This window comes from Neoarius graeffei, chromosome 3, assembly GCF_027579695.1.
Source record: "Neoarius graeffei isolate fNeoGra1 chromosome 3, fNeoGra1.pri, whole genome shotgun sequence".
Classification (NCBI taxonomy): domain Eukaryota; kingdom Metazoa; phylum Chordata; class Actinopteri; order Siluriformes; family Ariidae; genus Neoarius; species Neoarius graeffei.
In genome coordinates, this window is record NC_083571.1 from 77,955,546 (window position 1) to 78,027,634 (window position 72,089).

At 40.9% G+C, this 72,089-nt stretch overlaps 1 protein-coding gene and 2 long non-coding RNA genes across 8 annotated transcripts; 1 reads left to right on the forward strand and 2 right to left on the reverse strand.

The window, feature by feature from the left end:
- Nucleotides 1–3,311: 3,311 nt before the first annotated feature.
- On the reverse strand, nucleotides 3,312–5,355 carry LOC132882925 (uncharacterized). The gene is made up of 2 exons (XR_009654265.1): nucleotides 4,291–5,355; nucleotides 3,312–4,210 (listed from the first exon to the last, which is right to left on the reverse strand). It is a non-coding gene; the product is annotated as an uncharacterized LOC132882925 (long non-coding RNA).
- Nucleotides 5,356–6,422: 1,067 nt separating this feature from the next.
- kita (KIT proto-oncogene, receptor tyrosine kinase a) lies at nucleotides 6,423–57,892 on the reverse strand. 6 transcript variants are annotated; one of them, XM_060917385.1, is made up of 22 exons: nucleotides 57,627–57,891; nucleotides 43,796–43,867; nucleotides 39,677–39,937; nucleotides 38,609–38,893; nucleotides 38,292–38,431; nucleotides 37,591–37,759; nucleotides 36,686–36,872; nucleotides 36,458–36,573; nucleotides 35,242–35,356; nucleotides 28,827–29,011; nucleotides 23,890–23,996; nucleotides 22,662–22,788; nucleotides 22,164–22,268; nucleotides 21,505–21,615; nucleotides 20,831–20,969; nucleotides 20,639–20,718; nucleotides 20,377–20,510; nucleotides 13,433–13,555; nucleotides 12,697–12,808; nucleotides 7,514–7,613; nucleotides 6,986–7,091; nucleotides 6,423–6,889 (listed from the first exon to the last, which is right to left on the reverse strand). In XM_060917385.1, exons 1-22 carry the CDS (start codon nucleotides 57,679–57,681, stop codon nucleotides 6,716–6,718), a joined length of 3,003 nt encoding a protein of 1,000 aa, XP_060773368.1. In that variant the 5' UTR covers nucleotides 57,682–57,891; the 3' UTR covers nucleotides 6,423–6,715. The 6 variants fall into 6 exon arrangements, with proteins under 6 accessions (XP_060773368.1, XP_060773367.1, XP_060773366.1 ...); XM_060917384.1 differs by having other exon boundaries at nucleotides 38,609–38,896; XM_060917383.1 differs by having other exon boundaries at nucleotides 38,609–38,908.
- Nucleotides 44,097–51,323, forward strand: LOC132883590 (uncharacterized). The gene is made up of 3 exons (XR_009654369.1): nucleotides 44,097–44,169; nucleotides 44,863–45,581; nucleotides 50,907–51,323. It is a non-coding gene; the product is annotated as an uncharacterized LOC132883590 (long non-coding RNA).
- Nucleotides 57,893–72,089: the final 14,197 nt, after the last annotated feature.

Here is a 72,089-nt window from a genome sequence, read left to right on the forward strand (position 1 = left end):
GAACAGGGATCTATCAAAGTCTGATCTTCACAACACATGTTTATGGAAGTGTACCATGGCATGAACAAAGGAGATTTCTGAGGACCTCAGAAAAAGAGTTGTTGATGCTTGTCAGGCTGGAAAAGGTTACAAAACCATGTCTAAAGAGTTTGGACTCCACCAATCCACAGTCAGACAGATTATGTACAAATGGAGGAAATTCAAGACCATTGTTACCCTCCCCAGGAGTGGTTGACCAACAAAGATCACTCCAAGAGCAAGGCGTGTAATAGTTGGCGAGGTCACAAAGGACCCCAGGGTAACTTCTAAGCAACTGAAGGCCTCTCTCACATTGGCTAATGTTAATGTTCATGAGTCCACCATCAGGAGAACACTGAACAACAATGGTGTGCATGGCAGGGTTGCAAGGAGAAAGCTACTGCTCTCCAAAAAGAACATTACTGCTCATCTGCAGTTTGCTAAAGATCATGTGGACAAGCCAGAAGGCTACTGGAAAAATGTTTTGTGGATGGATGAGACCAAAATATAACTTTTTGGTTTAAATGAGAAGTGTTATGTTTGGAGAAAGGAAAACACTGCATTCCAGCACCTTATCCCATCTATGAAACACGGTGGTGATAGTATCATGGTTTGGGCCTGTTTTGCTGCATCTGGGCCAGGATGGCTTGCCATCATTGATGGAACAATGAATTCTGAATTATACCAGCAAATTCTAAAAGAAAATGTCAGGACCTCTGTCCATGAACTGAATCTCAAGAGAAGGTGGGTCATGCAGCAAGACCATGACCCTAAGCACACAAGTTGTTCTACCAAAGAATGGTTAAAGAAGAATAAAGTTAATAAGAATGACCAAGTCAAAGTCCTGACCTTAATCCAATCGAAATGTTGTAGAAGGACCTGAAGCGAGCAGTTAATGTGAGGAAACCCACCAACATCCCAGAGTTGAAGCTGTTCTGTATGGAGGAATGGGCTAAAATTCCTCCAAGCCGGTGTGCAGGACTGATCAACAGTTACCGGAAACATTTAGTTGCAGTTATTGCTGCACAAGGGGGTCACACCAGATACTGAAAGCAAAGGTTCACATACTTTTGCCACTCACAGATATGTAATATTGGATCATTTTCCTCAATGAATAAATGACCAAGTATAATATTTTTGTCTCATTTGTTTAACTGGGTTCTCTTTATCTACTTTTAGGGCTTGTGTGAAAATCTGATGATGTTTTAGGTCATATTTGTGCAGAAATATAGCCAATTCCAAAGGGTTCACAAACTTTCAAGCACCACTGTAAATCCTATAGCAAGTTAGAGGAAACTGTAGCACTTGAAGCTGTTCTGAGTATATTCTTATACTTTTGGAGCCAGTGGAACTCTGTGGCTACTAGCTAAATTGAGTTCCCTCCCACAATGTCTACAAGTTAGCTCAGTATGACACTCACCTGCCAATTCATTGCTGAGTGGTTTTTCTGGGTGTGCTGAGATTTTCTGACCTTAATCAGAAAGTGGCCCTCCCTCACAATACCACACTCTTCACCACTGAGCTTATGAAGTTGGCTTGTCTTGAGCTTCCCTGTATTTCCCCATATTAGAGCCAATTGTCTCCTGACTAGCAAGCCTGTGGCTAAACATGCCTAACCTTATGCAATTATGTCTGCTGTTGAGTTTGCTGTATTACATAGACTGCTACGCTCCCTGATGCCTCCACTACTAGCATTTTACAATGCTGCTTATAGCTATCCTAACTTTGCTAGCCAGATTTTCACTGCTGATCCCATGTTTTCTCTTCCAAGCATTTAGGAGAGAAATGAGCTGTGCCCTACAAAGTCCCCAGCTATAGAATAGCCTTCCAATGAATGTTCAGCACTCATACACAGTCTTAAAATCTAGGCTCAAAACCTATTTGGTTAGTCAGCAATTCTATGAGGAATGTTTCATCCTCAAAGGATTGGAATGAGCACAACAGTTTTTATTGAACATTTTTCCAGTTGACCATAGGTGAGTTGGTTCCTCATGACTATGGGTTTTGCAGGTGTTAGACACCACACCTTACAATTAGAAGTGGTGAAATATTTGATGACAGTTAACTGTTAACTCAAGAAATTAACTCATTGGCTGACCTGGCCGCTGCAAGAGGTTGTCATCCACTTGCCCTTTCCTTCTCAAGTTGTGGTCTTGTCAAAACCTATGGACAGTCATGGCCAAACATTTCTTTACACTGACTGGAGCCAAACTGGCAAGTAAATGTCTTTCGATCACAAAACATTTTAACTATGACATCCATATACAGCCAAGAATGATGCTGTCTTTCTGATGCCCATTTTCCCAGTGTGTTCCTTGTTCGAATCCTCATATTTTGCCCTGCTGGTGAGTAGGTGTCTATTGACAAAATGAATTGCCTTTTTTATACTTCTTATTCTTGGACAGCCATAGCTAAGTGATTAAGGCTCTGTGTTGCAGTTTGGAGGTTCAAGCACCACCAAGCTACCATTGTTGGGCCCTTGAGAATGGCCCTTAACCTGATTCTGACCCCAACTTCCTAACAAGGGATATATGGGGAAAGAATAATGTACAATTCTCTGCACTGTATTGTAAGGTACACTATATGGTCAAAAGTATGTGGACAAACATTTATCACAAAGCTGCAAGCATACAATTGTCTAGAATGTCTTTTTATTCTGTAGCATTACAATTTACTTTCACTGGAACTAAAGGGCACAAACTTGTTCCAGTATGACAATGTACCTGTGCCCAAAGTGAGGTCTATTATGGACCATGGTGTGCCAAGGTTGGAGTGGAAGAACTCGAATATCCTGCACAGAGTCATGACCTCAACCCCACTTTATTATGACCTGGAAGACCAATTGCACCCCAGGCCTCCTAACCAACATCAGTACCTGACCTCACTAATGCTCTTCTTGCTGAATGAGCACAAATCCCCACAGCCACACTCCAAAATCTAGTGGAAAGCCTTCACAGAAGAGTGGAGGGGGGACTACATCTGGAATGGGATATTCAACAATTGCATATGGCTGTGATAGTCAGGTCTCCACAAACTTTTCATTATATAGTGTAGTATATGTGACAAATAAAGGCTTCTAGTATTATGGGAAATGGAAAGTGAGAAAAGGTTGAGAATTGAAGATGTGAATGCTTGTTTTATAAGAAACAATCTGTGTTTATTTTAACATATTTGTTTTATCTTGTGTTTTCATTTTCCCCATAATTATAACTGAGGCCAAAGATATTAAGTTCTTGTTTACTTTATGTTAACTTCATACAAAGACCACAAAAGACTATACCAAGCTAAATCAGTTATTTTTCAATTGTTTATTTACAGTGAATAATAAGACATGGCAGACACACATGACAGGTCTTACACAATAAATCATTTAAGAGATTTGAGAAAACAACAACAACAACAACAACAACAACACAACAACAACTTTAAAATAAATATACAATGATGAAATGCATAGAACAAACTTTCTCTTCAAGGGACAAGAGAGAAAAAAAAACTCCAATAATTTGTCCAAAAACAGACAACAAACCTACTAAGATAATCCATGCATTGTCATATTAGCACAGAATGCTTTACATCAGTTTACATGTGATTAGATGTTTGATATACTGTATCCTAGGTGTATCAAATGTGAATGAAGTTACACATCTGCTCTAAGGAATTAAGTCACCTGTTATGTAAAGACCTTAATGTCAATGGGTGGGACTAGTAGAGTAACATTTATGCAATGGATATGCAAAGTAAATATTAAATCGTATGAAAACCACACACACAAAAAAGAGTTGCACTTAAATGTTTACAGCATTAGCATGAACGTACCACATTACCCTTTACACATATTACTACAGAGCAAGCAAAAGCACATGAGTGGTATCATATCCACAAACCAGCAGTTTATGGTATACAGTGTATCTGACAAGCAATATAAACGATAGTTCATCAGTACTCTGGTGTCTTACCAGCAAAATGACCTGCATTATGCTACAACGAACACACACACACACACACACACACACACACACACACACACACACACACACACACACACACACAAGTGCAGACAGATGCCCCTCAGAACAATGTTGCAGTGTAGGAAGAGAGTGAGAGGGAAGCGGTGGAGGTGGGATAAAGAGCGGCTGGGATCTCCCCAACTCAAACGCCCTGGAAGTGACACTTCCGCTGGAGGAAGCAGCTGGACACAAAGAACAGAAAGGGAGCTGGGAAATCAGCTACTGACGAGTGCCTAACTACTGATGTTACAACTTGGTCTACCTGGCATGGTCTGAATCACTCAGTCTGTTGCTCATAGTCTTAGGATTCTGATGAACTCTCCATCTCTAATGCAGGGCTGCTCTTTTCCCAATTGGCAGGTCAACAAGGAATGAAACGTGCTCATTGGCTCTCCCTCAGAGCAGCTACCCCTCCACTGGTGGATCCACTTAGATGTCTCCCATTGGCTGTTCCTACGGAGACCGTGCACCCATTGGCACCCATTTCTGAAGAGCAGTAGCTTTCAATTGGCTCTTTCCTCAATAGCAAGTTTCGTATTGGCAAAAGAGCAGAAGTCTAATCTAAGTGTTAGCTGTGAGGCACGACAGTTGGTATTGTATAGAAAGTGATAGTGTTCGCCGACAATGATGCCTAACTCTAATGTCCTAAGCTTGAGTGAATATACTCTGCACACTTATTGTTCATATGCTGTATGTAATGACAAAAAATGGTGACTTCTTTATATACATGTGAACAGAAATGATACAGTACAGCATCTTTATATAGACAAGCTTCAGTAAAAATGTACATATCTACAATAACATATTACTTTGCCTCCATATCAGCATCTTATAAGGTTAAAACTGGTGTCTCTTGAAACATTTCTCTGTTCCTCCCAAAATATGCAAATGCTACTGAGCTCTTCAACTAACCCTAAGTCTAGGCAACAGGACCTAAACCACAGACAAATGTACGTGTGAAATGTGAGAAATTCACTGATGAAACACAATAGACTTTGTCTTAACAAAATTTATACTATTCAGCCATGTCTATGTAGAGACAACAGTAGAAGTAGATGAGTAGAAAGTGAATTGATATTTTAAAAACTAGTCTTTTTTTTAACCAGCTTAACTATGCCAGTTTACCTCTACTATTTTGCATTTGAGAAGCCTGAAGGACTGTCAAATTTGTTTTTCAAAGTTTCACACAGCACAAGACAAAATCCTTCACATAACAAACCAAGCATAATACTGATCTTAAAGTTGAAATGTTATTCAGCCCAAAAGCTCATTGTTTGCTCTTTAACACTTTGAGATGCTACTTAATTTGGTTCCCTGAAAAATGATTGAGGAACCCCCCCCCCCCCCCCCCCCCCCCCAACAAATCAGAAATCCAATAAGAAGCATTTTCTTTACATTGTAAAAACAGGAAAAGCAGAAAAATGTCTATGACTAAAAAACTACTTAAGAAAAAGAAGTGTCTATACAGTATGTAGCTGTTGTGTTCTTATACTCATTGCAGCTACCAGGAATGTAGAGACCAGAGAAAAACAACATGCATTTGACTAATTTTTAAGCTGTAATTTGAATATAAGCAAAGCATGGTGTCAAAACTGTACTCAGTCTTCAACTGAATAATACTGAGGCAGTGTATCTCAACTAAACTGTCATAAAGCTGTCTAAACCCATCATACCAAACACAATACCAATATGTGCTTTCAAAAAGGAAGATTCCAGGACATATATGTACTGTATATACTGCTAAGAAAGAGCATCTACATCCAAAGTAGTGACTGATCATATATTTCTTTAAAAAGTGCTTTTCTAGCCATTTGCATTGACCTGTAACTCAAGGACAAAGGCATGAGGCTCTATTTGTTTGTCAGCGCAAGCATAAATTGCTGGTTAAAGCTGGTACATTTGGTTGGGTGCAAGCTGATTCTATCAACGGTAATAAACCCATTGTGGGTTCATTCTGGTGGAAAAATGCATGTGCATTACTGCCCCTATTGCCCCCTTTCATCACAGATGCAGGGTTGAAGACCATTGTCTTTAAGCCATGTCCTAGTTCTAGTTCAAGCCCTAGTTCCTAGTTCAAGCCATGTCCAAGCAATGTCCTAGTTCTAATGACTGGATTTTGGATTATTGGCATTCAAAAAAAAAAAAAAAAAAAGGGCGTACGCATTTGTATTCAAGTCTCTGCATTTTTGATTTGCACTGCTCTATGCCACATTAACCACTCATGCAGATGGTCATGAAAATATAAAGTTTTAAACACTGCAATCTTGTTTTAAATGTGTATGCACTATAATCTCACATATAGAGCCTTATATATAATAAACTTTGTTCCCCAGTACCTATGCAGAGTTAAAAGTCGTACCACTAAAGGACAAGGTTAGGCCTGTTGAGCAGAAGTGAAGGTGTCAATGTATTTATTGACCCTACTAGAATATCAAAGAAATATTAGAATTCTCTCTAAAACTTCCATGTCCCATCATCCCACATCACATGATCCTGAACCAATGGGGAAAGAGTGAAATTACTCTGTATATCATTCCCCTAAGTACATCAATAAGAGGAAGAGAGTGAGAAGATGATGTGACTTTCCTTCTGCCCTAAAGACTGATCCAGGTTTCACTTATTTCACTCAGCCTGGGTTTGTCTGAAAGGCTTACAGTCTTACTAGCATTTTGGTGGAGGGTTTTTTTTTATGCACGTGGCTGCCTGGGATCTGCTTCCTCCAAAAAAACATCATCACTGGACAGTAAAGGCAGAGTAGGAGTGCTGTGACCACTTCCTGAATTACGGTGTGAAGAGTGAGAAAAAGGCTCCTCACGGGGACTTGTGACGACAGGCAATCTAGAGCTGAAGTTCAGATAGATCTAGACAGAAGGGAAGAAGATGGGAAACATTTGCTTTAGGCAAGTTGGCAAAAGGCAATTGAATACTAAAGATCTGTGTGGACATAAATGCCATACATGTTTAGTGCTGTCTGAGATTTGATTTTCAACCTTCTCCACTATCTTGCCAAATGATGGTCTCCTGGAGGGGTCTGCATCCCAACATGACTGCATGATTTCATACCTAAAAAAAAAGGCATATACTGTATTCTGAACATAACATGTATATTATATGCTGTAATATAAGAGGAATGAAAAATTTATACTAACAGTAACGCTGATTTGCATCAGGCAGCACAACAACAACTAAATGTTGATTATTCATCATAGTGGTTCAACAGTTAAGGCTCTAGTTTACTAAGCAGAAGTTCAGGGGCTCAAGCCCCAACACTGCCACTTATTGGGCCCTTGAACAAGGCCCTTAATCCTATCTGCTCCAAGGGTGTCCACCCTCTATGACCAGTTGGGTTTTAATCTTTACTTAACACATACCATCATTTCATCTTGCCATTCCAGAGTAAAGATTTGTTTCAATATGACTTACGGTACAATGAAAATACCCTTACAGGAAAACAAATTAACACACTTCCACATCCACACACTTACATTTCAGTTGGAGCAAACTCAGGTGAATCCATTCGGTATCCCTCCTTGATCATCTTGTAGAATTTGGAGTCTACAGGTATACCTGGGTAAGGACTGCTTCCTGAATATTTCAAGCAATAGTACATAATTAAGTTCTGTTCCAGTTCCAAACTGCTATGACTTCTAATAACATTTTGAACACTGAAAAAATTGAAACCTAAAAATAAATAAATAAATAAAAAATAAATAAATAATAAATAAATAAATAAATAAATAATAAAAAAGCATAGTAGCTGTTAAAAACCTAATTTAGTGATGTGAGTGATCACTACAGTTTTACAATTTTCCCTCACTGCATAGACATTCAAGGGAGTTTTCTTACAAAAATATACACTCACCAGCCACTTTATTAGGAACACCCATCCACCTGCTGTTTTATGCAGTTATCTAATCAGACAATCCCTTGACAGCAGCACAATGCATAAAATCATGCAGAGACAAATCAAGAGCTTCAGTTAATGTTCACTTCAAATATCAGAATGGGAAAAATTGTGATCTTTGTGACTTTCACTGTGACATGGGTGTTGGTGCCAGATGGAATGATTTGTGTATTTCAGAAACTGCTGATCTCCAGGGGTTTTCACACACAACAGTCGCTAGAGTTTACACAGAATCAGAGGTGGACAGTAACAAAGTACATATACTTGAGTACTGTACTTAAGTACACTTTTTGAGTATCTGTACTTTACTTGAGTATTATTTTTTTTGGAAACTTATGACTTTAACTTCACGACATTTGAGAGACAAATATCGTACTTTTCACTCCAGTACATTTCTGTCAAGGTCCTCATTGCTCTTTACTATGAAGCAGCTTTGAAAGTGGATGTTTATTTATTTTCTTTTCTAAAACGTGATTGTTTTTTTTTGCAGGTGACACTGAGACAGCCTGTCAGTAATCACTAGGATCACATCAGGTCCACAAACTACATAAAATCAAGTTCAGTGATTTCTCAGCAGCATTATTTAACATGATCAGTTGATGGCAGAATGGAAGGAGGTGGTACTTCTGGGGAATGTACACACCCATGGCCATACCTAGAACCCATGTTTCAGTTTTCTGAAAGAATTAAAGATTCATTTTGTTTTAAATGTTTGCTTTGTTTGCCGAAAACAAACCACATCACAGCCTACACTGCGGAAGCATACTGAGGTATGTAAACGTTTTATTCCAAGAGAAAGCTTGTAATGAAGTTGTCTGTGCTTTTAGAACTAGCGATAATGTTGCAATAGCTATGCAGTCTGGTTAGTCAAATGACTTTCTATGGATTTGCCTGCCAGGTTGCCGTAGCTTTGTCCACGACTAACGTTAACACATAGCTAGTTAACTTGGACACTGTTAGTTAGCATGTAAAAACGGAGTTACACTAACATGAATAACGTTAACTTGTCTGAAGTCCTTTCAGAAATATATTTTAGCATAAGCTTGCCAAATAAACAGAATGTAGAAATATTTTTTTCTAGTAGCATTAGATACCTAATATGATTTTGAATTTGAAAAGAGTTTGCTAGCATGTCGGGTGGCGCTTCACTGACTAATGGCCCTTTTCCACTACCCTTTTTCAGCTCACTTCAGCTCGCTTCAGCTCACTTCAGCCCGACACGGCTCGCGTTTCGACTACCAAAAACCGGCACGACTCAGCTCGTTTCAGCCCTGCTTAGCCCCTAAAACTCGCACCGTTTTGGAGTGGGGCTGAAGCGAGCCAAACCGTGCCGACTGAGGTTGGGGGCGTGAGCAGACACTCCCCTGTGCACTGATTGGTGAGGAGGCGTGTCCTCACATGCCCACACACGCCCCGCGAGCGCGCTGGGATCTGTAAACACCGCAAACCCGGAAGGAGAATAATTATGAATTACGAGAATTTCTGAAGCCTTATGCGCCTCGCCTCATCTATACGCTCTTGCCAGTATCTGTCCGCGTTGTCGGTGACAACAAGCCACAGCACCAAGACCAGCAACACTAATGACTCCATGTCCTCCATGTTTATTGTTTACTACCGCTTAAAAGCTCACTGAATCAGTGACATACAGAGCATCGTGGACGAGTTCGCGGAGCGCAAGGCTCGCCGTATGCCCTTCAAATAATGCGCGCAGTAGGCTACTGATGTTTTATTATGAGCCATGTACAGTATGTCACCTAATGTTTTTTTGTTTCTGAGTTACATGTTCGTTTGAAGGACTTAATGTACAAAATAACATAGTTGCACCCCGTACTGTTGAAATTGGTAAACACAGTGCATTCAGTGAGGTTTGCACCGCCCTCCTTTTATTTCTGACTCTTCCTGTCACCGCTGCAACCTCTGAGCGCTCATTCGTATGCCCTTCAAATAATGTGCGCAGTATAGGCTATTGATGTTTTATTATGAGCCACGTACAGTATCCTAATGTTTTTTGTTTCTGAGTTACATGTTCGTTTGAAGGACTTGATGTACTAAATAACATAGTTGCACCCGGTAGTGTTGAAATTGGTAAACACCGCAGTTGCGGACATTTTGTAGCCTAAAATGATGTTATGATAAGCTTTAATAAAGGGCCCGGTCATTTGCCCCGCCCCCGGCCCAGCTCTGACTTGTTCCGCCACTGTCACTGATGTCACTGTTTGCGCTGCTTAACGACATCACGTGACGTCCACCCACTTTCGCTAACTCCACTCAATGTGTCCACCCACTTCCAGCCAGCACGGTTCAGCGCGGTTGTAGTCGAAATGCAACTCCAACAGCCCCGCTCAGCTCGACTCAGCTCGACTCGGCACGGCACGGCTCAGCCGCGTTTGTAGTGGAAAAGCGGCATAGGTAGCTTAATGTTAAACCACCATGATGGCACAGCATGTGTTCATTTTGCAAATTCACATTTCTGTCTTTGGTAACGGCATTAGGTTTTGCAAGCATTATGGCAATAATACAACAATGCATTGACAGAAAATGTACTTTTAATACTCAAGTATTTTTAAAAGCAAGTACTTCAGTACTTTGACTTAAGTAAAAATTTGACTGGACAACTTTCACTTGTATCTGAGTAACATTTGACCAGTGGGATCTGTACTTTGACTTAAGTAATGAAGTTGGGTACTTTGTCCACCTCTGCACAGAATGGTGTGAAAAACAAAACAAAACAACAACAACAAAAAGACATTGAGTGAGCGACAGTTCTATGGGTGGAAATGCCTTGTTGATAAGAAAGGTCAGAGGAAAATGACCAGATTGGTTTGAGCCGCCAGGAAGGATATAGTAACTCATATAATCACTCTTTACTACTGTGGTGAGCAGAAAAGCATCTCAGCATGAAACAACAGAAGACCACATTGGGTTCCACTCCTGCAGCCAAGAACAGGAATCTTAGAATCAAGATTCTATTAAAGTGGCCGGTGAGTGTATATACATAGATATTGGATGGAGATCCATTCAGATTCATCAAGGTTGATGGTAATTACTGAATTACTTTTTACTGCCCAGAAAGAAAAAGAAACAAACCAAAATATATCATGATAAACAACAACAACAACAACAACAACAACAACAACAAAGCCCCTTGATATTACTTTCAACACAAGCATGGCTATTGATTCATGGCTCCAAAAGAGCTTTCAAACATCTACTGATTTCTGTTTAGTCACAAAGCAATTAGTATCCATCCATTATCCATACCACATTTTTTTAACATATATATATATTTTTTTACTTGTATGGCTTGATATGTCCTCTTCTGCTATCCACTGTGCTGCTGCAAACAGGAAATTTCCCTATTGTGGGATAATAAAGGTCTTCTTATCTTATAGCCAGTTGGTCTAATCTTTCTAATCTACAGTATTTGGACTGTGAGAGGAAACTAGAGCACCCAGAGGAAACCCACACAGGCATAAGGAGAGCATGCAAACTCCACACAGAAAGGCCCACATTGACCACGAAGTTTGAACCCACAACCTTCTTGCTGTGAGGCAACAGTGCTAACCACTAAACTACTCACGATTTGCATCCCCAAGCCAAAAGGAGCTACCCTGTTCTTTTTGGCCTTTTCAGCTGCTGGAATGTAAGTCATTCTTCTCTGTTATACTATCTTTGATTCTGCGATCACTTTTGTATTGAATTCAGAACCATATGCATTTACAGCGGCGGCACGGTGGTGTAGTGGTTAGCGCTGTCGCCTCACAGCAAGAAGGTCCTGGGTTCGAGCCCCAGGGCCGGCGAGGGCCTTTCTGTGCGGAGTTTGCATGTTCTCCCCGTGTCCGCGTGGGTTTCCTCTGGGTACTCCGGTTTCCCCCACAGTCCAAAGACATGCAGGTTAGGTTAACTGGTGACTCTAAATTGACCGTAGGTGTGAATGTGAGTGTGAATGGTTGTCTGTGTCTATGTGTCAGCCCTGTGATGACCTGGCGACTTGTCCAGGGTGTACCCCGCCTTTCGCCCGTAGTCAGCTGGGATAGGCTCCAGCTTGCCTGCGACCCTGTAGAAGGATAAAGCGGCTAGAGATAATGAGATGAGATGCATTTACAGCATGTGGCAGATGCCATTATCCAGAGTGACAGACATTCATTGCAGTCTCTCTCAAACACTATCAAGCTAAAGATAATTAACGCACAGTTCCTCAAATACATGGAGTATGTGTTGCTTGGTCAGGCTGAGTTAATTAGACATGGTTGCATGTGTTTATCCATCCATCATCTGTAACCACTTATCCTGTGTACGGTTGCAGGCAAGCTGGAGTCTATCTCAGCTGACTATGGGCAAGAGGCAGGGTACACCCTGGACAAGTCACCAGGTCAATGCAGGGCTGACACATAGAGACAAGCAACCATTCACACCTACAGTCAATTTAGAGCCTAACCTGCATGTCTTTGGGGGAAACCGGAGCACCTGGAGGAAACCCACACAGACACGGGGAGAACATGCAAACTCCACACAGAAAGGCCCCTGTCAGCCACTGGGCTTGAACCCAGAACCTTCTTGCTGTGAGGCGAGAGTGCTAACCACTACACCACCGTGCCACCCTGCATGTGTTTATTTGAATGCATATTCTTAATAGATCACATTTCTAAACTCATCACTCTCTCCAGTGGTCACTAAAACTTAGCATTTGCATTAATAAATTATGTAACATTCGTAAATTCCTGTCTGTTAATTCACATCTGAATTGAAATGACTGAAGTGTACCTAGAGAGAAGATCTCCCACAGCAAGATGCCGTAAGACCAGACATCACTTTCGAACGTGTACACACACTCAAAGATACTCTCGGGAGACATCCACTTCACTGGCAGACGGGCCTGCATAAGATTGATCTGTTAGAATGGGGTTATTTCCCTAGTTGATTCACAAGTAAAGTTTTGACTTGCAAAGGATGTCTAGTCTCCTGTCTGTGTTATTTTAGGGTCAGTTTTATATTTAATTGTGCATGCTAAAATATAACTCAATACCCAGAACCAAGTTCAGATATTCATCAGACTATAGCATAGCTTCGTGGTATGGTAGTTATGTTAACTGAACTAAAAAGACACTCAGTCAAGTGCATACTGTACCTCCATCAAGCCACATATTTGGATTTATATCAGAATCTAATTAATTATTCCTTGGCTCCTGGCCCACCTTTCCTCAGAATTTCATCAAAGCCTGTTCACTACTTTTTAAGTTATGTTGGGAACAAACAAATAAACAAACAAATGGAGGCGAAAACATAACCTCCTTGAACAAAGTTGGTAGAGTTAAAATCTAATAGTTTATAAGTTCAAAGACTTCTAAGTGTTAACATTCACATTCTTGTTTATTTAAGATTTTACTCCTACCCCTTTCATTCATGAATGATTTTTATTATTATTTTTTTTAAACTAGGCATTTACATACAAAATAAAGAGGGATGAATCATAATTTTCTATTTCTGGAGCACAACTTACATTTCCCTTAACCACATAGTTGGAGTCAGTAGTGATATCACGGGCAAGTCCAAAGTCACAGATCTTGGCCACTCTACCTTGAGTGAGGAGGATGTTTCTGGCTGCCAGGTCTCTGTGAATACACTGAACACACACACACACACACACACACACACACACACACATGCACATGTTCCAATTGAGGTTTTAAATCCTATAAATAGTGTGTGTGCATTCTCATTTGCACAGAACTGCTATGTGGTCTGTTTATGAGACTGTTGACTTTGTAAATGATCTCAAACAAATATTTGTCCATCCTCTAGCTTGAAAGCTCAAACACATTCACTTTTAGTTCTTACAGATAGTTCGAATGGTTAACAAAATATGCCTAAGTAAACGGCTAAGCAACAGAGATTTGCATGTATTTCCTGAAAAACAACCTCAACCCAGACAGTTAAACAATGATTAATATAACTGACACAACGTTCTGGATACAGCTTTGAGTAAAGTCCTCATAGTGAAGAGGTAATACTAAACGGAGTGTCTGTTTGCACCTGGGTGAGAATAGGCACATGACGGCTATTCAGCTATTTACACCCAAGCCCCCTCACTCCCCGGCTCCATAAAAAATGTAAAATATTGTGTTGCATGCATGGTTGCATGTCACTTCATGACATAAGTTGAAAGCTACGTGTCTAGGGTTAGGGTCAGGGTTAAGGTTATAGTATCTAATGTGGGCCCAGGTGTAAATAGCATTATTGGCTATGGACACCGGGTTGCAAATAACATCTGCCATATTAAAAAATGTACACATCAGTAGTCACACTGCAGAATTTTTACACATTAATGTCAACATCTATGGGCAAGGTTGCCTAAATCAATGAGAAAGCCACTGCTCTCCAAAAAGAACATTGCTGCTCGTCTGCAGTTTGCTAAAGATCACGTGGACAAGCCAGAAGGCTATTGGAAAAATGTTTTGTGGACGGATGAGACCAAAATATAACTTTTTGGTTTAAATGAGAAGCGTTATGTTTAGAGAAAGAAAAACACTGCATTCCAGCATAAGAACCTTATCCCATCTGTGAAACATGGTGGTGGTAGTATCATTGTTTGGGCCTGTTTTGCTGCATCTGGGCCAGGATGGCTTGCCTTCATTGATGGAACAATGAATTCTGAATTATACCAGCGAATTCTAAAAGAAAATGTCAGGACCTCTGTTCATGAACTGAATCTCAAGAGAAGGTGGGTCATGCAGCAAGACAACGACCCTAAGCACACAAGTTATTCTACCAAAGAATGGTTAAAGAAGAATAAAGTTAATGTTTTGGAATGGCCAAGTCAAAGTCCTGACCTTAATCCAATCAAAATGTTGTGGAAGAACCTGAAGCGAGCAATTCATGTGAGGAAACCCACCAACATCCCAGAGTTGAAGCTGTTCTGTACGGAAGAATGGGCTAAAATTCCTCCAAGCCGGTGTGCAGGACTGATCAACAGTTACCAGAAACGTTTAGTTGCAGTTATTGCCACGCAAGGGGGTCACACCAGATACTGAAAGCAAAGGTTCACATACTTTTGCCATTCATAGATATGTAATATTGGATAATTTTCCTCAATGACTAAATGGCCAAGTATAATATTTTTGTGTCATTTGTTTAACTAGGTTTTCTTTATCTACTTTTAGGACTTGTGTGAAAAATCTGATGATGTTTTAGGTCATATTTATGCAGAGATATAGAACATTCTAAAGGATTCACAAACTTTCAAGCACCACTGTACAGTACACAGACATCACATGTTTTTCTGTATTTTGACTACTTTCTACATTGTAGAACAATACTGAAGACATAAAAACTATGAAATAACATATGGATGGAATTATGTGGTAAACAAAAAAGTGTTAAAAAAACCCAAAAACAAAATACGTTTCATAAGGTATTTCATAAGGCTTCATGAGGTAGTCACCTGGAATGCTTTTCAATTAACAGCTGTGCCTCTTCAAAAGTTAATTAGTGCAATTTCTTACCTTCTTAAATGCGTTTGAGATCAAACACTAAATAGTAAATAATAAAAAGACAGTAAAAAGCCCTATTGCACAACTATTCCAATCCATACATAAAAACTGCTAAACTAAGTCAAGAGAAACAACATCCATCATTACTTTAAGACATGAAGGGACTTAATTAATATAAATAAAACCATTGAATTTGAAGGCGTGTCCAGACTGATACTGTAGTTGAACACTACCTGCTTCACATGTGTACAGTACTTTGCAAAAGTCTTTGGCATATGCAAAGAAATGCTGTCGAGCAAAGATGCCCTTTAAAATAACAAAATTTAATGTTTTTTCATTTAAAAAGTATGCTATGAAGAGCAGTAAACAGTAGATAATAAACAAAACAAAGACAATATTTGGGGTGACGACCCTTTACTTTAAAAAAATAGACATCTCAGGTACAATGTGAAGTTTTATAAGGAAATTTTGTGTTGGAAAACTAATGTTTGGAAATCTAAAATGTTTATGTACTGAGTCAATAATGTAGAAGTCATAAAATAAAAATCTAGAACAACATTTTGACTAAAAAAATAGGGTGCCTAATAGGGTGCTTTTAAACAGAACGGTACACTATCCTATTCGTGTAAACTTTGCAATGGTTCCTTGCTTTTATACTGTGTTTTATTGGAACTGACAGCATGTTTCAACCATCAATTTTATTTCTTTAAGTTTAGATAGGCTTCAAAGATTTTTTTAAGAAGACTACTGGGATGCCTAGATGTCCCAAAAGATCTACAGCAGAAAAAAAACAGAGCAACTACAAGCCTCAACAGCAGTTAGACAGGTGATTTCAATCAACCAGAAAATAAAGATCAGCACCATCTTAGCTCAGTTCTGAATAACTTCCCCTGTAGTATATCTACCAATGCATATTTTAAACAGACTGCAGGTAAGTTGCCAACTCTGAATATGCACCATTGATTTGCAAATAAGGTATCAGATATCACTTAAAGGATATGGGACATGAAACATAAAAGCACGCTACATCAGTTTCTTTCCATTAAAAATATGAATTAATTGCATCAACAAATACAAAATCATCTATTAAATTCAGCAAAATCGTTATATTCGTGATGATTATATGGCATTTCTGCTCGACTTCCGATATGCATTTTTTGCAACCGGAAGAGCCGCTGTCACGTGATCATACGTCACAAAAACTTTCGGGCACAGCACAAGCGGGTAGATGAATGGAGAAGTGGATGACAAGAAAATTGTTTTTATAGTCTTTAAAGTACATTGGACATCATACATTGGACATCATGGTGTATTGTGCTGCTTATAGTTGCAATAATTCCAATGGGAAATGCCCTGGAGTAAGTTTTTTTACATTCCCCAAGGACCCGAAGCTGAGGAAAGTGTGGGCTCACCTGCGCATGCGCAGTAGGCTTCGCGCATGCGCAGTAGGCTTGGTAGGACAACTTTACGGAACACCTGTTGAAAAAAACTTTGCACCTACTGTTTCCCACAAACTGTATTCAGACCATTTCACTGAGGATTCTTTCAACATTAATACTCAGGTACTGAGCGATATTAATTCATGAAACATGAAACAGGAAGCATAAGGATGAGAAAAAAAAACCAGTTCAAATCGGGAAGCCGCGCACACCTGTGCCAGGCTGCACAAATGCGCGCAGCTTCCCGACCCAAACCGCCTCTCTCTCATCCTTACACTTCATGCCTCATGCTCCATGAACCAACATCGCTATTTATTTTTTTTTAATCGGATCTGCGCGATTCAGCCGTGAAAAAGGCGGCATCCGCCGAAAGGCGCGCTATTTGCATCCCTGCACGGAGGCTAGGGCAGGAATATTTTTGTTGATATGAGTGATCCGGTGCGATTTCGCGACCCCCCTGTTGAAGACCTCTGCGCTAAGCGACTGAAAGCCGAGGTAAGGATTAGTATTATAATTTTGGGTATATCAATTATTCATCTCATCTCATTATCTCTAGCCGCTTTATCCTTCTACAGGGTCGCAGGCAAGCTGGAGCCTATCCCAGCTGACTACGGGCGAAAGGCGGGGTACACCCTGGACAAGTCGCCAGGTCATCACAGGGCTGAACACATAGACACAGACAACCATTCACACTCACATTTACACCTACAGTCAATTTAGAGTCACCAGTTAACCTAACCTGCATGTCTTTGGACTGTGGGGGAAACCGGAGCACCCGGAGGAAACCCACGCGGACACGGGGAGAACATGCAAACTCCACACAGAAAGGCCCTCGCCGGCCCCGGGGCTCGAACCCAGGACCTTCTTGCTGTGAGGCGACAGCGCTAACCACTACACCACCGTGCTGCCCCGTATATCAATTATTGATTATCATAATTCTGACTCGTTTCGCCATTTTGAATGTTTTCATCTCGGACTCTGGAAGCATTGTATCTCAATCAATCTCGAAAAATATCAGCAAAAAAACCCTAGCTTGCAACGGACTTTAGCTAGATCTATGATGAACTTTCAATGTATGATACAAAAATAATACTTCTTTCAACAGATCATTAGCCTTTGAGCAGAATTGTTTTTAACTTACCAGGAAGTGTTATCCAGCCGACCGCTTTCAGTTTCATGAGGGCTGAATGAACTCTCACTCTCAGAATCATCTGACCCGTCAGAGTAAAGACAAGATCTATGTTCATGTGAATTTCCAGCTATTGGTTCGAATTGATAGGGTCTAACTTCACATCTCTGTGAAACATCGGGAATATCACTGTCGATGGTGTCCATTTCGGTAACCTGTTTACATTAGATTCCCAAGCGCTGGCTACTTGGAAAGTTTTTGTGACGTCACGGGTCACGTGACCACCTAGCTCATTAACGAATCCTTGTTTTACGCTGATGTATAAAAAAACTTGAATAATGTGATGATTTTCACATTTTTGACGCCCTGCAGTGATTTAGATGGCATTTCTTATGTCCTTTATACATAATTATGCCCAGGTAAAAATCCATGTCCCATATCCTTTAAGGCCTCTGCATGCTCTTGCGACAAGGCTTTCGCAGATAGTTTTCGCAGACAGTTGTAATTTATCGTTGAGCGGGGAGTAATAGGCGTGCGCGATGTTATTCACGGCCACAACGCAAGGGGGCGCGAAGTCGTAAAATCGCTAGGAGTACTTGGTGGGTGTGGTTAGTGGAGTGTTTATCCTCCGGTTACTTATAATGACTAGAACAGGAGTCGTATAGATGTACGCATAGACATCCTATGTCTATGGCTGTACGTACTTCCTCGATCAACCGCTCTTCGTGCTGCTCCATCTTCGCTCGTGTTTTTAAAAATGGCGGTCGTGAAAACAAACCAAACCGGGAAAGTAGGGAAGCGGAAGTGCGTGTACAGCGGATGTAGAGTGGACCAATCAGAGCCCTCTTGTCTGCGACGCTGTCTGCGAGGCTTCTGTGGTGGTCACAATTTTTGGGAGGTGCGCGCAGAGCGTCTGCGAAGGTGGGGGGGCTACGCAGATGCTATCTGCGACGCCGTCTGCGAGGACTGGGTTGTCAGCATAAATTGGCCTTTACAGTACTGAGAGCACATGTAGGACCTGAATACCTCCAACTGCAATTGCTCAAACACTTAAATGCTAACCAAGTGATAACTTCAGTACGAATGCACTCTGAAAATGTTTTCCAGCAAAAACAGCAGGCTGTTCTCAAAGGGCCACCATTTAGAGGTTAAAATTCTTACAAAATTCTCTGAAGAGCCCAAGTCAAAACATTTAACATGCTGAAACCTTGGTGCTCTGTAATATGTTGATGCGCTTATCTAACGAGTTGTAGTTTCTCCAGCAATAGCTGATTTGTCTCATCTCATCTCATTATCTCTAGCCGCTTTATCCTTCTACAGGGTCGCAGGCAAGCTGGAGCCTATCCCAGCTGACTACGGGCGAAAGGCGGGGTACACCCTGGACAAGTCGCCAGGTCATCACAGGGCTGACACATAGACACAGACAACCATTCACACTCACATTCACACCTACGCTCAATTTAGAGTCACCAGTTACCTGCATGTCTTTGGACTGTGGGGGAAACCGGAGCACCCGGAGGAAACCCACGTGGACACGGGGAGAACATGCAAACTCCACACAGAAAGGCCCTCGCCGGCCCCGGGGCTCGAACCCAGGACCTTCTTGCTGTGAGGCGACAGCGCTAACCACTACACCACCGTGCCGCCCTAGCTGATTTGTTTGCCATAAAAATATTCTTAAAGGGCATTTGAATGTGCAAGGTCTTACTTCAGTAAACATTATTCAGTCAGTAGTTTTCACAATGTCTGTTCTGTGGATTAGGCAATGCAACACACCTATTTGGTCAACCTGATAACCAAGCTGAGAAATGTGTCTGTGTGTATGTGCTTTGAGACACTTGTACTGGTAAGGATGTGCACACATGCTTGTGGACATGTGAGTGCTATCATTGGTAATCTGAACCATGACTGGACACTGTGAATAGAAAAAGTGATCCCTGAGCTTCATACAGGAGAGCCTAAGGTATTGTGTTGCTACTATTGGAGGGGTCATGACAGAAACAGGTAGAAAACTAGAAGAGCACTTGGTAGAGTGTATACCTCCACAAAGCCACATATCATCAACCTCAAAATCAAATTACTTTAACCTACGATAATACTAAAGCTGTACACAAAATTACATCAAGTGCCGTTCACTACTTTTTGAGTTACTTTGGGAAAAGACAAAAAAAAAAAATCCTGGATCTGCATACATATCTGGATTTGCATCAGAACCTAATCAATTGTTCCTTGGCTCATGGCTCACCTTTCCTCAAAATTTCATCCAAATCCATTCACTACTTTTTGAGTTACATTTGGCAGAGCAAACAAATGGAGGCAAAAACATAACCTCCAACAAAGTTATTTCAGCGAAGATAGAAAAAGTGACCAATTAAAGAGTTCCTACATTTTTAGATGCCAGGAAGTCCATGCCCTTAGCGACTTGATAAGAGAAGCTGAGGAGGTCTTCAGTGTCCAGAGCCAAACCGTCCTCTTGCAGAACTTCACTGAACACATCACAGTCAGTGTAAGAGCCAGAACCTAAAAGAGAAAAAGAAATAAGGGAGTTAGGGAGAAAAAGAGAGAAACATATTATACACTGCATGAGATATTTCTCAGGAAAAGAGAATAGAACAGAAGAGGTGCGGTTCTTCTCCACTGTACCATACCTTTAGGTAGAGAACGTTTCTCAGTGGACTGAACTCCCAAAGCCAAAGACCTCATAGTCATATAGCCGTTTCTACCTTCACTGCAAGCGATAATCGCATCATGTCAGCAGACATCATTAGTGGTCTTTTTACAAATTAATTGCAATCCAAGAAAAGGCAGAAAGGCAGATATACAGTGTAAACATGTCTCACCCTAAATCTGGATATAACAAGACGTTTCTATAGTAAGAGTCTTCTCCCACTCTGGAGCAGCAGAAGTAGTCACGCTTTCGGCGTAGGAAGTTCAGCAGGTCACCAAAACAGCAGTACTCAGTTATCACCAGAGTTGGACCTGGGGAAAGGCCCAACAGCAATCAAATCAGTCTCTCTCTCTCTCTCTCTCTCTCTCTCTCTCTCTCTCTCACACACACACACAAATTGTTTTTTACTTGAGGGCTTGTTGTTTTATCTCTTCACCCCCTCACACCTTGTTGCTAACTGCATTACCTAATCTTTTTATTCGCCCATTTCTCTTAATTCAGATCAGTTCAAACGAATTCTGTTTCATTCAATTCAGTTTGGCCTGCTTTAATGACAACCCATGACAATCAATGGAATAATAAATAAAAAGAAATCATTTACCAAGTTTGGGAGTATTACAGAATACTGTATCATTATACAGACTGAAAAGTGAACACATTTTAACTAAACATTGTTAAGACTAACAATTTTAATGACAATAAAATATTTTGCTGCAGTGTATGCGCGAGTAGTAAATCTCTAAAATAGGTTTGTGTGTTTTTGCGCTTGTGTAATTTACAAATGAAGGGCAAGGTCTCATGTTTTCTCTCTCTCTCTCTCTCTCTCTCTCTCTCTCTCTCTCTCACCTCCAACAGTGCAGGCACCCAGTAAGTTGACGATGTTTATGTGGTTGCCAAGGTAACTTAGCACCTTCAGTTCTGACATCAGAGCCTCTTTCTCAGTGGTGTGAGCGCTCGCTGTGGCACAACATCAAATGACAGACAAATGAATATGAAAACAGTGGAACAGGCATACAAAAGCCACACCTGAATCCTAAACTCTGAGGGTAAACACAAAAATAAAATGCTTTATTCATGAATTCATTTATTCTAAGTGACTTAAAATCCTTATATAGAATGTAAAAAGTGTTAGGATTATTTTATAGCTTTCATGAACTCTGCTTCCTAAACCTGACACTTAACAAAAAGTACATACGGATTATGTTACTGATATAAGGGTATGTAGGTTATATCCTCTAACACTTAGTCTTGTCTTAGTGGTAATATAACCTGATCTATGGGAGGAGTATTGATCTTGGGTTCTTGGAACTGAAGCCTGTTAAATTCATCAAGTGAAAGAGTCAGTTTTCCCACAGTTTGATTTACCAGAGTGACTGTTGGATATCAGTGATAGGGTGTTTCTGAGTGAGATGTTCAAGCACACCCTCTCATGCCTACAGTTGTCACTCTGTATCAACATGACTTGTCATTCATTAAACACCACAGGTTTCTACAACTCTACTTACGTTTTAGCATTTTGACTGCTACAGTCATCACCGTATCCGCCTTGGACATGCCATAAGCTGTCGCCTCCACCACCTTCCCAAATGCTCCTGAGCCAAGAGTTTTGCCTGTGGATGTAGAATAACAAATCGAGTGATATAGATCTGTTGTAGCAAAGGCTCACCCTTAAACACATCACAGAGAAACATGCATTTCATTTAAAAGTCTCTCATGGGAACAGTTATAGGATGATGACTTTTGATCTGATATAAAATGGGGAACTTGCTAACTATTACCTTCCATTTTAGCACAGGTAGTGTGTTTTTGGTAGGTTTGGAATGATACCATACTTCCATAAAACACAAATAAAGTACAGCCTACTAAAAAAACATGTTGACGAACACTCTAGGAGGAAGAGAGAGAGAGAGAGAGAGAGAGAGAGGAGAAGGAAGTAGGAACCACAAAGAGTGCTATTGACTGAGGCGCCAGTGATGGAGAAAGTAAACAGAAACCCAACTGACCGAATCGCAGCCTGTCCCGTGGAAACTCCCACTGGTGGTCGTACGGAAGCTGGGTAGGGTCAATATAAACGTAGTTGTTGCCATGGATTCCCTCAATGACTTTCCACTGAATCTGGTATTTTGGTTTCTGAAAGATGTACATATGGATTGTAGCAAAGGGACAGACTGAGAACCAGATTATAGCAAACAAGACATACACGTTGACATATCAGCCCATTATTACAGCAATAAAACACCGCACTTCTGCTTTTTCCTGTAGCGCAACAGGTTATTGTGCTTTCTCACATGGAGACACGAGATAATAATGTGATTAAAATGGGAATCAACTGATATACTGTTGTGTCAAGGTACTGTGTATCTATAAATCTATACTATCTATTATATCTATATAAATATGCTTATCTACATGTAATATGTTACTTCCATTAGCCTTATGGTTCCAGAAGCTAAATTTGTGATGGCTGATTAAGTACATTTATGGTAAGCTGACAATCTTTGCAAATGTGCTTTTACATATAATAATTCTAGTAGAACAACAGACCCTAAAAACTGCTCTGAAGGCTGATCCATAGTGCAAATTTGTTTATGGTGTGTGTGTGTGTGTGTGTGTGTGTGTGTGTGTGTGTGTGTGTGTGTGTGTGTGTGTGTGTGTGTGCGTGCATGTGTTGTTATTGTTGTTGAACTCCTAGTGTGAAGGCTGCTATGCATGACACATACTGTAAAAGATTATGGGTAACAGCTCATAAAGTGATCTAATTACCCCCAGGGCATCCCTCATGAAGCAAAACAGAGTGTTTTTGCTTAAGAACCACAGTTAGATAACTTGGTAACACATGACTAAATTTACATGTCTGGTTCGGGTCCATAAATTTCCATACAATGAGAAGCTCTTCTCATTTAAGTGGCCATTAATATTGCTAGTTCCCTGTTATCTTTAAGAGGCCACACTGTGCTCTTATGATTACAGTTATACAGTATATTAGACATCCTAGCACAATTAGCACAAGTTTCAACACGTTTTGCAAATAGCAGTTATATTTTCTGGTACAGTTGCGCCGTAAATCAGTAATTATGTCATGTTCTGCTACAGTAACCTAAGGATTTAAGAAGCATACTGTTGCTTACAAAATTGGTCAAAGAATAACCAAGAATACAAAACCAATACTGTAACATTGCCAGTGATTCACTGGCCATTCTGCCCTGCATTGTGTGAAGTATAAAGCCTTACCTGTATATACTTGTAAGCGAGAACAAACAGGATGAAGCAAAGGATGACTGCTGCAACAATGAAGCCAATCAGCAATGGAGTGAAAAGCTCATGAGCAACACTATGTTCTGGAATTTAAAAAAAAAGAAAAAAAAACAGAGATATCAGAAAGAGAAAAATGAAAGATATGAAAGTGAGGGTGTGATGCTAGGCTGAGTTGGCGTTCTGGTTCATGGGTGTAGAAGTTCAAAAAGTGTAACAGTAACTGATTAGCAAGGGTTTCCCTTATCTACACAGGGATCTTTGGGATTTTAAAGGCAGTTAAAAAAAAAAAAAAAACGCAGCTGCACATATCAAAACTCATAATCCGTTATCTACAGATGAGCTATAGACATACCATGAATGTACTATACAAACTCAAGCTTGTTTTGATTTTGTCCTGTACGACTTTGTACACGTTTCCTAACGATGTCCACATTGCTAGTTTCTGTGTTCTTTGTCTGTTTGAGTGTTATTGTTTTTCTGCTTTGTACTCTGAGGTGCAATAAGCTCTTTAGCTGTAAGAAGCTTGCTCTCTATTTCAAATCAGAGAATGCAGACTCTGCAGGAAATAATCCCCTGTAAACCGGTCATTGGCTTTTACTGCCCTCCTCCCTCCCTCTCACTCTGTCCCTCCATCCATGGTCCCTCTGTGTCTAAAAACCAGTACCTTCATGTCATCCCTTTTCTCAACACACACACGCGCACACACACACTTTTGTTTCATGCCCCCTGTAAAGAAAAGTCTTGCTACATTAATCATCTCTTAGGAGTTTAAAGTTTGGGGTCTGAAAACATTACTTAGCATACTTCACTACAGCCAAACAGACTCAAGCAGACCCCCTCCACTCCAAAGTCCTGAACTCATACCAATGCAAACACATTTATCTACCTCCACCTCAATGCCTCATTGCATTTATACTCCAGAAACCTGAGAGCCCCAGGCAGACACTCGATCTAATCTAAAAAGAACTAATCAGATTTGGAAATAAATAAGGATGCTGAGGTAAAAAAAAATGTCAACTGTTGCAGTAAAACCCATTCTATCAAACTGTGCCTCACCTTGAAGTATATGTGTGCTCTATTGGTGGTTAATAACATGAAAATAAATCAGAAATCCAGCCCAGCATGATAAAAATGCTCTGCATTGGTGATACTTCATCACTGCTGGGCTTCCACACGCTATTTTAATCCAACACTATCCTGAAAAGGTTCAGTGTGAAGCGAGGCAAACAATGGAACGAAGACGTAAGTTGGCCAGATTACTTCAATTAAATTCAATTAAATTAGCGATGATAAACTAGCTGTTGCAAGATACAAACAATAGATAAGATCTGGGACATTTTCTCTTTACAATGAATGGGAAAGCAGGAACAGATGAAGCTAAGAGATGTCTAACATCTACAGCCAAGTTGTAACCAGAAACATAAAAAGATGGAGAGAGAGAGAGAGAGAGATAGAGAGAGAGAGAAATTTAATGAAGTGTGATGCCTGAATGGACCAAAAACCAAACAACAGCAGAACAGAATAATGGTTGTTATGATCAAGCCAAGACAGCCACTCAGTTTCAGTGGACAATTTGTATTAGAATTAAGCTAAAATGGAAATTATTTATATCTACAGTATGTTAGACACAAAGACTACAAAAGCATTAAGCCTGCCTTAAAGCTTAACTGCATGGGTGTTTCACAAACTGTTTATACAAAGATTTGCATGCAAAGATTTGGATCTTCTCTGGTTTCTGAATTGGAAAAAAGAACAATAACTAATTTCAAATTGATATCTACAAAAAAGGAATTCGTAGAACTTAAAATATGGTGTGCAACAAGAGAACAGCAAATCAATGGAAAGGAACAGAAAGATAGATTTCACAATAGCTCTCTCAGTTTCCAGAACTTACTTTTGAAAAAAAAAAAAAGGCAGTGTATGACATCTGTCAAGATTATAACAGATGTCAGGGAGAATGCATTAAGATCCTCTCAATTATAAGTGCCAAGAGGATTGGATTGGGAAGAGGCTGGAGGCAGTGATAAAGGCAATTGGTGGGCATACAAATGATTAGAGTATATTTTTATCTTTATATTTTACAAAGAAGTCCATGCAAAATTTAAACTGAAAACATTTTTATTTTTTTCTACTAATAACATATACTATTTGATTATCTCATCTCATTATCTCTAGCCGCTTTTTATATATATATATATATATATATATATATATATATATATATATATATATATATATATATATATATACACAGTGGTGCTTGAAAGTTTGTGAACCTTTTAGAATTTTCTATATTTCTGCATAAATATGACCTAAAACATTGTCAGATTTTCACACAAGTCCTAAAAGTAGATAAAGAGAACCCAGTTAAACAAATGAGACAAAAATATTATACTTGGTCATTTATTTATTGAGGGAAATGATCCAATATTACATATCTGTGAGTGGCAAAAGTATGTGAACCTCTAGGATTAGCAGTTAATTTGAAGGTGAAATTAGATTCAGGTATTTTCAATCAATGGGATGACAATCAAGTGTGAGTGGGCACCCTGTTTTATTTAAAGAACAGGGATCTATCAAAGTCTGATCTTCACAACATGTTTGTGGAAGTATATCATGGCACGAACAAAGGAGATTTCTGAGGACCTCAGAAAAAGCGTTGTTGATGCTCATCAGGCTGGAAAAGGTTACAAAACCATCTCTAAAGAGTTTGGACTCTACCAATCAACAGTCAGACAGATTGTGTACAAATGGAGGAAATTCAAGACCATTGTTATCCTCCCCAGGAGTGGTTGACCAACAAAAATCACTTCAAGAACAAAGCATGTAATAGTCAGCGAGGTCACAAAGGACCCCAGGTTAACTTCTAAGCAACTGAAGGCCTCTCTCACATTGGCTAATATTAATGTTCATGAGGCCACCATCAGGAGAACACTAAACAACAATGGTGTGCATGGCAGGGTTGCAAGGAGAAAGCCACTGCTCTCCAAAAAGAACATTGCTGCTCATCTGCAGTTTGCTAAAGATCATGTGGACAAGCCAGAAGTCTATTGGAAAAAATGTTTTGTGGCTGAATGAGACCAAAATAGAACTTTTAGGTTTAAATGAGACGTGTTATGTTTGGAGAAAGGAAAACACTGCATTCCAGCATAAGAACCTTATCCCATCTGTGAAACATGGTGGTGGTAGTATCATGGTTTGGGCCCATTTTGCTGCATCTGGGCCAGGACGGCTTGCCATCATTGATGGAACAATGAATTCTGAATTATACCAGCATATTCTAAAGGAAAATGTCAGGACGTTTGTCCATGAACTGAATCTCAAGAGAAGGTGGATCATGCAGTAAGACAATGACCCTAAGCACACAAGTTGTTCTACCAAAGAATGGTTAAAGAAGAATAAAGTTAATGTTTTGGAATGGCCAAGTCAAAGTCCTGACCTTAATCCAATTGAAATGTGGAAGGACCTGAAGCGAGCAGTTCATGTGAGGAAACCCAACAACATCCCAGAGTTGAAGCTGTTCTGTACAGAGGAATGGGTTAAAATTCCTCCAAGCCAGTGTGCAGGACTGATCAACAGTTACTGGAAACGCTCAGTTGCAGTTATTGCTCCACAAGGGGGTCACACCAGATACTGAAAGCAAAGGTTCACATACTTTTGCCACTCACAGATATGTAATATTGGATCATTTCCCTCAATAAATAAATGACCAAGTATAATATTTTTGTCTCATTTGTTTAACTAGGTTCTCTTTATCTACTTTTAGGACTTGTGTGAAAATCTGATGATGTTTTAGGTTATATTTATGCAGAAATATAGAAAATTCTAAAGGGTTCACAAACTTTCAAGCACCACTGTATATATATATATATATAATGAAGGAACATATGAAACCTAACACAACTTGTTGGTACATGTGGCTTTGGGGTTTTTTTCTGCTTTTTGCATTTTTTCCTAAGGGTATGCAAATTTTTGTACTGAACTTACCTTTAGTTCGTTAATCACATGGCATGTAAACCTACTAAACGATCTTCAAACAGAATTATAATATTGGATTTCTGATGCTGAATTTTGGTATTTGTATATACCTAGAAAAAAAACATTGTAATTGTATAAAAAAAAAAGGAATTACAAATAATTTTCTTCTGTTTTGGCATTTTGGTATAGGAACAAGACTAGGAAGGTAGGGACCTAACAAAATAATGGAAGAAAGGCAGAGGAGCCATTTGAGATGAGATGAAGCCTGACAGTGACTTGAGGTATGCATCTAAAGCCTAGGTCACAACCGGACGTACGATTTTTTGGCCGTGCGATTTTTGGCATTTCCCAAATCGCTGCGTTTTTTTTGCACGTGGAGAAAAACGCACATTGGCCGTAAGTTTGTCTTGCAACCTGAAAAAAACGTAAGCGCCCGTAGAGTTTGTTTGACATGACAAAGAACCTCTGCGGCCGGTCTGCGGCCAGTCTACGGCTCGAAAATCAGCACGTCACATGCGTGCCCTCCGTGCGTTTCTTGCACGTAGACCAGCCATAGGAGCACATACGGCCGGTTGTGACCGAGGCTTAAACGTGAATGTAATTGTTCAGAAATTCCTTATAAAATGTTTGATGTTCAATACTTTCAATTTAGGCTTATTAACTCCTAGCTAACAGTTACATTGCTGGGTACTGGAATCCTTTAGCTGATATTATCACATTAGTACTTATGTCTTTAATCAGTATGATAGCAGTACAAGTACACACTAGTAAACATTTTAAATGAATAACATTTAGATAACGTTGGATCCTGGTAACCTTGTCTTGTGTTGTTTTCTTTTGGTTTTAAGTACAGAACTAGTTTTAAGTCTGGAATTAGACCTTGACTGGGTGTGTGCTTTATTTTGTGAGGACAGTGTACAAGATTGTATTCTCACCGCTGATGGAAAATAATGTGTAGACAATCTCGCCTTCAGCTGAAGCCACGCACTCCAGGGTGGGGTAATTGTTCTTGGTGATGTTTAAGCGGCTCTCCACCGCTCCCTTCCCAAAGGGTGGGTTAGTCATGGTAACAGTGACTACATCATCCTCTTCTTGTGTGGCATTTAACAAATTAGAACACCTAGAGTGTCACACAATGAATTAGTAATGGATGTACTGACATGTTTGTGCTAAACTGCATATTATATACTACACTGATGCTAACATTTTACATAAACTGCTTACTGTCCGCACTGCCACTTTAAAATCACAACTTCATATGCATACAAGGACCTATGCTCAGTTTTATATCCAGACCTATGCACAAACATAATAAACACAATGCCTTACTTCTTTTCACATGCATATACAGCCTTTTTAAACTTTAAATCGATATTTTATATTTCTATATTTCATGCTTGTATTTTATTTTTATTTAATTCCTTCTATGTACCTTGGTACTGCACACTGAATCTTGTTACACAAGAACAATAAAGATATTCATATTTGTATGTCAGGGACCAAAATACAAAAACAGACACAATTAACAGAAATACTGTCCATACAGGTTACAAAATGAATACATGTCTTAGGTATGCTTGCTTCAATTATTCTGGAAAAGATTTGCTATTGTTGGAACTAAAACCAACATACACACCAAAGGAACATTTCACAGACATCAAATGTCTTTCCGAAGTTTCTGCATTCACGTAGCAACATGTCCCAACATGGGTAACATGAAGGGTCTAGCAATCCTACTTCATCTATGGTTGATCACACAGAAATTCCAAAACACTGCTTAAAACATGACTGGTATTTGTCATACTCAAACTCAGTATCAGTTTCAGCAGGTTGATCAGTGGACAGGGATGTAACCAAGTATGAATATTGTGTTCTGATGAAACAAACAAATATTTTCCAAGTGGATATACATACAGATACAAATATGAGGAAGTGTTCAATTTTATTTACTTGTTTGTTTGCTTTTAAAGAAAGCTTGCCAGAAAGTTTCATAGGGCATCTAGTTGAGACAAATATCCCATTCCCACTCACACTGAAAAACATTTACTAGAGTTGAGCCAGATACTCGGCTGAAATGAGTATCCGGTACGGATAAAGCACTTTTGCCGAGTACGAGTATTATACGAGTAATACGAGTCAATATCTGTGCTCGGACTGAATGAAAATCCTCACACAGCGTCACAGCGCCCCTCCCCTACACACACCGCTCTGCTCACTCACACAGAGAACAGCTCTCTCTCTCTCTCTGCCGGTCATCGGAGTTTTTTTTTTAAACCGTCAGTTGGCTCTAACCAGTTTTATTTTACTTCACGCACTGAGTGTCTGACACTTTCTAGGTAGTACAGTAGTAAGCTACACACACACACACACACACACACACACACTCACACACACATGCCTGGTATGGAAATAAAAAAAAAAGAACCAAAAAAATCACACTGATCATAAAAAAAATTAAAAGTTAAAAAAAGAAAGTTATGTTGAGTATGAAAACTCTTGTTCATTACATTTCATTTCATAATTGCAACCGCATGTGTTGTATTCATTGTTGCAAAACTTGTTCTGTAAATAGTTCGTTTGCTATCGTGATCAAAACCATTGATCTGAAGCTCAATGCTGATGCTGTCCTGTAAATAGTTTTCTAATCAGCAATAAATATAACAATTTCTGATCAACCCATATCAATTGCATGCTTAAAATAACATACTGGTTAAAGCCCCGCCCATTTCAAGACAACCAGACCCGCTTCCAGGTTAAATCCCGCCCACTTCCGGGTTAGGCCCCGCCCACTCCGATGACGGATACGGATACAGATAATTCATATGGTTTACAGATACAGATAATGCTGTACTCGCTCATCCCTAATATTTACCATTATTATGCTGTAATGGTGTCATGTGGGAATGGGCGCAAAGTCAAAACATTAATCTACCCTCTATCGACCTAGTAACATTTACGGAAATCTTTTGTCATGGCTCCAGTGGGAATCTGAACCAACAGACTGGTGTGTTGCGACAGTCATGATGTTGCTGGCATAAATGGCACAAATGATGATGTAGTGATATTGCTATGGAACTACTTATACTGCCTTAATATAAAGCAACCATCAGCAAACTCAAAACAACAAGCAAAGAAAGCATTGGCAGATATAAGCAAAAATTTTATAAATAGCCTTTGCTTGAACAAAACTAATGTTCACAAATAGGATGAGAACTCTTGCAACAGAGACATGATGTGGCTCAAGTGGTGCCATGTTGCTAACTAGTTAATGTCTCAGCTTGGGCTTTTTACAACCATGAACTTGCTGCCTTGTAAATAGTACGTCATATCTGGTCTCGCATGGTTTATACATCTTGCAGAGGTTCACATTCTGTAGAATCCTGTTAAATATAGTCGGGGGGAATACACGATATGTTACTTTTACAATATGTAATATTGAGAAGGAATGAAAATTTGTTATCTATCCTGTGTTGCTTTTACCTCATACAATAACGTTTTGTAGGTGAAAAGGGCTTAACAATATTCATTGGAATTGAGTGGGATGGAACAAAGAAGTTGTTTTTACTTTCATGTAGGAACAAGTGAACGCCAAAATATGAAGCTCACAAGATAAACAAGTAAGCATTTACAGAATTTATTTGTTTAGAGGTTTTTTTCTCTAGTGTTTTCCAGTGTTTCTGGGGGCATAGTATGATGATTCATATTTATTCAATACAAAAACAAGGGAAAGTAAACAAATCACTTCAGCCATAGCCATTTTGGGTTTACATCCAAATCCAGATGGAGATAATGAATATTTGGAACATTAAACTTAAACAGATACAGATAGAAGCATTGTCCTTATCAGTGAAAGTGCAGCTTGTGAATAATTTGCACTGCAACAATAAATTCAAGCATCACTTATCAACTTTCATGCATAAATATGTGCATGGGCTGGAGTGGGGAAGATCTGCACACTATGTACCGTACATGCAGCAGTCAACATCACAAGACATTCTTAAAGCATATACGCAGAGCCATGGCCTCACTTTCGTTTATAAATGCCTTGAGATCTCAAGAATGGCACAGGAATAGTTTTAAGCGTTAACAATAAATCTAATGTAGTGATTTTTACAATTAAAGTGAATTATATAGGTAGCGGTCTGGGTGAATGACGTCGATGTCCATAATGTCATAACAGGAAGTCTATTGGTTTCATTACCATTTCCGTTATACTAAAACACAGAGCTAAGTGCAACTCCAATCCTCCATTTTGAGGTAATTTATCGTCAAGACACGGAGATGTGTTGCTGGCCGGTGCAGCAACACGACAGAAGCTGGATTTACGTTGCATTCATGGCCCAAGAATGTTCAAACTGCAAAGATTTGGACGCGTTTTGCGAGAAGTTCACGGGCACATTGGACGCCTATTAAGTGGTCTCTCCTCTGCTCTGCAGTTTTTACTGAAGATTCATACGAAACCTCTGATCTGTTGAGGAGCGTTGGCTATAAGCCTATATTGAAAGAGGGTGCAGTACCAACAATTAAAGAAAAAGAAAACTACAAGGAAAGGAAAGTATTTATTTATTTATTTTTAAAGGAAAGTAAGTTCAGTTGCACCAGTCCTTCCGGAGTGAGCCAAGGGTTGTTGCTAAAACCCGGGACGGAACAGGACGGGACATATTGCTCGGGAAGTGACTTCCCTGCAGTTGTTGCTACAGTGGTATGCAAAAATTTGGGCACCCCTGGTCAAAATTGCTGTTACTGTGAACAGTTCAGCAAGTTGAAGATGAAATGATCTCCAAAAGGCATAAAGTTAAAGATGACTCATTCCCTTTATATTTTAAGCAAAAACAATTTTTTATTTTCATCTTTTACATTTTCAAAATGACAAAAAAGGAAAAGGGCCTGAAGCAAAAGTTTGGGCACCCTGCATGATTAGTACCTAGTAACACCCCCTTTGGCAAGTATCACAGCTTGTAAACACTTTTTGTAGACAGCTAATAATCTTTCAGTTCTTACCTGGGGGATTTTCACATATTTATCCTTGCAAAAGGCTGCCAGTTCTACAAGTTTCTTGGGCTGTCTTGCACGCGCTGCTCTTTTGAGATCTATCCACAGATTTTCAGTGATGTTTAGGTCAGGGGACTGTGAGGGCCAGGGCAAAACCTTCAGCTTGTGCCTCTTGAGGTATTCCATTGCAGATTTTGAGGTGTGTTTTGGATCATCGTCTTATTGTAGGACCCATCCTCTTTTTAACTTCAACTTTTTTACAGATGGTGTGATGTTTGCTTCCAGAATTTGCTGGTATTTATTCGAATCCATGCTTCCCTCGACCAATGAAATGTGCCCTGTGCCACTGGCCGCAACACAACCCCAAAGCATGATCGATCCACACCCATGCTTCAGAGTTGGAGAGGTGTTCTTTTCCTGGAATTTGACACCCTTTTTTCTTCAAACATACCTTTACACATTGTGGCCAAAAAGTTCTATTTTGAGTTCATCAGTCCACAGGACTTGTTTCCAAAATGCATCAGGCTTATTTAGATGTTCATTTGCAAACTTCAGATGCTGAATTTTGTGGCTAGGAGGCAGGAAAGGTTTTCTTCTGATGACTCTCCCATGAAGGTCATATTTGTTCAGGTGTCGCTGCATAGTAGAACAGTGCACCACTACGCCAGGGTCTGCTAAATCTTTCTGAAGGTCTTTTGCAGTCAAACAGGTTTTTTTATTTGCCTTTTTAGCAATTCAATGAGCAGTTCTTTCATAAAGTTTTCTTCATCTTCCAGACCTCACCTTGATCTCCACTGTTTCTGTTAACTGCCATTTCTTAATAACATTACAATCTGAGGAAACAGCTACCTGAAAATACTTTGCTACGTTCTTGTAGCCTTCTCCTGCTTTGTGAGCATCAATTATTTTATTATTCAGAATGCTAGGAAGTTGCTTAGAGGAGCCCATGGCTGTTGATTTTAGGGACAAGTTTGAGGAGTCAGAAAATTTATACAGCTTTGAAATCTGCATCATCTGACCTTTCCTAATGAAGAATTTGAACAAGCCACAGCTCAATTAGCTAATTAAGGTCTGGAACCTTGGTAAAAGTTACCGGAGAACTCAAATGTATTGGGGTGCCCAAACGTTTGCATGGTGTTCCTTTTCTTATTTCACTCTCCAATTATACAAAACAAAAATAATACAAAAATCTTGCAGAAAACGCTGAAAAGAAATATGTCGTCTTTACCTTTATGCCTTTTGGTGATCAGTTCATCTTCTGCTCACTTAACTATTCACAGTAACAGACATTTTAAGTAAGGGTGCCCAAACTTTTGCATGCCACTGTAAAACCGGTGACATTCTGTTCCGTCCCAGATTTTAGTAATTGCCTGAGCCCAGCAGTAATGGCGGACTACACAGTATGAAGAAAAGTGAATGAGTGGAGCAGACGTCTTATTTCTAAACTGGATATTGCTGCCATCTCTCCCTTACGTGGAAGAAGTGAATGAATGGAGAACTGAATGAACAACTGAAAGTCAGATTGTTTCAAAAACAATCAGTCTTTAAGAAGCAAGAACACAGATGGGTAAGCTCCGACTCTCATTTGGATAAAATGAAACAACACGTTGTTTACCTACATTTAGATTAATAAATGTAACTTGTATTGCGTGTTTAAGTTACCGGTATAAGATTATTTAATTTGCTTCAGAATGTGATTGTCTCAGTTCATCTGATTATTTAATTAGCCTTTTACATTTTATCAGTTAAAATGCATGCATGTACATGTATGTTGCATAAGTTATAACACCTATCCTGTTTTAACGAGAGTCAACCCACAATCAATTAAATCAAATCAGTCTTAGTTGGGCAAGTCAGTAATGGTATTTCTTACTTTCACCATAAATTTTTATTTATATGACTTTGGTCTATAGCTGTAAAAGGCCTCAGTCTTAAAACCGGTTCCTGCTGTGATATCATGCACTCAGGGTTGGCTGGCTCAGCAGGGCAGCTCGAATGCCAACTTTGAGGTCGATTTTAACTCTCAAAAATATATATTTTTTATTCCCATTTATGCAGCATACAAGAGTCAAGGATGGAGATACTATCCACTCAGAAATTTATTTAAAAATAAAGGCTCTGCGTATCTCCTTTAAAGATCACATCTTTAGATTTTCCCATGAACACCACTGCTACCTGTGGGATATTGCTTTAGTGAACCAATTACAGTACTACAATGCAACATTTGGCTTAAGTTTGATTTAGTACTTTACTTTTAGTGACACAGTAGTTCTTGCATTTGAACCTTGTGTTTTCACTGTAAAGGAGATTGCGATGCACCAAAGGCTGGAATAATTAGTAACCTCTGAGCATGCCTACCTGGCATGGGGTTGGTCACAGTAGTACCATGTGATCTGAGGTGGGGGATAACCTTCAGCAACACAACGCACTTGCCCATCAACCGGACCTTCGTGAGATACAATTGCTGGTTTACCTAGAGGTTAAAGCAAAGTCAATGGTTAATGCTTGGTGAGAGAAACACATTTATCTAATATTTTATTATTTTCAAACCTGCAGCCACAATACATTATAGTAAATTATAGTATAAATATAAATGAAAGATCTGAGAATGGAGCATACAACATGCAATCAGTAATGGGATCATAAACTTAAAAGAACAGTCCACCGTATTTCCATAATGAAATATGCTCTTACCTGAATTGAGACGAGCTGCTCCGTACCTATCCGAGCTTTGCGCGACCTCCCAGTTAGTCAGACGCAGTCCGACATGCTGTCACTCCTGTTAGCAATGTAGCTAGGCTCAGTATGGCCAACGGTATTTTTTGGGGCTGTAGTTAGATGCGACCAAACTCTTCCGCGTTTTTCCTGTTTACATAGGTTTATATGACCAGTGATATGAAACAAGTTCAGTTAAAAAAATTGAAACGTAGTGATTTTCTATGCTATGGAAAGTCCGCACTATAATGACAGGCGTACTAACACCTTCTGCGTGCTTCGGCAGCGCATTGATACGGAGCTCAGATATCAATGCGCTGTCGAAGCGCGCAGAAGGTGTTAGTACGCCTGTCATTATAGTGCGGACTTTCCATAGCATAGAAAATCGCTACGTTTCAATTTGTGTAACTGAACTTGTTTCATATCACTGGTCATATAAACCTATGTAAACAGGAAAAACGCGGAAGAGTTTGGTCACATCTAACTGCAGCCCCAAAAAATACCATTGGCCATACTGAGCCTAGCTACATTGCTAACAGGAGTGACAGCGCGTCTGACTGCATCTGACTAACTGGGAGGTCGCGCAAAGCTCGGATAGGTACGGAGCAGCTCGTCTCAATTCAGGTAAGAGCATATTTCATTATGGAAATACGGTGGACTGTTCCTTTAATAGTAAATGGTGCAGTGAAACAATCATGTTTGCACAGATTATACATACTTCTGTGTGCTCAGTGCTATTTGACACTATAGTAACAACAGAGTAATACACTGCTGTGAGTCACATGATTAACTGAAGCAGAACCAATGTGCCATTGGTTCCTCTCACATAACACAGCTGTATTTGTTTCATAAAACTTACTTAGGACATGAACTTCAAATGTCAGGTAGATACTAGCATCACCATTGGAGGCCAGAAAAGTGTAGACACCGCTCTCTGATACTTTTAAACGTACAAGCTTTAACTGATTGTGATAACTGTAAAGAAAAAAAAAATCTCCATCATGTGCAGAAAAAAAAACACCACCACCACCACCAGCACAAAGAAATGCTCATAAGTGAGAATGTGTACATGCACGTGTTGGCATACCTGTGTTCATGTGAGTGTGTGGTGATAACATGATCAGTTGTGTTAGTGAGATTTTTTCGATTGTAGCTCCAGGAGAAGACACGTGGTTTAGGGTAGGCTTCCATATCCACATGCAGAGACAGACTTTCTCCTTCTCGCACTCTCCATGTTCTGTTAGCTACATGGGTCAAGTTAATAAATCCTTTGCCTAAAACAGACACACAGTGAATATGTATAAGTGGAAAGACAGTCAAATATAGAAAAAATAAATATGGAAAGCGGAGTTCTTTTCCATATAAACCAACACTGTAAAAAAATTCAAGTTGGTTAAATTCTGAAAGGAAGGTTTACCTGCTGCCTTAAAAATGTGACTAAACTCAACTTGAACTTCAAATTATAACTTACAAGCATGAGTTTCATGAACACAGACAAAACTCACAAGTAGTCAAGACAATGGATTACTTTGTCTTGATATTTTTTTCCCTTAATTTTTGAAAACTTGAGTTCAATATCCAAAACTTGTCATGAAAATTGGAGTTAAAGAGAAGAAATAAGTTCACAGAATTAACAAGGCTACCAGCTTTTACAGTGGAGTCTGAAATAAAGATTTACTTAGTTTCATCTGATGAACTTTTAAAAAGCAGCTTGAGGTTAAAAAAAATGACAAAGAATATTTTGTTTTCATTTTATAGTAAATTATGAAAGCTACAAATTGGAAAGTCACAGACTTGAGGCTAGCATATTCATAAACTGCACTACTTCTGTGAAATCCAGTAGTTTCTTAGGGTCGAATGGGAAAACCTACGAATACACATGCTTGGGAGGAAGAAAATGATGAGTCTTAATGAAAATGAAGCAGGATGAATTTGAAGTACACGCACCTGACTGCAAGCTAAACTATCAAATTGAATGACAGGTGGACTTACTGTAGACATTCACCCAGACTGTCTCAGCACTAGTCCCTTTGTAGTTCTTTGCCTCACAGCGGTAGCTTCCTGAATCCCGTGTTGTCACTGCTTCTATTCTGAGGGTGGCTGTGCGTTTGTGCAGGACTGGCTCGGTCAAAAGTTGGGAGCTTTGCTGCACAGATGCGTCCTGGAGAAATACAGTGGGAACATATTCCCCCAAGTCAGTGAAAAAGACTCAGTAAAGAAGTGACCAATGATAACAGTAAGTCACATGATGCTATATTTGCATGTAGGAATCTTTTCAATTTGATTTTCTGAGTCACTACTGCTCAAGTAGCTCTTGAAATCAAATTAAAACATGATAACAATGTAGGTTACTCATTTCAGGCTCTGTTTGTGGCCTTTGAGATATATGGCTGTATCAGTGTGCCACTGTATTACATATTGAAACATATTAAGTTGCAACAGCTTGCATCATACAAATATTTACACCCCAGTATTTTTCAAATACTTACATGGTGAAATGTTGAAAATATTTTCATGTGCTCATTTAAGCGCTACAGAGCACAAGCAACCAAAGGGCCAATACAAACTGGTACTGCACTCTCATTTTGTGGCATGTTGTAATTCTACAGTTATGCTGTTATGCAAAGTGTACATGGGTCTTTACACAAAACTTTGGCGTGTGTGTGCACAGAATATGGTACAGGTGTTCTTACCACACCAACTGGTGGGAACCAGTTCACCTTGATGTCACTGTTGACATTGGAAGTGGAGCAGTTGAGCGTGAGCTGCTGGCCCTGGGTTAGGAACACTCTGTCACGCTCCTGAAGTGAAATATGAGGTGGTGCATCTGGAACTGACAGCCAAACAAAGTTAATTGAACAAATATTCAAAATAGATTCCAATAACAGGATCAATATAAATAGTATAATAAGCATAGCATTATAGCATAAGTACAAGTGCATTGTGATTATAAGAGAGATGAGAGAAAAGTGTAACTCTCTCTCTCTCTCTTTCTGTCTGTGTCTCTCACCCAGTCGCACACTAAGCTTATATTCCCTAGATCGGGCCATCTTCTCTCCCAGAATTCCCACGCAGACATAGCATCCTTTGAAGGTGGGCTGGACATTCACCATGGAAATGCCTGTCTCAGTGCTAGCGCTGTACCTCATCCCAGTGGGCAGTGGACGTCCATCACATGTCTCCAGATGCAGGTCGACCATTCTGGGGTCGGTGGCTAGGCAGGGGATAGAAGTAGTTTCACCTGCCCCGGCCATGATGTCTGAGATGATGGACCTCCTGAAGGCATTGTCAGGATCTGCTAAGAGGAAAGCTAAATCAAGAACCAATGAAACACAACCAAGGGTCTTAGATTAAGACTTGACATTGCAGTATGAGAGAGAGAGAGAGAGAGAGAGAGAGAGAGGGCACTAGATCGAGAGAGGCAGATTGAATGGTAGAGACAAACAGTGTGAGGAGGGAAACAAAATATGGCAGATAATAAAAGAGCAGGCACCCGTATACATAGTAGTTTCTATAAGGTGACCCATAGTATTTAAAATGAAGAGTTATAAATGGGGCGGCACGGTGGTGTAGTGGTTAGTGCTGTCGCCTCACAGCAAGAAGGTCCTGGGTTCGAGCCCCGGGGCCGGCGAGGGCCTTTCTGTGCGGAGTTTGCATGTTCTCCCCGTGTCCACGTGGGTTTCCTCCGGGTGCTCCGGTTTCCCCCACAGTCCAAAGACATGCAGGTTAGGTTAACTGGTGACTCTAAATTGACTGTAGGTGTGAGTGTGAATGGTTGTCTGTGTCTATGTGTCAGCCCTGTGATGACCTGGCGACTTGTCCAGGGTGTACCCCGCCTTTCACCCATAGTCAGCTGGGATAGGCTCCAGCTTGCCTGCGACCCTGTAGAAGGATAAAGCGGCTAGAGATAATGAGATAATGAGATGAGTTATAAATGATACACATCTGTCCATACACTCATGCATTAGCATCACAGCTATAGCTAAAGAACACTACTATCTACCATTTAGCTATTCAGAGATACAGCATTTCTCTGCTTTTCTCCCAAACACACACAAATACTATGAGCTTCACCTACCAGTAACATACACATAAATGGAGCGCTTCTCATCTGAGGACTCCTCCAAGCAAATGTATTTGCCCTGATGGTGTGACTTCGCAGTGGTCACATTGATGGTTGACAGGCTGTGGTTCCTCTGCTCTTCCCTTAATATCCGGTTTGGACGATCCTCCCGTAGCCAACGCACTGGTGCATCACCATGGCAATAAAGGATGAGTCTGCCATTCAGCTGCACTGCAAGCTGGGATCCGTCTGGTTTAATTATGGGCCGGGTACTGCCTAATTCAAAAAAAGACAATTAGGTTCACTGGTCAAAAATGTTGCCCTATAGTCAGTGTGTTACAGTGCAGAACAAAACTGCCCGGCCAAAAAAAAAAAAAAAAAAGTTGTCATTTGGATTTAAATAAGCAAATACACAAGAGCCTTTGATTGGATAATTACTGCAGTAATTATTGTGTTTCAGCTGGCAACAATTCTTTTAATCCTAACTAATTCAGTGAGTAGTTTCTCATTTCTTAAAGAGACATCCCGTGCCCATGGAAAAGATGTTACTGTGTTTCAGAAGGGTCAACTTATTGGCCTGCATCAAGCAAAGAAAACAACTAAGAAGATTGCTGAAATGACTGGAATTGAGTGAAGAACTGCCCAACACATTATTAAAACCTGGAAGGATTGTGGTGAACCATCAACATTGTGGAAAAAAAATGTGGTTAGAAAAGATCCTGACTGACCATGATCAGAGATCACTTATGTCTGGTGAAGTCAAATCTCATCTCATCATCTCATTATCTCTAGCCGCTTTATCCTTCTACAGGGTCGCAGGCAAGCTGGAGCCTATCCCAGCTGACTACGGGCGAAAGGCGGGGTACACCCTGGACAAGTCGCCAGGTCATCACAGGGCTGACACATAGACACAGACAACCATTCACACTCACATTCATACCTACGGTCAATTTAGAGTCACCAGTTAACCTAACCTGCATGTCTTTGGACTGTGGGGGAAACTGGAGCACCCGGAGGAAACCCACGCGGACACGGGGAGAACATGCAAACTCCGCACAGAAAGGCCCTCGCCGGCCCCGGGGCTCGAACCCAGGACCTTCTTGCTGTGAGGCGACAGCGCTAACCACTACACCACCGTGCCGCCTTGAAGTCAAATCGTAAAAAAAAAAACAATCGACAGTAGAACTCATGGCTATGTTTAATAGTGAAATTAAGAACATTTCCACACAATGTGATGAGAACTCACAGGATTGGGACTAAACAGCTCTGTGGCCATAAGAAAACCACTTGTTAGTGAGACTAATCAGGAGAAAAGGTTTCAGTTTGCTAGGAAGCGTAACGATTGGACTCTGGAGCAATGGAAAAAGGTCATATGGTTTGATAAATACAAATTTACCCTGTTCCTTAGTGATGATGGGTGTGTCAGGGTAAGAAGGGAAGTGCATGAAGAGATGTATCCATCTTGCATAGTAGCCACTGTACAAGCCTCTGGAGGCAGTGTTATGATCTGTGGTTGCTTCAGTTGGTCAGGTTGAAGCTCAACAATGTTATGGGGCAATAAAATGAAGTCAGCCTGAATGTACTGAATGACCAGGTTATCACATCAGTGGATTTTTTTTCCTCTGATAGTACGGAATTAACCACTACAGAGTTCTGACCTTAACCCCATTGTGAATCTTTGGGATGTGCTGGAGAAGACTTTACTGAATGGTTTGACTCTTCCATCATCAATACAAGATCTCGGCAAACATTAATGTAGCTTTGGATGGAAATAAATGTTGTGACATTGCATAAGTTCATCAAAACAATGCCACTGTGAAAGCATGCTGTAATCAAAGCTAAAGGTGGGCCAGCCAAATATTAGAGTGCACAGCTTTTTTCTTGGCAGGGCAGTGTAAAATGTTTTTTAAAAATGGGCCAATTTTTGTGTTACACGTTAGTAATGACTAAATTGAAAGAAAGTGTGGTAAAAAACAAACAAAACAAAACAACACTACACATATAGCAACTTAACCATTAATAACTGAATAACTAGTTTGGTGAATTTACCTGAAAAAGACAACTAGAATCTGTGCTTATTTACAGCATACCAAATGCCTAAAGGTTTCAGAAAATAACATTGTAGTGTTTACAACCCCAATTCCAAAAAAGTTGGGACAAAGTACAAATTGTAAATAAAAACGGAATGCAATGATGTGGAAGTTTCAAAATTCCATATTTTATTCAGAATAGAACATAGATGACATATCACATGTTTAAACTGAGAAAATGTATCATTTAAAGAGAAAAATTAGGTGATTTTAAATTTCATGACAACAACACATCTCAAAAAAGTTGGGACAAGGCCATGTTTACCACTGTGAGACATCCCCTTTTCTCTTTACAACAGTCTGTAAACGTCTGGGGACTGAGGAGACAAGTTGCTCAAGTTTAGGGATAGGAATGTTAACCCATTCTTGTCTAATGTAGGATTCTAGTTGCTCAACTGTCTTAGGTCTTTTTTGTCCTAGCTTCCGTTTTATGATGCGCCAAATGTTTTCTATGGGTGAAAGATCTGGACTGCAGGCTGGCCAGTTCAGTACCCGGACCCTTCTTCTACGCAGCCATGATGCTGTAATTGATGCAGTATGTGGTTTGGCATTGTCATGTTGGAAAATGCAAGGTCTTCCCTGAAAGAGACGTCGTCTGGATGGGAGCATATGTTGCTCTAGAACCTGGATATACCTTTCAGCATTGATGGTGTCTTTCCAGATGTGTAAGCTGCCCATGCCACACGCACTAATGCAACCCCATACCATCAGAGATGCAGGCTTCTGAACTGAGCGCTGATGACAACTTGGGTCGTCCTTCTCCTCTTTAGTCCGAATGACACGGCGTCCCTGATTTCCATAAAGAACTTCAAATTTTGATTCGTCTGACCACAGAACAGTTTTCCACTTTGCCACAGTCCATTTTAAATGAGCCTTGGCCCAGAGAAGACGTCTGCGCTTCTGGACCATGTTTAGATACGGCTTCTTCTTTGAACTATAGAGTTTTAGCTGGCAACGGTGGATGGCACAGTGAATTGTGTTCACAGATAATGTTCTCTGGAAATATTCCTGAGCCCATTTTGTGATTTCCAATACAGAAGCATGCCTGTATGTGATGCAGTGCCGTCTAAGGGCCCGAAGATCACGGGCACCCAGTATGGTTTTCTGACCTTGACCCTTACGCACAGAGATTCCCCCAGATTCTTTGAATCTTTTGATGATATTATGCACTGTAGATGATGATATGGTCAAACTCTTTGCAATTTTACACTGTCAAACTCCTTTCTCATATTGCTCCACTATTTGTCAGCGCAGAATTAGGGAGATTGGTGATCCTCTTCCCATCTTTACTTCTGAGAGCCGCTGCCACTCCAAGATGCTCTTTTTATACCCAGTCATGTTAATGACTTATTGCCAATTGACCTAATGAGTTGCAATTTGGTCCTCCAGCTGTTCCTTTTTTGTACCTTTAACTTTTCCAGCCTCTTATTGCCCCTGTCCCAACTTTTTTGAGATCTGTTGCTGTCATGAAATTTCAAATGAGCCAATATTTGGCATGAAATTTCAAAATGTCTCACTTTTGACATTTGATATGTTGTCTGTGTTCTATTGTGAATACGATATCAGTTTTTGAGATTTGTAAATTATTGCATTCCGTTTTTATTCACAATTTGTACTTTGTCCCAACTTTTTTGGAATCGGGGCTGTATAATGCCATGCTGCAATTCATTACAGTCATTCTCACCTGAGCCAAGTGGGGGAGCAAACATGATTACATGCCAACTTGGTTTCTTTTCTCCAAGAATTTGCCCAGTAATTTCTAAACTTCATCAATCACACTTTTATTTCTGACATCATCAATACAGTGTGTATGTGTGATTTCGAAGCACCTCTTGCATGTTATAACAAATTACCTTGTCATGACAGGCACCAGTTGAAGTAGCTTACAAACATGTCTGTCAATGTATGAATAGAAAAATTCCATGTCTAGCTCTGCCTTCACAGTTCCGAACAACTGTTACTAATCAACAAAATGTAGCCTTACTAGCTTTATATTTCATATCTGATGTCATCACAGCATTCATAATAAACACTTTTATTTTACCTTTCACTGTTGGTTTATGCAAGTCACGCAACTTGTCCTCTGAATCCTCCTGGCATATGACTGACAAACAAGCTGAATCATCATAACATGGATACAAATGTTTGAAAAGGATTAACACAGAATGCTGGTGTGGTATACTATAACCTTTTTTGTTTTAATAATACGATACACAAGTAAACAGTAACCATGCGTACAGAGCAAACAGTGACACTCAGTTACACTTCAAACTTTTTGACACAGAGTGTGGAAACCAGTTAAACAGGTCTTATTTACTTTCAGATTGTATTGGTTGTGTACTTAATGTGGTTTCTGGCAGCTAGTGTGAGGTGTTCATTGCAGAAAACTACCAGCCAACAGAAATTAACCATCATACAGTAAGTAAAGTATCCTCATCCTTGTCATGAATTTGTGACAAGATTTATAAGCTGTCAAAGGAGTTCTGTCATTTGCCTCTATATCCAGGACTTTTAGTGTTTTAAATGATTCTCAAGTACACCATTACTAATGTGTGAGCATGTCTCCTTAAAATATACAGTATATATATATATATATATATATATATATATATATATATATATATATATATATATATATATATATATACACACATACAAGTGTTGTCCTGGGAAATATACCACTCATATTTTTCATATGAACTTCATCCGGGACACTGAGTAACATGTTTTTTATTTTTCAATTCGTCAGGATATCGATGAATTGTTCTGATAAATTTTGGTACTTTTTTGTTTGTGAATGTGTCTATATAATAAAAAGAAATTCACACTTTGGCTTGAAGATATGAAATTTATCTTCCGGTGTTGAAAAACTCGTATTTTTCATTCAAAATACATGTCAGCACTGCGCTGTCACTTGCACACCAGAAAAAAAAAAAGAAAAAAAATTTCAATACCATAACAGGGGTTTCATTAAGGGCTGGTTACTTTTCAAAATTCTTCAGCCAACAATACTAATAGATTTCCTATTTTCCAAGACCTTTTATTTCCTACAGTTATCAGTGGTTATTTTTGCATTCTTTTACACTTTTTACCATGTTTGTGTACTCGCAGTGACTTTATGGCCTTGACCTTCAATTACATCAGCTGCACTGTATGAAAGCTTGACGGCGATTGGCTGCTCGTCGTGGCAACATTGGGGCGCCAGAAAGCTTGCTTCTGATTCTACAGTTCAAAATGAAGTTTTGCTGACGAGGAGCACGCACGCGGGAGGCAGCACCGGCTTTTGGCAGACAGAGGACAGAAAATAAAGTGACTTACTTGGCTGGGGTTTAAATATATTCTTCAGAGGACAAAGAATCGGTTTATTAGTGATTACCGGAACGAACTGATGTGTTATGAGTAACCTGCAGCGATGCAGCTGTGTGCCATACTGACCTAGCTGCGCTAACGCTACACAGAGCAATGAGGACAAACACCCACTTTGTGCCAGATAAACAGATTATAGTAACCACACAGTGTAGTTTTCACTCAACAGTGCACTTTAATAGTTTAAAACGCACTTACGAATATTGTTTACTACAAGCAGCAGTAGCAGGAACCTGTGGCAAGGGCAGTCATGAAAGAAATAGCTCTGTTTATTAACTTATTTATTGGTTTGTCTTGCCACTCTAAATTACATATAGAATGTGAAACTTTTACTATTTTGCCTAATTATGGATTGAATTTCACCTTGGCTCCAGAAGTACCAAAGAAAAGGCGACAGGACCAGCCAACCTTGTCCAGATTCTTTCCAGGTTTGGCAAGAAAGGTGTCCAGACGAGGAGAGATTGGTAAACAAATAACTATTCTTTAAGAGTAATAACCTTAAACATGATGATCTTGAACATGATGAATTTCTAGTTGGTCTTCCAATGCAAAATGCTAACTTCGGTGAAGTTGTTGAGTCTTTCCATAACCATCTCACACCGTGACGGTCTGTGTGTGACAGTGAATTAAAAACTAGGGCCAATGCCCTCATTTGAAATGACGTCAGTGGTAGCACACATGCACAGGACATTTGGATAAGATTAAATAAGATATTATCTTATCTAATAGGCCTAGGTTAATTTAAAAATGAACAACCGTGAAGACGCATTTCATTTCATTTTTTCCAGTGTAAGTTCGGAGACAGACTGTCAGGAGACAGCGACAGTGCCGGATGATGTTGTTCAATACAGTACTGTTGGCAGTGTTGCGAGGTTAAGGTGAATTAAAAATGAGGATACTTAAAGCTCAGAACTGGATTCCAAATCTGCTGGTGGTGGGAATGGACCTCGATTTGTGTCTCTTTGTTAAGTGCTTTTTTGTGAGCCAGTAGTTATTTTTTATTTTTATTTATTTTTTATTTTTAGACTAGTCATTCAGTAGTCATGGTGAATAGATAACAGCTGCAGTAGCTGCTATATGTATTCTGTTCTCTGAACAGAGCCTGCCCCCTCTGAACAGCCTTCCCTGCTTTAATTACACTACTTCTAGTTTTCAGGTTTGATCTGGAACATATGTATATAGACTCTATGCTTTAGTGATATGGCATTATATTTATTATTAATAAATATAAAAAATTAAGCCTTTTTCTATCTGCAGGTTAGTTTAATACTAATAAATTATTTATTTCAACAACACAGGTTTAGTTAATAATTCATGTTTTATTGGCTGACATTCCAACTGCATGTACAGTGGTGCTTGAAAGTTTGTGAACCCTTTAGAATTTTCTATATTTCTGCATAAATATGACCTAAAACATCATCAGATTTTCACACAAGTCCTAAAAGTAGATGAAGAGAACCCAGTTAAACAAATGAGACAAAAATATTATACTTGGTCATTTATTTATTGAGGAAAATGATCCAATATTACATATCTGTGAGTGGCAAAAGTATGTGAACCTTTGCTTTCAATATCTGGTGTGACCCCCTTGTACAGCAATAATTGCAACTACACATTTCTGGTAACTGTTGATCAGTCCTGCACACCGGCTTGGAGGAATTTTAGCCCATTCCTCCGTACAGAACAGCTTCAACTCTGGGATGTTGGTGGGTTTCCTCACATGAACTGCTCGCTTCAGGTCCTTCCGCAACATTTCCATTGGATTAAGGTCAGGACTTTGACTTGGCCATTCCAGAACATTACCTTTATTCTTCTTTAACCATTTTTGGTAGAATGACTTGTGTGCTTAAGGTCGTTGTCTTGCTGCATGACCCACCTTCTCTTGAGATTCAGTTCATGGACAGGTGTCCTGACAGTTTCCTTTAGAATTTGCTGGTATAATTCAGAATTCATTGTTCCATCAATGATGGCAAGCCGTCCTGGCCCAGATGCAGCAAAACAGGCCCAAACCATGATACTACCACCACCATGTTTCACAGATGGGATAAGGTTCTTATGCTGGAATGCAGTGTTTTGCTGTCTCCAAACATAACACTCCTCATTTAAACCAAAAAGTTCTAGTTTGGTCTCATCCATCCACAAAACATTTTTCCAATAGCCTTCTGGCTTGTCCATGTAATCTTTAGCAAACCAGATGAGCAGCAATGTTCTTTTTGGAGAGCACTGGATTTCTCCTTGCAACCCTGCCATGCACACCATTGTTGTTCAGTGTTTTCCTGATGGTGGACTCATGAACATTAACATTAGCCAATGTGAGAGAGGCCTTCAGTTGCTTAGAAGTTACCGTGCGGTCCTTTGTGACCTTGCCAACTATTACACGCCTTGCTCTTGGAGTGATCTTTGTTGGTCAACCACTCCTGGGGAGGGTAACAATGGTCTTGAATTTCCTCCATTTGTACACAATCTGTCTGATTGTGGATTGGTGGAGTCCAAACTCTTTAGAGATGGTTTTGTAACCTTTTCCAGCCTGATGAGCATCAGCAACGCTTTTTCTGAGGTCCTCAGAAATCTCTTTTGTTCGTGCCATGATACACTTCCCCTAACATGTGTTGTGAAGATCAGACTTTGATAGATCTCTGTTCTTTAAATAAAACAAGGATGCCCACTCACACCTGATTGTCATCCCATTGATTGAAAACACCTGACTCGAATTTCACCTTCAAATTAACTGCTAATCCTAGAGGTTCACATACTTTTGCCACTCACAGATATGTAATATTGGATCATTTTTCTCAATAAATAAATGACCAAGTATAATATTTTTATCTCATTTGTTTAACTGGGTTCTCTTTATCTACTTTTAGGACTTGTGTGAAAATCTGATGATGTTTTAGGTCATATTTATGCAGAAATATAGAAAATTCTAAAGGGTTCACAAACTTTCAAGCGCCACTGTATAATCTATTAATTACACTAGCATGTTATTATTTTGGATTATGCTATGCCATACATTCAGTTTCATGCACAAACTGATAAACACCCATAAAATAACAATAAAAATTGTCATTTTCAGCAGTGAAAATGGGGCCTAGAATGCACCAGATTGCACCAGAGAGCATCTAAAAATTGATACCCCCTCCCACACTTTCCCCCGCTGCACTGGGCCTGGGTATCACATACATTGCTCCACCCCTACTTCCTTCTTTCCACCCTCTACTTCGTTTCTTAGTGAAAACCCTGCATAAATTGAACAATGCAGAGTACGTTCCGCACCTAAATATCTCCTATTCCCCTCTGAAAATGAGTAATAACTATAGAAATGGGAAACTATTGTAATATATAGGGCTAGACTATCCTGGTACTCAACCCAGAAGTGAAAATAAAGGGTTTTGCTGTGTGCACTAACTGCCATTCGCAACCATACATAAAACCATGTTCTAGGCGTTGGTCGCTAGATGGCGCTGTTGTGTGATTTGACCTCAGTTCTGTTCCTGGCATCCTGGAATTGGAAAATGAAGAGGCGTGCTATTAAGTGTTTTCATTTTAAATCTAATTTTGCCATTTAAATTTTGCCCCTTGCATATTTGACATGGTAAAAAACAGCAAATTTAATAATGTTGAATTGTGCCTAAATCAGCCCTATATGCTACCAGAATGCACCATTTGAAGTCTCTAATTTCAGAATTTTCCAGGGGACCATGCCCCTGGACCCCCTAGCAGCTGGCCCTCTGGGCTGGGCCACCCCTTACGGGCTGGGCTCCGCATCAGTAGCACCGGTCTGATATATTTTCTGGGGAAAGTCCTGGCTAGCATGATATTGAATGACTTGAAGACGAGTTCAGTATCATGTTAGCTGAATGGAATATATCTTATATACCACAAAAAACAGCCAGCCAATATTATTATTATTATTATCTCATCTCATTATCTCTAGCCGCTTTATCCTTCTACAGGGTCGCAGGCAAGCTGGAGCCTATCCCAGCTGACTACGGGCGAAAGGCGGGGTACACCCTGGACAAGTCGCCAGGTCATCACAGGGCTGACACATAGACACAGACAACCATTCACACTCACATTCACACCTACGGTCAATTTAGAGTCACCAGTTAACCTAACCTGCATGTCTTTGGACTGTGGGGGAAACCGGAGCACCCGGAGGAAACCCACGCGGACACGGGGAGAACATGCAAACTCCACACAGAAAGGCCCTCGCCGGACCCGGGGTTCGAACCCAGGACCTTCTTGCTGTGAGGCGACAGCGCTAACCACTACACCACCGTGCCGCCCCATTATTATTATTATTATTATTATAGACACATTCCTTTTGGGTGTTCAGTGCGTCTTTCTCTTTCAAAATTCTCTCAAAATCTTCCATGTTTAACGAAGCAAATCTGGCAACCATGTTTGTTTACAAATTATCAGTCACTCGCTAGCACAGAAGTTTTATGTCTCCAGCATATGACATCATGTTGTCTTGACAACCATGCAATATCGTAAACCATATTCAACGCTTATTCTCCATTGGGTAGAGTGATGTAATACATGTAGGATAAGCGATATGCTAAAAATATTGCATACTATCAAACCAAATGAATGAAACCCACTAGAAGGGAATAGAATACATGTCTTTATTCCATCGAAAAAGTGTCCTGAATGTATAATAATTTCTGATATTTCACACCAATGACATTACTCCCAGTGTTTTCCCACTGACTAGACACGTGTTGTTAAAATGTTGAACTGGTTCAAAATTATACTTCTTTTGATTAACTTGCGTATTGTTTTGTGGATGTGTCCATATAAAGAACAATACACGATGGTGCAAAGATGAAATTTATCTTCTCATGTTGAAAAATATTTCATTCATTCACTACATTCACTCGTGAAATATACATTCACCACTCGAAGATAAACTTCATATCTTCACACCACTGTGCAATATTTTCTCTATATAGAGTCACAAATCACACTCTTTTGTGGAAATACTTATTGTCATTTGGTTGGTTTATTTGAGATGTGGCCGCCGCTTTTGTTGTTCTGAATTACTGGCTGCTAAGGCCTTGTTAGCACGGACCTGGTTATTAGCTGTGGATTAGAGGTTGACTTTCTTCCCCCACACGAATTACAGCTGAGCATGTTATTTATTAAGAAATTAATATTATCATTAAACCAGGATGCATGTGTGAAATAAGGACTCTCATTATGAGCATTATTTTGATTCAAACCATGTTCTATTTTGGCAACTAGATGTTTTAAATGCTGGATGGCTAATGCTAACGATTTCACCACTCTTATTATCAACAATTGTATCAAAACAGGCACTTATACCAAGTTTATACTTTATTATTTTCTAATTATAATTATGGAACTCTTTTTTTGATGATTATGATAATCTGAAAATGCTACATTCCTAATTTCTAAAATAAAAAGTAGGTTTATCTCTTTATTTATTCTTTGAATTGACAGAAAATGTGCTTTTTCATTATATGTATGATTATCTGGATATGAAATGACCTATATCGAGATATGAGATTTTAGTCATATTGCATAGCCCTGCAGCTTTGCAGAGGTATGCATATATGTGCGTGCATGTGTATGTGTGTGAAGGGGTTGTGTGTGTCATGGGAATGAGAGTCAACACTAAATATGTCACCAGATATATGAGGAGTGTGTATGCTTTGGGATTATCTTCTGCCAGCATGTTTACTTTGGTTTAAAGGTTCCTGGTTTACAGCAAATGGCTCTTTTGTGAGATTTGACTGGTTCCTGTTGGGTGGTTTTCTTTTCAGTGGATACACAGCTGAGTGATGGCTTTTATTAAACAACAGAGAGTAAAAGACCCATGAAGACAGCAAAACCATCAAAACTATAGGACCTGGACAACTAACCATGCCACTGACGAATCTCAGGCTGCTATAGGAAGATCTTTAGAGGTCAAATGTCCTGGGAGCTGAGGTTGATACCAAACATGCATTGAGGAAACAAAAAAGAGTTTTCATGGTAAAATATTATTATGCAGTTTATTGTTGCTGAAAACAGCTGAAAATATTCTGGCTATAAAATTCATTCTTGTTTTTGGCAGCTTGGGTTCCTTTCCGCTGTCACCTCTGACTTGCTTAACCAATAAACACCCATATTTCTATGATGCTGCTATGTGACATTTTTAATCATCAAATGTGCTGTACAAATAAAATTGAATTAATATATCTTCCTATACACATGCTTCTTCGGATGTCTTTTTTCCTGTACTTACAGAGACCACAGATCTAATTGGTGCTGTTTCATATGTGTAAATACATACATACATGCATACATACACTACATGACCAGAAGTGAGGAGGTCTGGGGTGCAGCTGCAGTTGAGGTCAGGGCTCTGTGCAGGACACTAGAGTTCTTCTACTCCAAACTTGATACGCCATGTCTTCATGGAGCTCGCTTTGTGCCCAGGGACATTGTCATACAGGCCTCTTAGTTCCAGTGAAAGGGAAATTGTAATGATACAGCATACAAAGACATTCTGGCCAATTATGTGCTCCCAACTTTGTGGCAACAGTTTGGAGAAGAACCACATAAGGGTGCAATGGTCAGGTGGTTCACATACTTTTAGCCATATAGTATGTATAAAGGACTTTGTGCAACACTGTAATGTGGCTAATTCATCTTAAATTAGCATACTATTTCAGAATAGATGCTTGAACCATCAGAGCAGTGCACGGTGCACCAAGAAAGAGAAAAACAGAAGGCAACAAGCCCAAAAAGGAGATGCTGCCTTGACTGACTTTTGACAGTGAAACTGAACCAGAAACTGATCTGGTGCCATACTAGTCTTTTTAGTATAAATACGCAGGTGATTATTGAAAATCACCTGTGCTTATTGGTAAGAAATTCGAACTATTTTTCGATAATCACCTTGAGCGACTCGACAAAATGGCGGCCAATCATTTTGTCACTGTAAGTGAGGAAGAATGACAAATTGTGAAAGAAAATGCTTTTCCTAAAAGCTCTAACAATGCTACAAAGTTTGGTCTAAAACTATTCAAAGGTAAGGTGGAATTGTGTTTTATTTTATCTATTTCAAAACAAAGTATTTTTTGTGAGTCGGCATAGATAAGTGACAAGTCTGTGCTGCACCATTATTACATTTGCACACCGCTTTTGAAGTTTAAAATAAATATTTTTAATGTGATTTAAAAAAAAATCACCCATGTAATTATACTAAAACAATTATCCACTTCAGGCTCAGTTTATATTGGTGAATTCATCTTGGTTATTATTCACCGATATTCACTTCGCCATAGACGAATTAATTGTTAAACAATTTTCCCTACTTAATTTTTGTGGTAAAAAAAAAAAATCAAGATATGCTGTTGCTTTGGAGGAAAAATGGGTTGACATGATCAAAAGTACTTCATCATTTGACAGATTGATGATTGATGGGCTGAGTGCAGTTGTGTGGATTCTCATCTCATTATCTCTAGCCGCTTTATCCTTCTACAGGGTCGCAGGCAAGCTGGAGCCTATCCCAGCTGATTACGGGCGAAAGGCAGGGTACACCCTGGACAAGTCGCCAGGTCATCACAGGGCTGACACATAGACACAGACAACCATTCACACTCACATTCACACCTAAAGTCAATTTAGAGTCACCAGTTAACCTAAACTGCATGTCTTTGGACTGTGGGGGAAACCGGAGCACCCGGAGGAAACCCACACGGACACGGGGAGAACATGCAAACTCCGCACAGAAAGGCCCTCGCCGGCCACCGGGCTCAAACCCGGACCTTCTTGCTATGAGGCGACAGCGCTAACCACTACACCGCCGTGCCGCCCGGATTCTGCAATATCAGTATGGCAAAATAAAAAAAATAAATAAAAAACTGTATTGCAATGAAAATACACTATGTGGCCAAAGGTATGTGGTCACCTGACCATCATAACCATGCACCCATTTGCATCCAGTCTTCTGGGAAGGCTTTGCACTAGATTTTGCAGTGTGGCTATGGGGATTTGTGATCATTCAACTGCAAGAGCATTAGTGAGCCCAGGTACTGATGTCGTGTGAGGGGGTCTGTGGTGCAGTCGGTGTTCCAGTTCATCCCAAAGGTGTTCAGTGGGGTTAAGGTCAGGGATCTGTGCAGGACACTTGAATTCTTCCACTCCAACCTTGATACACCATGTCTTTATGGAGCTCGCTTTGTGCACATAAGAGTTGTAATGATGAAACAGGTTTGGCATCTTAGTTCCAGTGAAGAGAACTTGTGGGGTAAAGCTACACCATACAAAGACATTGTGGCAAGTTTGGAGAAGAACCACATATGGGATTGATGGTCAGGTGTCCAGAAACTTTTGCCCATATAGTGTGTGTTTTAATCTCGTTGGATTTCGATGCGAATAAAGTAGGAAATAAAGATGCGAACATTCGTTACATTCTATCCGAATGTGCAAGTGGGAGACCATGTCTACAGCCTTTTTTATTTTTTTTTAAATCCAGCTGATAGGCGACATTTCTATTTATTGATTTTTATGCACTGCCTGGTGTAAGACCTATATGCCACCTACATCATACCTGCCAGTATGCAAGCATTACTTTGTGACTGGAAGGAAAAGAAAACACCCAAAATCAAGCCAAAGTGAAAAAGCGCGCGCTGTGCGCGTCGTCCCGTGCGCGCTCCCGCTGCGCTGACTTTCCGTGCGGCAGCGAGCGCGCGCATCCAAAAGCAGCAAAACAGACAGAAGTCTCATCTCATCTCATTATCTCTAGCCGCTTTATCCTTCTACAGGGTCGCAGGCAAGCTGGAGCCTATCCCAGCTGACTACGGGCGAAAGGCGGGGTACACCCTGGACAAGTCGCCAGGTCATCACAGGGCTGACACATAGACACAGACAACCATTCACACTCACATTCACACCTACGGTCAATTTAGAGTCACCAGTTAACCGAACCTGCATGCCTTTGGACTGTGGGGGAAACCGGAGCACCCGGAGGAAACCCACGCAGACACGGGGAGAACATGCAAACTCCACACAGAAAGGCCCTCGCCGGCCCCGGGGCTCGAACCCAGGACCTTCTTGCTGTGAGGCGACAGTGCTAACCACTACACCACCGTGCCGCCCACAGACAGAAGTATACCAACTATTTAGTGCACGCACAACTATGTGGTATGGAATGCAGCTTTTCAATAAGACGCATGCAAAGCAGACAGCAACTCAAACTTGAAACATAGGCTATATTTTATTTAACAGTTTATCACGCAGCGCTCTATTCAATTAAACTCTATGGCCATCATGTGACCTCGATTACCAAACCACAGTGGGCCAGTTAGGCTGTGAAATAGTTTAAAGCTGTGTGTGTGTGTGTGTGTGTGTGTGTGTGTGTGTGTGTGTGTGTGTGTGTGTGTGTGTGAGAGAGAGGCCTGGAAGCAGTCTGCGATCTGGCACGCCTTCTGATATCCTGTCACATCACTTAATCTCGTCGTTTGATTGACAAGGTGGTACAGTCATAACTAATATTTCGTGTGTGCATTGTTCTGCAGTAAAACAACACACGGCTTTCTTTGAACTACCTCCAACTATTAAAATGTGATCATCCCTTTTATCTTGATAAAGATCATTATAATGCAACCTGCGGCTTATCTGGCTGCGTTCTATAAAATAAAAATGATAGATAGATACACTGGGCGGCACGGTGGTGTAGTGGTTAGCGCTGTTGCCTCACAGTAAGAAGGTCCTGGGTTCGAGCCCCGTGGCCGACGAGGGCCTTTCTGTGCGGAGTTTGCATGTTCTCCCCGTGTCCGCGTGGGTTTCCTCCGGGTGCTCTGGTTTCTCCCACAGTCCAAAGACATGCAGGTTAGGCTAACTGGTGACTCTAAATTGACCGTAGGTGTGAATGTGAGTGTGAATGGTTGTCTATGTGTCAGCCCTGTGATGACCTGGCGACTTGTCCAGGGTGTACCCCGCCTTTCGCCCGTAGTCAGCTGGGATAGGCTCCAGCTTGCCTGCGACCCTGCAGGACAGGATAAAGCGGCTAGAGATGATGAGATGAGATAGATACACTACCGTTCAAAAGTGTTTTCCATGAAAAGTCACACTTTTATTTACCACCATAAGTTGTAAAATGAATAGAAAATATAGTCAAGACATTTTTCTGGCCATTTTGAGCATTTAATCGACCCCACAAATGTGATGCTCCAGAAACTCAATCTGCTCAAAGGAAGGTCAGTTTTATAGCTTCTCTAAAGAGCTAAACTGTTTTCAGCTGTGCTAACATGATTGTACAAGGGTTTTCTAATCATCCATTAGCCTTCTGAGGCAATGAGCAAACACATTGTACCATTAGAACACTGGAGTGATAGCTGCTGGAAATGGGCCTCTATACACCTATGTAGATATTGCACCAAAAACCAGACATTTGCACCTAGAATAGTCATTTACCACATTAGCAATGTATAGAGTGCATTTCTGATTAGTTTAAAGTGATCTTCATTGAAAAGAACAGTGCTTTTCTTTCAAAAATAAGGAAATTTCAAAGTGACCCCAAACTTTTGAATGATAGATAGATAGATAGATAGATAGATAGATAGATAGATAGATAGATAGATAGATAGATAGATATTTTAAAAAATCTAGAAACTGTAGCTACTAGACTGTACCATACATTGTCAGGATGTGGTGGTACCCTCAAGTGTAAACCTTTTATACCTTTGTTTAAAAAAATGTGCATATAGGTAGTATAGATTTAAAGCTTTACTCTAAAAGTATGTATTTTGAATCTCTTAAAGGTGCATCTTATCCACATTTCCAGTACAACAGACAAGGGCAAGAATGGATTCTCAGACAACGGGCCCCAGGCACTGATGCACAAAAGGCCCCCATATTGAATGGCATCAAGTCCTACAGAGAACTGATGTGATAAACACTCACTGTGAGGGTGTAATGATGGTTTCTTTCTTGTGGCATCTTGAAAGTTAATGTGTAGGCATTTCTTCATTTCCTCTATAAGGCTCTGGCTTTGGGGCCTCCTGATTCCTTGAGCCCCTGTGCCTGTGCCTGGTAGACCCGTTCAGTAATCCATCCTTGAATAGCCTATTAAAGTAGCCTACCCTTTGTTTCTGAGGGTACAATGACTTTGGCAGGGCTTCCAACCATTTGATAGGTAACCCACTTAAAACACTGTTCTTTAAGCTATAGGGTCATCTTGGGTATGAGAACAGAGGTCAGAATAAAGGGGCATCAAAAACTGAACATCAAGGTAACAGTCCCACTGAGTTAAGAATAAACAATGAGGTTGTTCACCTGACAGCACTGCTTCGCTTACTGTCACCAAATGCTTTATAATCGACATGCATAATGCACCTATATAACCTATTAAGACTCTACCTATTCAGGTACCTATTGATGATGACCCGAACAACTGTATGTATATATATGGACTTGTTTACTTCCGCTGGGATGCACAGAGCGGACATGAGCGGGCGCCATGAATTATTTACTGCAAGCCGCGCGAGCAGCACTGCGTTATTACCCCGCGGCTAAACACGCCAATATCCGGTTTCTCCAACCTCCTCCAGTAACTACTCAACACCGAAGGCCCAAGACACATAGAGAAGAGAGAAAGAGAGAGAGAGAGAGAGAGAGAGAGAATGAATATAAAGTTAACCAAACAGAACATTTTATTACAACACTTTAATGCAACAAGTGTTTGAACAGCCAAAACCACAGTGCTGCATGATTCTATGACGCAAATACCTCATTAAAGCAACACTACAGGTGTTAATTCCACGTTGTTTGTTGGTGTGTGTGTGTGTTAAAGTTTCATCTGAACTATAGCTTTAATGACCCGTGCGCTTGTTCATCATCACTTTGGCGCACAGAGAGAGACAGAGCTCAGGTGCAAGAGCTCGTTACGGTGCAGTAACGGAAATACTCGAAGTTTTAGACAAATAATACTCATTTCTACTCCCCTTAAGTCATGAAAAGTAATGTTTTGTTTTGGTTTTATATCTTGTGCGCACATGTTATTGTCTTCTGGAAACAAGTTATTATTTTGTGCGCACACAATAATTATCTTGTGTGCATAAGATAACAACTTGCTCCCACAAAATAATAACACACACACACACACACACACACACACACACACACATAATATCATCTTTCGGTACTTTATGGACTCAGTACCTTTCCACATCAGAGGATCACATTATTTGTCATCACACTCATTAAAAACACATTTAGTAGAATAAGCGTTTGGAGCTGATTCTGTTACCAAATCACGTTTACACACTCTTAATCTCCAGCCAGATCACACACCCTCAACAAATACACAGTTTACGCATCTTCAGCATTTTTACACACACACACTGATAATAATAATAATAATAAGAAGAAGAAGAAGAAGAAGAAGAGGAAGAAGAAGGTGTGAAGGTGCAACATGTTCATACTTGTGAACTTTTTTTTTTCTTTTCTGGAAAGCAGCAGAAAGTACAACTGATTAAAAAGCAGCAGCTTACCTGGTCTGAAGAGAAACTGTAACAAGACAGGAAGCAGAACCCAGTGGTATTCCATAGTTATTATAATTCCATCTATATTTCTCTGTCTGATGTGTGTGTCTGCATGTACTGTATGTATATGTGTGCTTGCACGTGTGCGTCCGCTCGGTATCCTGGGCACTCACTAATGCCACTCTAGTGTAGTGTAGTGGAGTGGAGTGGAGCGTCGGTTCTGAAGCGAGGCGTGTTGCGCTCTTAAAGGAGCCGCGCTGTTTTCTGCCCAACAAAGCCGCGCGGAACGTTATGAGTCTGAGGAAAGTAGGCGGGGCTCCTGCGTCGACGATAAAAGCGCCTATACCTGAGTTCTGACACGCACAAATAACATGGTGTCACAGTAGCCTTGAGCGTCTGCCTTTTATTCTGCTGGGAAGTGCTGCAGCCCAGTAATGACTACTCACAGAGCCAAAATTCTTGGATTTAATTCAAGCCTAACAATAGTGGAATTATAGAAAGTGTGTTGTTTAAAATAGTTTTTATATGCTGCTGTTGTTAGTTTTCATAGACTACACGTCGAGTTTTATAGTCTGTGGAAGACACAATTAAAAGGGGCAAACAAAAAAAGTGATCAATATACACTTGTCGCACCATTCAACTCTCGAGACTGTTGTGTGTGAAAACTCCAGGAGATCAGCAGTTTCTGAAATACTTAAACCAGTACATCTGGCACCAACACCCATGCCACAGTGAAAGTCACAGAGAGCACAATTTTTCCCATTCTGATGTTTGAAGTGAACATTAACTGAAGCTGTTAATTTGCAAAAATGAACTGCATCTTTATCAGCACAATGCATTTATGCATTGTGCTGCTGTCAAGGGATTGACTGCATAAAACAGCACTGGTATGGGTGTTCCTAATAACGTGGCCAGTGAGTGAAGATAAGATAAGATAAGATAAGATAAGATAAGATAAGATAAGATAAGATAAGATAAGATAAGATAAGATAAGATAAGAAGACCTTTATTGTCCCACAATGGGGGAATTTCTTGTTTGCAGCAGCACCGTGGATAGCAGCAGAAGAGGACATATCAAGCCACACAAGTAAAAATATATATATTATACCTAAAATAAATACTAAATTAGAGGAATTATGAAGTAGATGAAAAACACTTATTGCACATATCAGGTGGTCGTAATTGTAAAAGATAAAACAGAAAAAAAAACAGAAAACAATGCAACAACTATTGACAGACATACAGATGTAAGTCTACTGTGAGCAGTGCTGGTTGTACAGTCTAACAGCTGCAGGAAGGAATGATCTGCAGTAACGTTCCTTCACACACTTAGGGTGGCGCAACCTCCCACTGAAAGAGCTCTGCAGTCCAGTGAGTAAGTCCTGTAGGGGGTGGGGGTTGTTCTCCATCACAGATGACAGCTTAGCCATCATCCTCCTCCCACCCACTACCTCCACTGGCTCCAGGGGGCATCCCAGCACAGAGCTGGCCCTCCTGATCAGTTTGTCCAGTCTCTTCCTGTCACCTGTGGAGATGCTGCTCTCCTAGCAAACTACGCCATGAAAGATGGCTGATGCTGCCACAGAGTCAAAAAAGGTCTTCAGGAGTGCACCTTGCACTTCACAAGACCTGAGTCTCTGCAGCAGATACAGCCTGCTCTGACCTTTCCTGTACAGCGCTGTGGTGTTATCAGTCCAGTCCAGTTTGTTGTTCAGGTGAACACCCAGGTACTTATAAGATGTCACCAGCTCAATGTCCTTCCTCTGGATGCTCAGTGGTGTTGGGGGGGGGGGGGGGGGGGGGGGTGACAGTGCCTGCGAAAATCCACCACCAGCTCCTTAGTTTTTCCCCGCGTTGATCTGGAGGTGGTTTCGCTGGCACCAGTCCACAAAGTCCTGCAACAGTCCTCTGTACTCCCTGTCGTCCCCATCTGTGACAAGGCCAATGATAGCGGAGTCATCAGAGAACTTCTGCAGGTGACAGGTGGGTGAATTATAGGAGAAGTCTGCAATGCACAACCCCGATTCCAAAAGAGTTGGGACAAAGTACAAATTGTAAATAAAAATGGAATGCAATAATTTACAAATCTCAAAAACTGATATTGTATTCACAATAGAACATAGACAACATGCCAAATGTCGAAAGTGAGACATTTTGAAATTTCATGCCAAATATTGGCTCATTTGAAATTTCCTGACAGCAACACATCTCAAAAAAGTTGGGGCAGGGGCAATAAGAGGCTGGAAAAGTTAAAGGTACAAAAAAGGAACAGCTGGAGGACCAAATTGCAACTCATTAGGTCAATTGGCAATAGGTCATTAACATGACTGGGTATAAAAAGAGCATCTTGGAGTGGCAGCGTCTCTCAGAAGTAAAGATGGGAAGAGGATCACCAATCTCCCTAATTCTGCGCCGACAAATAGTGGTGCAATATCAGAAAGGAGTTTGACAGTGTAAAATTACAAAGAGTTTGAACATATCGTCATCTACAGTGCATAATATCATCAAAAGATTCAGAGAATCTGGAAGAATCTCTGTGCATAAGGGTCAAGGCCGGAAAACCATACTGGGTGCCCGTGATCTTCAGGCCCTTAGACAGCACTGCATCACATACAGGCATGCTTCTGTATTGGAAATCACAAAATGGGCTCAGGAATATTTCCAGAAAACATTATCTGTGAACACAATTCACCGTGCCATCCGCCGTTGCTAGCTAAAACTCTATAGTTCAAAGAAGAAGCCATATCTAAACATGATCCAGAAGCGCAGACGTCTTCTCTGGGCCAAGACTCATTTAAATGGACTGTGGCAAAGTGGAAAACTGTTCTGTGGTCAGACGAATCAAAATTTGAAGTTCTTTATGGAAATCAGGGACACCGTGTCATTCGGACTAAAGAGGAGAAGGACGACCCAAGTTGTTATCAGCGCTCAGTTCAGAAGCCTGCATCTCTGATGGTATGGGGTTGCATTAGTGCGTGTGGCATGGGCAGCTTACACATCTGGAAAGACACCATCAATGCTGAAAGGTATATCCAGGTTCTAGAGCAGCATACGCTCCCATCCAGACGACGTCTCTTTCAGGGAAGACCTTGCATTTTCCAACATGACAATGCCAAACCACATACTGCATCAATTACAGCATCATGGCTGCATAGAAGAAGGGTCCGGGTACTGAACTGGCCAGCCTGCAGTCCAGATCTTTCACCCATAGAAAACATTTGGCGCATCATAAAACAGAAGATATGACAAAAAAGATCTAAGACAGTTGAGCAACTAAAATCCTACATTAGACAAGAATGGGTTAACATTCCTATCCCTAAACTTGAGCAACTTGTCTCCTCAGTCCCCAGACGTTTACAGACTGTTGTAAAGAGAAAAGGGGATGTCTCACAGTGGTAAACATGGCCTTGTCCCAACTTTTTTGAGATGTGTTCTTGTCATGAAATTTAAAATCACCTAATTTTTCTCTTTAAATGATACATTTTCTCAGTTTAAACATTTGATATGTCATCTATGTTCTATTCTGAATAAAATATGGAATTTTGAAACTTCCACATCATTGCATTCCGTTTTTATTTACAATTTGTACTTTGTCCCAAGTTTTTTGGAATCGGGGTTGTACCGTAGGTTAATACAGGGCAATCTGAATTTCCCACTGAGAGAACCCTGACAGAGCTGGAGCACGTGCGTGTGCCTGATGCCACTGTTTACAGAACGTTATAATGATCACATTGTGTAGATGCTCACAACATTATCTTTATAGTTATAGTTATTAAAATAGTTACTATTCTTAGTGTGGGCAGCCTTTTACATTATATCCAGTGTAGACACACCCCACTTTTCAATGAAAAAATGTGCGTATTATACACCGGTTTTAACAGTAGCCTATGTTGTAATAACACAGGAATGGGTTTAAACGTTTTGTTGTTAAATAATAATAATAATAATAATAATAATAATAATAATAATAATAATAAATAACGTACAATAAATATTAAATAACAATAATCAAATGCAGAGGCTGTAATTCAATATGTTATAACGAACAAATAGCTCGTTTAGACCTGAGTTGGTCCAGGTTCGCGTTCTCACCAGAGGGACCGCACCAGAGGTTGACATTTGGTGCGGAATCAAGCGGAATGAGACCACCCCTTTTTGGAGGTCTTGGTCCGCTTGATTTAGTGCGCACCCGAATGCGATTGATGCTTTCACACTGACGAAAATGAATCGAAGTAAGAGCTTTTGGTTCGAATGGACTGTTTAGTGTGCACCGACTGCTGTTGGTGTGAAAGCACCCTATGTAATAGGTGAGAGGCTGAGGGCTACGGAAACGGGGATTGGTGCCGCCCTATGCGCCACTCGGCGTGGGAAGGACTTTGATTTGATTCTGCAGTATGGAGGGTGAATGGAAACGAGGCCAGAACCATTCCCTGTGGGGCCCCTGTGCTGCAGACAACCATGTCCGACACACAGTCCCATATCCTCACATACTGTGGACAGTCAGTGAGGTAGTCCACAATCCATGATGTGAGGTGGTGGTCTACTCCTGAATGCTCTAGCTTGTCCCCCAGAAGTGCAGGCTGGATGGTGTTGAAAGCACTGGAGAAATCAAAAAATGTTATTCTTGCAGAACTTCCAGGCTTCTCCAGGTGAGACAAAACTCAGTGAAGGAGGAAGATGATGGTGTCATCCACCCCAGTGCCTGGCTGGTAGGCAAACTGCAGCGGGTTCATGGACGGGCTCATCACAGGGCACAGATGGACCAGCCACTCCAGGCTCTTCATCAGGTGTGATGTTAGTGCCACTGGCCTGTAGTTGTTGAGGTCCTTGCGGTGCGGAGTCTTGGGCACAGGTACCACGCAGGATGTCTTCCATAGCCGTGGTATAGTCCGGGAGCCATGGGGTCGGACCCGGAATTTTTGGTTAAAGTTTTTTTTTTTGCTTTATCTTATAGATTTGAGGTAGCTCTTCAAGATTTAAGAGGGTGCCCGGTGATATCCCTTGGGCAATTTAATATATTAACCCTTTAATGCCCTATATGCCCAAATAATGGAAGAAAATACAAAAAAAATAATATCAGTGTAAATACTGATATTAAATGCACCAAGTTGGCTGTATCTGATAGGTATTCACATTTTTCTCTATATTTGTCATTCAAATACATCAAATGTGGATTAATTAACCCTTTCATAACTTTTCCAAATTAGCGATTTTTATACAAGTATTACATAAACTCTACAGTTAATACAAAATAATGATCAATATCTATGTAAGAACTATACAGCATGCAAAAGAACTATATACAGCATGCACACACACACTAATGACCAATAACTATGTAAAAGAACTATATACAGCATGCATACACTCACACCAATGATCCACTATGTAAACGAACTATATACAGCATGTATACACTCACACCAGTGATCCACTATGTAAAAGAACTACAGCATGCAATAGAACTATATACAGCATGCATACACTCACACCAGTGATCCACTATGTAAAAGAACTACTGTATATACAGCATGAAATAGAAATATATACAGCATGCATATACATTCACACCAGTGATCCACTATGTAAAAGAACTATATACAGCATGCAATAGAACTATATACAGCATGCATATACACTCACACCAGTGATCCACTATGTAAAACTACAGTATGCAATATATCAAGCATGCAAAATGGCATATACAGCATGCGCACACACACACAAGAATAGCAAAAGATACTGATTTTCAGTTAACCAAATTGGCTGTACAGTATTCACGCTTTACTGTCATTCAAATTAGTCAAACGTGTAATTGACCCTTTCATAAATTTGCAAAATTAACAATTTTGATACAAGAACTACAGTACATAAAGCATGTACATGCATGCATGCATGCACACGCACACACATACACATGCACACACACTAATGAGCAATAATTATGTAAAATAATTACATACAGTATGCAAACACACACACAAAACACAAAAACTATTTAAGGAAAGAACTAAGAGTTCAGATGAAAAAAAAAAACCCTCTAAACCCTTTGCCATTGCTTAGTGTCTGTAAAAATATGCTTATGTACTGGATGCCAGCTAGTACAGAGGAGAATGTTAAGTAAACCTTACTCCCCAACGTTTTAAAAGTCGTGCTAGTCAGTGGAAGAGCAGTGTGGTTTGGAGTGGGGGTGAATCGGGGACAATGCCCTGAATTTTACTAGGGAACCAGGAACATTACTATTTCAACAGTCAATATCGTAAAAATAAGCAATCTATTAGCTTAATGTATTAGCTTAAGGAAACCTTACTGCCCAACGTTTTAAAAGTCGTGCTAGTCAGTGGACTGGCTAGTGCACATGACTCTCAGTCCACAAGCAGTGTGGTTTGGAGTGGGGGTGAGGGTAAGGTTAACAGACTTTTGAGATGATAATCGGGGACAATGCCCTGAATTTTACTAGGGAACCAGGGACATTACTATTTCAACAGTCAATATCGTTAAAATAAGCAATCTATTAGCTTAATGTATTAGCTTAAAAAAATCAGTGACTAGCATTTACTAGGTGAGAGTTGGGTGTGCTAGCCAGTGTTGTGAAACTATGGGTCTAGTTCACTGGTGAGCAGTGAGTACATGTCACTGCTCTTTCATGATTACAGTCAAATAGTTTCTCTGCTTAGCTTATGCGTGCTGTGATCTTTTGGGGGCAGTGTGATTGACAGAGTTAGCAAGATAGCTACACAAGTTGGCTTGAATTAGCTAATTGTGTCCCTCATATGCCCCTGCAGAAGTAAACACAAGGATGACAATGGAGTGTATGCCTAATAATTTAAGGCTCGCATTAACAACCAAAGTAATAGAGTAATAAAGGGCTTTTTGGTATAAGCCCTGCCCCCAATTGCATGGCCACACCCCCAACCATGGCTGGAACCCCACCCCCAGGCCTTAAACTCATCCTATTATGTTAACAAACACAAAAATAAGTATGATATATAGACTTTGGTGAACATAAAGTGAAGAATGTCAAAATGTCAGAATTTAGGCTATGACTGCAGCACATCCAACAATAAAGGGCCAATATCCGGAATTGCCCAAGGGATATCACCGGGCACCCTCTCTTATCTTAATGAGTAGACCTTGGACAACAACAAACAGCAAAAAAAAAAACTTTAACCGACGAAGCCAGGTTCAGCCAAATTTGGGCCTTTGGCTCCCGGACTAGTACTCTTCCCAGCTTCAAGCTCAGGTTGAACAGATGTCCAACTATCCCGCACAGCTCATCTTCACAGGACCTGAGGAGCCTGGAGCTGATGCCATCCGGACCCACAACCTTCCTCGCCTTCGTCTTCCTCAGTTGGTTCCTCACCTGGAGTGTTGTGAGGGACAGGTTTGAGCAGGGGGGTCTGTGTGCTGTGTGTTGTTTGTGGTTGTTTGACTTTGGGGTGATGTGTAAAACAGTGGAGTGTGTGTTGTGTGATGTATATTGTCTGTGGTGGTTTGAATTTGGGGTGATGTATGAATCCGTGAGTGGGGGTGGGAGTTAGTTGGTGTGTGTGGTGGCTGTGAGTTGCTAAACGCTGGGAGGGGGGAGAAGGTGGATGTGGGGGAAGGGGTAGAGTGCTTGAGGTGTGAACGACAAGGGCTGCAGCCGAGGTGTCTGGGCCGGAGGAGGTGCAGACGCCTGATCAAATCTATTGAAGAAGAGATTCAGGTCATTTGCCCACTGCTAGTCTCCCTCAGCCTGGGAATTTGAAGACTAGTGGCCAGAGATGGTCTTTAGTCCTCTCCAAACTCCTCTGGTATTGTTCTGCTGCAGCTGCTCCTCCATTTTCCTCCTGTAGCTCCTCTTTCCCTCTCTAATCCTCCCCCTCAGTGCCCTCTGCACAGCCTTCTGCTACTCCTTGTCTCCAGACCTGAAAGCCCTCCACTTCTCCTTGAGAAGAGCCTTTATGTCTGGGTTAATCCACAGTTTGTTGTTGGAGAAACACCGTACAATCCTAGTAGGTACAGTGCTCTCCACACAAAAGTTAATTTAGTCCGTAATGCAGTCTATAAGGCTGTTGATGTCCTCCCCATGTAAATCGTCGAATAACTCCCACACCGTTGTATTGAAACAGTCCTTCAGAGCTTCATCCACCTCGTTGGATCATCTCGACATGGTACGGGACACAGCTGGTTGCCTGTGCACAAGAGGCTTGTACACCGGCCGGAGGAAATCCAGATTGTGATCAGATCTTCCCAGGGGGACAGGGGGTTCTACCAAAGAATGGTTAAAGAAGAATAAAGTTAATGTTTTTGGAATGGCCAAGTCAAAGTCCTGACCTTAATCCAATCGAAATGTTGTGGAAGAACCTGAAGCGAGAAGTTCATGTGAGGAAACCCACCAACATCCCAGAGTTGAAGCTGTTCTGTATGGAGGAATGGGCTAAAATTCCTCCAAGCTAGTGTGCAGGACTGATCAACCGGAAACGTTTAGTTGCAGTAATTGCTGCACAAGGAGGTCACACCAGATACTGAAAGCAAAGGTTCACATACTTTTGCTACTTACAGATATGTAATATTGGATCATTTTCCTCAATAAATAAATGACCAAGTATAATATTTTTGTCTCATTTGTTTAACTGGAACCCAGTTAATTTATTTATTATCTTTTATTTATTAACTTTTAATCTACTTTTAGGACTTGTGTGAAAATCTGATAATGTTTTAGGTCATATTTATGCAGAAATATAGAAAATTCTAAAGGGTTCACAAACTTTCAAGGACCACTGTATGTATGCTGGACTGCAGTGTTTTCTTTATCCAAACATAATGCTTCTCCTTTAAATCAAAAAGTTCTATTTTGGTCTCATCCGTCCACAAAATATTTTTCCAATAGCCTTCTGGCTTGTCCACGTGATCTTTAGCAAACTGCAGACATGCAGCAGTGTTCTTTTTGGAGAGCAGTGGCTTTCCCCTTGCAATCCTGCCATGCACACCATTATTGTTCAGTGTTCTCCTGATGGTGGACCCATGAACATTAACATTAGCCAATGTGAGAGAGGCCTTCAGTTGCTTAGAAGATACCTTGTGGTCCTTTGTGACCTCGATGACTATTACACACCTTGATCTTGGCCTGATTTTTGTTGATCGACCACTCCTGGGGATGGCAACAATGGTCTTGAATTTCCTCCATTTGTACACAATCTGTCTGACTGTGGACTGGTGGAGTCCAAACTCTTTAGAGATGGTTTTGTAACCTTTTCCAGCCTGATGAGCATCAACAACGCTTTTTCTGAGGTCCTCTGAAATGTAGTTTGCTCGTGCCATGATACACTTCCACAAACGTGTTGTGAAGATCAGCCTTGGATAGATCCCTGTTCTTTAAATAAAACAGGGTGCCCACTCACACCTGATTGTCATCCCATTGATTGCAAACATCTGACTCTAATTTCACCTTCAAATTACCTGCTAATCCTAGAGGTTCACATACTTTTGGCACTCACAGATATGTAATATTGGATCATTTTCCTTAATAAATAAATGATCAAGTATAATATTTTTATCTCATTTGTTATTTGTTTAACTGGGTTCTCTTTATCTACTTTCAGGACTTGTGTGAAAATCTGATGATGTTTTAGGTCATATTTATGCAGAAATATAGAAAATTAGAAAATTCTAAAGGGTTCACAAACTTTCAAGCACCACTGTGTGTGTATATATATATATATATATATATATATATATATATATATATATATAATGTCTTAACAGTGTAACCTATTGAATTATGTTGATGCATAAAAAAACACTCTGTGTAGCCTGGTTATGTTGAATTTACACTGTAGGGTCTGTATGATTAGTGTGCCAAGTGAGCTCAAAAGTTTGAGTGGTTTAATGAATATCTACAGTGGTGGTCTATTTGCCCCGACTAAGTTTATTCAACAAGTCAACAACAATTTGTGTTCATGGAGAAACCAATAGTTATGACATAATTTAATCATATGTTTTATTGCTACATGTAACCTATGCAGAACCAGCCAGCCTATCATACCATAGCCAGCCTTTGGCATACTCATTGTCAGGAATGGCGAGCTGAGGTGAAGTGAGGACCCAAGAGCAGACTCAGAAAACAGGCAGTGTAAAGAGAAAACTTCTTTAATGAAGTAGATGGCAGAAAGGCAAAAGGTACAGTAGGGCTCAGGCAAAATCAAAAACACAGGAGCAGGTAGACATGATCAGGGACAAAAAAACAGGACAGAAAAATCTTCACAAAACTGATGAACACAGGGACAAGGGAAATCCAGGCAGAGGTAGCAAAAGACACAATTCAAAAGAACAGGCAGGCAAAAAACAGGGACAAAAAAATGGACAGAAAAACTTCACAAAAAAACAAGGAGAAATTCAGGCAGGGGGAATCAAGAAGACACAATACCAATGAGCTGTAGCGAGGCAAGGAAAGTCTATAAGAGACAGTCTGGCAACTGGAGTAGCTCCAAACAGTTCTTAAAAAACCCTGGCTGATGGGAGAGGAGTGCTGCTTCAGGAAATGGCCTTCAGCAAGGCAGGACTGAATTCCTGTCCTGGATCCAGCCTGGAAGTCCCACAATCTAAGGCATGGATGGACTGGACCGGACTGTGACAGTACCCCCCCCCCCCTTCAATGGGCGCCTCCAGGCGCCTTAGAAAGTGCCTCAGGGTGTTGTTGGTGGAAGTCTGTGATGAGGGTGGGATCCATGATGAACCTGGCAGGAACCCAGCTCCTCTCCTCAGGACCATACCCCTCCCAATCAACCAGGTACTGGAGTCCTCTGCTTCGGCATTGTACTTTCAGCAACCTCCTGACAGTGTAGACCTCACCATCTATGAACCTGGGAGGAGGAGGGGGTTTGGAGGGTGGGGACAGGGAACTGGAGACAAGGGGTTTGACTTGGGAGACATGGAAAATTGGGTGAATACGGCGCATGGTTATGGGCAGAAACAGTCTTACAGAGCAGGGATTAATTACCTTGATGGGGAAAGGTCCTATGAACCTGGGAGCCAATTTGTGGGTGACCACCTTGAGGGGCAAGTGGTGAGTGGAGAGCATTACCTGCTGCCCCACCCGATAGATGGGAGCTGCCAAGCGGTGTTTGTCGGCTTGCTCTTTAAACATCTTGACAGAATGTAGGAGCTTTTTCCTGGTCAATGCCCACATTCTCCTGCAGTGGTGCACAAACATCTGGGCAGAGGGCACAGCGATGACTTCTTCTTGGATGGGGGAAGAGTGGTGGCTGGTAACCCAGAGAGCACTGGAAGGGGGAAAGACCTGTAGCAGAGGTGGGTAAGGAGTTGTGAGCGTACTCTATCCAAGGAAGGGTCTTGCTCCAGGAGGCAGTATCCTTGGACACCATGCACCTGAGAGCCAGCTCCTGGTTGACCCATACCATCTGTCTATTGGTCTGAGGGTGAAAACCTGAAGACAGACTGCGAGAAGCACCAATGAGTTTACAGAAAGCCTTCCAGAATTGGGCAGAGAACTGGGGTCCACGGTCTGATATGATGTCTGAGGGGAGTCCGTGTAGACGGAAAACATGGAGTATCAGCAATTCAGTGGTCTCCTTGGCAGTGGGAAGCTTGGGCAGAGGGATAAAATAAACAGCTTTAGAAAAACGGTCAACAACAGTGAGGATACAAGTATTGCCACCTGAATTGGGGAGTCCTGTGACAAAATCCAGGGCTGTGTGTGACCAGGGCTGGTGGGGAACAGGAAGGGGTCTCAGCAGGCTGGCAGGGGGTCAGTTGCCTGTCTTGTTCCTGCCACAGATGTCGCAAGCTGCCACAAACCTCTGGACGTCCTCCTTGATGGATGGCCACCAAAAACATTGTCGGATGAGTGTCAGAGTCCAGGCTGCTCATGGGTGGCACACCATTCTGGAACCATGACCCACTGCAACACCTGTGCCCGCACAGAAACAGGAACAAAAAGATGGTTAGGAGATGTGTTACTGGGCCCTGGGTCCTGCTCATGGGCCTTCTGGACCAGGGTTTCCACTTCTAACAGAGCGGCCCCCACCAGGCACCGTGGAGGAAGGATGGTCTCAGGGGAGGTCGATTCTTCCTGGAGGGGAGAAAACATTCTTGACAAGGCATCGGGCTTACTATTCTTAGAGCCTAGGTGGAAGGAAAGTGTGAACTTGAAGCAAGAAAAGAAGAGACCATCGGGCCTGATGAGAATTGAGGTACTTGGCAGTCCTGAGGTATTTGAGGTTCTTATGATCTGTCCATACAATGAAGAGAAGGTCTGACCCCTCCAACCAATGTCTCCATTCTTCCAAGACCAGTTTAACGGCCAACAGTTCCCTATTGCCAACATCATAGTTTCTCTCAGAGGGGGAAAGCCGACGAGAGAAGGAGCAAGGATGAAGCTTGTTGTCACTAGCCAATCTTTGGGACAATATGGCCCCCAACCCTGACTCTGAAGCATCGACCTCAACCACAAACTACTGGGACAGATCTGGAATGGTGAGTATCGGTGCCGACGTGAACCTTTGTTTGAGCTCGGAGAATGCTTTCTCGGCCCCTTCCTCCCAGCTGAAAGGGACCTTGGTGGAAGTTAGAGCCATGAGGGGCCCAGCCACCATACTAAAGTTCCTGATGAATCGCATGTAGAAATTCACAAACCCAAGAAACTGCTGGAGTTCTCGTCGAGAGGATGGGGTGGGCCAGTCAGCAACTGCCTTGAGTTTCAGGGGTCCACCTGAATCTGTCCAGGGGAGATAATGAAACCCAGAAAGGAAACAGAACTTCTATGGAACTTGCATTACTCGGCCTTAACAAAGTTTATTTTCCAGGAGTCGCTGAAGGACCTGCCTGATGTGGATGCGGTGTTCATCAAGGGAGCAGGAAAAAAAATCAATATATCATCCAGATAAACAAAAATATTAAGGTAGTCCCTCAAGACATCATTAACGAGGGACTGGAAAACTGCAGGAGCGTTAGTCAGGCCGAACGGAGCCACGAGATATTCGTAGTGGCCCATGGGGGTGTTAAACGCCATCTTCCATTCGTCCCCTTCCCTGATCCTCACAAGGTAGTAAGCATTATGCAGGTCTAGCTTGGTGAAAATCTGGGCTCCCTGCAGTAACTCAACCGCTGTAGACATGAGAGGTAGGGGGTAACGGTTCTTGATGGTGATGTCATTTAGCCCACGGTAATCAATGCAAGGGTGCAAGGATTTGTCCTCCACAAAAAACAATCCTGCCCCTGCAGGAGAAGAGGAGGAACAAATAATTCCAGCTGCTAAGGACTCAGTGATGTATTTATCCATGGCTTGCCTTTCAGAAGGAGAGAGAGTAAAGTCACCCCTTAGGTGATGCAGTTCCAGGGAGTAGGTCAATTCCACAGTCATAAGGCCTACAGGGAGGAAGGGAAACAGCTTGAGACTTGCTGAACACAGGTTTTAAGTCATTATACTCGGGAGGCACGTTAGAGAAGTCAGGATATTCACCAATGGTGGGCTGGAGCAGCTCGGTGTGAGGGAGGGCAGATCTCAGGCATGGCGATAAACAGAATTGACTCCATCCTAAAATGGTGTTGTTAGTCCAGTTGACATGGGGGTTATGTAGAGTTAGCCAGGGCAGACCAAGAACTATGGGCACATGGGGATTACTCATGACAAAAAACTGGATGGATTCAGAGTGGTTGCCAGAAAGTTTTAAGGTGACCAGGGCTGTTCTATGGGTGATGGTGGTCAGACCAGTACCGTTAAGGGTCAGGACAGTGAGGGACGGGTTCAGAGCCAGTAGTGGAATCCCCAGGCGCTTGGCAATGGTTGAGCAGATCAGGTTTCTGTCAGCCCTTGAATCAATGATTGCCTGGAGGTCGTGGGGCTGATTGCCATGGATAATGACCACTGGAAGCAGCAGTCAATCGGTAGGGGGCTGATTGCCCACCAGGGCCCCTAAACTCACTGGTGGGCTCTTCCTTTTAAAGGGCAAGATTGGCAGAAATGCCCTCATATCCCAATGGCGCTGTTATTCCTCAGGTGAGATGCGGACTTGGTCTACCTGCATTGGCTTAGTGGAAGGAATGGGAGGCTGAGGGGGAGCAAGACTAGTCCGAGTTTTCTCTTTCACCCACTGTCTGATCTGGGAGTCAATACGACTGGCAAGGTCCATGAGACCGGGGAGATCAGGTGGCAGTTCTCGTGAGACCAGCTTATCCTTGATGGAGTCTGACAGCCCGTTCAAAAATGCATCAAACAAGGCACTCATTCCAGCCACAAGATGCTGCCAAAGTGCAAAACTCAATTGCATAGTCAAAAGCGGACTGGGCACCCTACTGCAGTGCCATGATTTCTCTTGCTGCCTCTCTTCCAGATAGAGAGCGATCAAAGGTTCGCCTCATCTCCTCTGTGAAATCCTTGAAGCTGGTGTAGCATGGTGCATTGGCATCCCACATAGCTGTTCCCCACTCCCTAGCTTTGCCAGTGAGGAGAGTGATGGTGTAGGCCAC

Excerpts from the sequence above, each read along its gene's own strand:
- kita (XM_060917383.1), bottom strand. The coding sequence starts at position 57,681 with ATGGAATACCACTGGGTTCTGCTTCCTGTCTTGTTACAGTTTCTCTTC. Across the intron at positions 12,809-13,432 it reads ACTATGTGGTTAAGGGAAAT|GCCCGTCTGCCAGTGAAGTG; the intron begins GTAAGTTGTGCT and ends AATCTTATGCAG. Across the intron at positions 6,890-6,985 it reads TCTCAGACAGCACTAAACAT|ATCTATCTGAACTTCAGCTC; the intron begins GTATGGCATTTA and ends CCTTCTGTCTAG.